Genomic DNA, 71206 nt, shown 5'->3' with positions numbered 1-71206 from the left:
AAGAATGAAAGATGTTAAGTGTTATATAATTTATATTATATAACTTATATAATATAAGTTAATTTTTTGAGGAATTCGATTTTGGAAAACTGTTAAAATGATATATAAAGAAATTAAACCAAGGGGATTCGAGGAAGTCACTTAATAATGTTACCAAGATTTAAATAGGATGTATGTATTTTTGTCTGTGTGTCTGTTTGTTTTGTTTTGAATTTTTGAAAATCAATAAAAAAAATGAAAAAAGAGAGGAAATTGTACAGTATCCATATTGTCAAAATGCATAGACCAGGGCCTGCCTGACTGCAGTGACCCTCAAAAGCAACGCTCCTGATTGGTCCATCCAAGACAATCCCTCACCTGACTCACACATTTGAGCAATGCATGACACAGGACTCTTGTCACAAAGGCCTGTGCTGCTAACACACCGCCTCTAGCAACCCTCTGAGCACCCTCCACCACCCACCACGGCTGCAGCGGCTGCTTGCTCTGGCTGCGGCAGAAGGAGCAGGGCAAGGGGGAGATGAGTGGAACGATGCTGCACTGACTTCCAGCTACCGGTTTCTCCCAGCCTTCCAGCTATGGCTGTGCCAGGGGACAAGGTCTACAGCAGCTGCCTCCCTTTTGGTGAGACGCACCAGAAGCTGCTAGCCACCATCCTGATCGTGCTGGGACTTCTCGCTTTACTGGAATATGCCGTCAGACTGATTTCCTTGGTAAGCTCTGGGCCAAAGATGGAGGGCGTTATGGGTGTCCTTGGGTGTGCTGTTGGAAGCACCAAGGGTTAACTCCAACAAAAGGTTTGCAAAGCGGAACAGCCACTAAATAGTGGCTGCTGAGCAGTACAATGACATTTGCCTTTTTCTTCTCTCCAGGGTTGGATTAGCATCTCTCCATTAATGAGGAAAATACATGACTCTTGCTTCAAAAAAGGTAAGTTTTAGATGAGAAAGAGGTGTGTGACGATGAGGATGATATCCCGTTTCCTTTGGTCCCTCAAGTTCTTAGGATTATGCTCCTGTCCTGTCTTCCAGCTCTTCTGTTTCTCCCAGGCCACGGAAATCACGGTGTTGAAACTGGAAAAGTATCTGCTGGTACCCACACAGCTAGAAATATCAAGGGGGGAAAGTTAATAGTCAAGGAAGCAGTCAAAAGTGGGAAAAGCTTGAGTATCTTTGGGTGCTCAAACCTCCCAACAATACCAAACAACCTGGTGTTTTGGCCAAAGGTGTGTGTGTGTGTGTGTGTGTGTGTGTGAGAGAGAGAGAGAGAGAGAGAGAGAGAGAGAATGAAAACTGGAAAGAGAAAGGAGATACTTGTAAATGTGCAGTTTTATTACTCTGGGATGCTTAGAAAGTTGGAGTCTGTTAGCTAAGACTCGATTGCTAATAATTCGTTAGCTAGCACAACTGAAAGAGGGCAAGAGTAGTGAGGAGAGACTGAATAAAGAAATGTCTTACCACACAGGGATAGCTAGTGTGGTTCTCCCCACCCCCAAAACATTACGGACTACAACTCCCATCATTCCCATTGGGCATCCTGGCTGATGGGCATTGTAGTCCCTATCATCTGTGTTGAGTACCCCTGCGCAGATCTGCACTCAGGCCCTGCATCACCAACACTCTGGCAAGGCCCACTGATGCCGAACTCCTAGCAGAGTGGCTGGGTCAACAAGCAGCCACTTGAAATTCCCTACAGTTATCCCAATGAAAGCTTTTTGGGAAAGCTCAGACGGCTGCTTACAGCTTTCCTTCCAATATCACCAGGTTAGCCCATGGCTTGGACAGCGGGGTGGGGGCAGTCACCTATATACGGGGGGGGGGGGTGCACCAGGGGGCATATTGCCAAGGGTGCCCTTCAATCCGGAGCCTTCCCTTTCCTCCCCTACAAAGTTTTAGGACTGGTTCAGATGCAGGTCAGCACTCAAGAGACGAGCAGAGAAGTTAACTCTTTATTCAAGGAAACACCATACAAGGCAGCAATCCCTACAAACAGGGCTGGCCCCTACGAAACAGCTGCCAGGACTGAAGGTCTCCGCCTGCTGTTTCCCTCTCAGTCTCCTGCCCTGCTGGATGTTTTCCAAGCAGCTTCAAGATTATGTGGGGTGGGGACGGGGAGGGAATCTGTACCACTTATTCTGTGACACACATAGCCCTCCCTGTCCTTGGAGACAAGGGGGGAGAGGAGCTTAGTACAGTAGGACCAGAAAGCTCCTGGGATGCTTCTGCAGCCTCCTTTCCCTCCTCCTCTGCTTCATCTTCTGAGTCTGAACTCCTTTCTGCACCTGGCTCCTCTTACTCACTAAAGCCTGTTGCTTGCTCAGCATCCAACCACTCCTCCCTCCGACCTGTGCTCAGTGTCCCACCACCACTCCCTGGCCTCTGAGCCTTCCTCCTATGAGGCTTCCTTAGGGGGTTCCCCAACTGGTGCCTCCCACCACTCCTTGTCATCCAGCTAGTCCGTGACACAAAGTTATGGTTGTATACTACCATGGCTTCACTCAAAGAGTCCTGGGAATTGGGCTCTTAAATTCTCTTCACTTCTGAGACATCCCCACCCCTCTCCTTGGGACCCTTCCCCCTATTCCATTATCATTTCTTTGCTTGTTCCACCAAACAGCCTGCTCAGGAAAGCGAACCAGGCTTTGTTTGATATGGGATTCCGTAAATTAACTTACAAAGTTTAAATTGGGGGTGAGGTCCACTTTTACAGCCTGAAGTCCGTTTCCATTCTGGTAAACTTTCAGGGGGCTGCGTGTCAGTCATGGCTGGGTCCAGAAGCAAAAGCGGAAATGTGAATATTAACCTTTATGCAGCAGGCTAGTGTTTACACGCGATCTCACACACACTCCATCCAGGCAGAAGAAAGAAAAAAGAAGCATTATCAGAGTTCAAGGACACATACTTAGGAGAGTGCAAAGCAGGGCTGGTGCAGGCTGTGACCTAGGGAGGGGAGGCATGGCTGATGAGAGTCCTAAGGACCAGACAGAGCGGTTTGGAGGGCCACGTTAGGTCCCTGAGCCATGTCCTTCACCCATGCAGTGTTTCTCAACCTTGGGTTTCCAGCTATTGTTGGACCACAACTCCCATCATCCCGGACCCCGGGTCCTGCTAGTTAGGGATGATGGGAGTTGTAGTCCAACAACAGCCGAGGACCCAAATTTGAGAAACACAGGCACTTTAAAGCAACGACCAGGGAAGCAGCCTCCTTTTCCTCCTAGTGATGCTCCCAAGTGTTCTAACCACCCTCACACTTCTCCGCCTCCCTTTTCCTTAGGCAGCCAACTTCTGAAGACCATGAAGGTCCTCTCCAGCAGCAAGAGACTGTGGAAGGAGTCGCTGCTGCTCAGAGGCCGCAAGAAGCTCTCCAGCATGCGCTTCCGCTGCATCGTGGACCCCGTCAAAGTCACGGTGAAGATGAGCAGCCTGCAGGAGCCCAAAGCGTGCTGCTCGCAGGGCGGCCGCAAGAGCAAGGCCTACTACTCCGGCGAGTGGTCCAGCCACCACGACACAGACGACAAGAAGGCCAGTTGGTGCAGGAGCCCGCAACGCCATCGAAGCAGCCAATGCAGCTCCCACCCCTCAGACACCGAAACTCCCCAGCCGGCATGCCCCGCCGGGTCCGTCGCCTCCTGGGTGCGTTTCAACTTCAGCCCCCCGCAGCGTGCCGCCGAGGCCGCAAGCAGCTCGGCCCGCTGCGGGGCTCACACGCGGAGCCACCAAAGAGCCACCGGCGACAAGCAGCACAGCTCGGACATCGCCAGGGAGGGTGCCCAGGGGCAGAGGTTCCTGCAGCACTCAGTGGGCATGAACACTGAGGAGCCTGCTCCCCGCTGCCCGGAACCCCCTCATGAGCATTTCAACCGCCAGTCCAGCGAGACAAATTTCATCCGCAGCCCCATCTTGCCGGGCCCTAGGCGGGTGGTGTACTCTGCCCTGGCTTCGGATGCGGCGTCCAGGACCCACCTCAACGGCGAGGAGTACCCCTACCCGCATTCCCCAAGAGGGCCACGGCACCGCCTCGGGCCAGAGTGGCAGCAGCGTTTGCCTGCGGCGCAGCAGGCCGAAGTGTATGTTTACCTGGTCAGCCCTCCGCTGCCCAGCCCGGAACACAACCCCGACCAGCCCAACCACCCCTTCTCCGCATCCCAAGGCATCTCCGGAAAGGATGTTCTGGCCAACAGGATGTCTCTCAGCCACAGCAGGGGCAGTTCCAGCCAGGGACCGGCAGGGCAGGGCGGCAGCGACCCCCACAAGCAGCGCAAGAGCATCTGGGAGAGGAAGCACCAGCAGAGGTCCCTGCAGCCGAATCCGGACTACGAGAAGCTGGCAGGAGGCAGCGGTGGCACCAGCCTGGGCCACCACGAACCCTTCTCCCACAATCCCCCTCTCTTGGCGGACAGGGGGAGGGGAGGGCTGGATGCAACACCACCCACCATTGCCAGCTGAAGGCGCCTTTAAGTGGGGACGGGCTCCTGAAAGGAGCAAACGGCAACCTCTCCCGTTTCGTTGAATACCCTTTGAGCGTGCTCGGGTCAATAAAAATTGAAGGCAAGGCATGAACATTTCTGTATGGAGATTATTGGAAGTGTCTCAGAGTTTGCGACTGGTTATTAAGTAAAAGAAATTGCTGTGTCCCTAGATCTAAACACAGGGCAGAATACTATGGTAGAGAGAGTCCCAGAAGAGGTGTCAAAGCACAGAACATGCAGCAAAGTGAAGCATGGGAATACAACAACAACAACAATTTTTATTTGTACTCCACCCATCTGACTAGCTAGCCCCAGGCACTCTGGGTGGCTTCCAACATACAGTGGTACCTTGGTACTCGAACAGCTTGGCTTCCGAACAAATCGGCTCCCAAAAGCCCGGAAGTAAGGTTCTGTTTCACAAATGTTTTTCAGAAGCCGAATGTCCGACCCAGCTTCCACTTGAGTGCAGGAAGCTCCTGCAGCCAACCAGAAGCCGCGCCTTGGTTTTCAAATGGTTTCGGGAGTCGAACGGACTCCCAGAATGGATTAAGTTCGAGAACCAAGATACCACTGTATATAAAAACATGATAAAGCATTAAACATTAAAAAGCTTCCCTATACAGTAGTACCTTGGGTTACAGACGCTTCAGGTTACAGACTCTGCTAACCCAGAAATAGTACTTCGGGTTAAGAACTTTGCTTCAGGAGGAGAACAGAAATCGCGTGGTGGCGGCGCAGCAGCAGCGGGAGGCCCCATTAGCTAAAGTGGTAACTCAGGTTAAGAACAGTTTCAGGTTAAGAACGGACCTCCGGAACAAATTAAGTATGTAACCAGAGGTACCACTGTACAGGGTTACCTTCAGATGTCTTCTAAAGGTTACATATAGGCTTAGAGCTGTTAAATATTTTGTTCTGAGTCATAGAATCATAGTACGAAAAGGAGAGATATAGTATAACACAAAGAGTATAATCAGTTATATTTCCATACATACCCAGATATTCATAAAAGGTTATTCAGAAGAAGCGCGGCTGAGCAAAGGCAAGATTATGAACTTTTTCTGCTCTCATAATTCACTAACCACAATGTGTGTGCGTGTTTGTGTTTTAAAAAGAGGCTCATTATTTATAGCAGCAGCGCTGAGATCTAAAAGGCCACAGTGCGTTCAGGGTAATCGGAAAATGCAGAGACAAAGGAAGAGACCTTTGGATACAGCATGATCACTGCTACAAACGAAAAAGGATTTAGGGCATCTCCTCCCAGGATGCTTCACAGCCTCGAAGGGTGGCAAGCATCCAGATTTGGCATTAGCAAAGCCAACAAGCCTAACTATTCCCACAGTACTGTACAAGCTTTCGGAGAGCGGATGGAGGCTACAGTCTACAAGCCACAGTCCAAAAGAGATGCCTTTTCTATCCCCAGCCCGGCAACTCGAGAGCTTAATAGCTGCCCTGGAATTGGGGTTTTATTCCATGGAATGCAGGCACCCCACTATAGGCTCAGGTAACAAGCAAAAAAAAAAAAAGTGTTTTGGTCTGGTCCTACCATTAGGCAGATTGTGGCAGCCACCTTAATTTGGCGGTGGATGCTGAGAGGTGCAGAGCAGTAATGAGGCGTTGCCAAACACAACTCTGTATACCATGTGGTCTTCTCTGCAAGGCTTTAAGGCAGCCTACTGCGAGGTGGAAGATGTTGTAAAATTCAGTTGCCAACCTGGTTGGGTTTCGATACACAGGCAGTGGTGGTGGGGAAGACCATATTGTCTTTGCCTCAGGCAGCAAAACATCTGTCCCAGGTTTAACTCATGTCCAAGCAGAGGGGGGGAAGTCTGACTATCCTATTTTTGGCCTGATCTATACTATCAGGGGACGCAGGTGGCGCTGTGGGTTAAACCACAGAGCCTAGGACTTGCCAATCAGAAGGTCGGCGGTTCAAATCCCCGCGATGGGGTGAGCTCCCGTTGCTCGGTCCCTGCTCCTGCCAACCTAGCAGTTCAAAAGCACGTCAAAGTGCAAGTAGATAAATAGGTACTGCTCCGGCGGGAAGGTAAACGGCGTTTCCGTGTGCTGCTTTGGTTCACCAGAAGCAGCTTAGTCATGCTGGCTACATGACCCGGAAGCTGTACGCCGGCTCCCTTGGCCAATAAAGCGAGATGAGCACCGCAACCCCAGAGTCAGTCACGAGTAGACCTAATGGTCAGGGGTCCCTTTACCTTTACACTATCAGTGGATGAGGGAGGGACACTGAGAGTAGGAGGCCCCAATTCCCCTCAGAGAGCTACAACTCGCAGGATAACCTCACAATCAATCCTTCTTTCCAGGCAATTCTTGGAATTGTAGCTCTGTGAAGGGGAAAGAGTTTCCTAACAGCTTTCAGAACCCTTAACAAACTATAGCTCCCAGGATTGCATAAAGTGGTATGATACTGCTGTAAATATATAGTGCAGACGGGTCCTTATTTTGCTCCATCTAACAGGTTGCCTGTTCTTGATGGGGTTACACTCCCTTTGAAGGAGCAGGTATACCGCTTGTGGGTACTTTTGGATGCTTTGCTTGTCACTTGAGGCTCTGGTGGCCTCAGTAACACGGAGGGCCTTCCACCAGCTTTGGCTGCACCCCTAACTACTGTTGTCCATGCTCTGGTAACCTCTAGGTTAGATTATTGCAATGCGTTGTATGTAGGGTTGCCTCTGAAGACGAGTTGGAAACTTTAACCGGCACAGAATTTGGTGGCCAGATTGTTCATCGGGACAAGACGGATCCTGGCACAACTGATTAATAACTGGGCCCAATTCAAAGTGCTGGTTTTGACTTATAAAGCCTTAAAAAGCTCAGGACCGCAATACCTCAAGGACCGCCTCTCCCCTTATAAGCGGACTGAGACCTTGAGATCATACGAGACCCTTCTTTGTGTGCTTCCTCCACGAGAGGTCTTGAGGGTGGCAACACGAGAACAGGCCTTTTCTGCATTGGCACCCTGTTTGTGGAATGCTCTCCCCAGGGAGGCACCAGGCAAAAACATTCCTTTATAATCAAGCCTTTGGGTGATATTATTACCTTTTAAATGTGCTTGTGGAAGGGGCTTATTGATTTGTTTTTTTGTTTGTTTTGTTACATATTTTCTGTTTTTATTTTGTACTGTATTTTTATGTTGTGAATCACCATGATCTTCAGATCAAGGGTGGTATACAGATTTAATAGGAATAAAAAAGTATCGCCCACAGAGAGGAACTAATTTTTTTGTAGGGGGCCGAAGCCCCCCACAGCTCCTAGGAGCCGGCTCTTATGTGCATGATTTTTTATTTAAGTGTTTGCTCTTTCCTTCCTCTTCCCAAAGGCGCAGCTTCGTAAACATCTGCGGCCACAAAACGCATTAAAACCAAGGAGGGACGGAGGCTCCCCGCCCGATGACCTTCTCCAAATGCCAGCGCTTGCCAGAAGTTGCAATTATTTGCAATCGGGATTCCTGCAAAGTTCAACATTTAAAAAACAGGCGCGCGCGCTGTTAGGCGGCTTTCTCAGGCGGGCTTCTCGGCACAAAGATTTGCTTTGCAAACTTGTATTTCTTAGTCAAATCCAGCGCTCCTTTCTGCCGCCTCTCGCCACCCCTATGCAAATCGACCGTCCGTTTGCAAGGAGCGGCAATATTCTCCAGGGTGGGGAGGGGAGGAGGAGGCTCCCGCAGTGCCTGCTGGGGGATGTAGTTTCAGTGGGAAGCAGAACCGGCAGGCTTGGAGCGGGTAGTGCTCGCTCCCTGCAAAAGCCACTTTTTGGGATGGGTAAATCCACCAGCAAATGCAGGCTGTGTCTCAGAAGCGCACAAATACCCCATGCCCAGTTATCAGGACTGAGTTTCAAGAAGCCTTTGACAAAGGTCCCCCACCAAAGGCTCCTAAATATTAGCTTAACAAATTCAGTTCAGCTGTAACAGTGATGCATGTTGGTGCAAAAGGAAAAAAGCAAACGAAACAAAAAACACTTAGTTTCACATATACGATCAAGGCGTCTGAACGGGAGATGACTGACCAGGAACAAAACCTTGGGATTATTGTAGATAGATCAGTGAAAATAGGGATCCACTGTGTGGAAGCTGTGAAAAGGGGTGAACTCCATGTTACGGATCATTAGGGAAAGGATATTTTAGATCTGGAAAAAGTTCAGAAATAGGCTACCAAAATGAACAAGGAGCTGGAAAAGTAACAACATTTACCGTATTTTTCGCTCTATAACACGCACCCGACCATAACACGCACATAGTTTTTAGAGGAGGAAAATCCGTAGGCATGCCATCCGTAGGCATTCCCTCCATAACACGCACAGACATTTCCCCTTACTTTTTAGGAGGAAAAAAGTGAGTGTTATGGTGCAAAAAATACGGTAAATCTTATATTCTGGGGGGGGGGATAGCTGCAGTGGGGCATTAGTAAAGTTAAGGGACCCCTGACCATTAGGTCCAGTCATGGCTGACTCTGGGTTTGCGCGTTCATCTCGCTTTATTGCCCAAGGGAGCCGGCGTTCAGCTTCCGGGTCATGTGGCCAGCATGACTAAGCCACTTCTGGTGAACCAGAGCAGCACATGGAAACGCCATTTACCTTTCTGCCATAGCCGTACCTATTTATCTACTTGCACTTTGATGTGCTTTTGAACTGCTAGGTTGGCAGGAGTAGGGACCGAGCAATGGGAGCTCACCCTGTCACAGGGATTCGAACCGCCGACCTTCTGATTGGCAAGTCCTAGTGTGGCATCTGAATATAGACTGCATTTTTAATCAAGGCATATATTGGCTTATATCTTGATCAGGTAAATGGGCTTAGACTTTCAAAAGTTTCATGCCAGGCACAAGACCAGCTGTTTTTAGAGAACCTTGACAGTGTTTTCCTCCTAGACAATGAGACGCCATCCAGATATATTAGTTGTCAAACATTTGTTTAGAAACCTTCAAATGAAGGAGATCTTTCAATGTTTATGTGAACCCAAGGTCTCTGACATCTGTTCAAGATAAAATTTTAAAATTATTAACCATCTGTTTTGGAGGGCAAGGAAGGCAAGAGGTGAGCTGGTAATTAAGATTCCTTGTTGAGACACATGTAAGATATATTACTACTTATTTGTCATTTATAGATGTAACAATATATAGCTCTTTGTGTTCCATATAAGGACAGGAGGATATGAGTGTATCTTAAAATTGGTTATAGCAATCAGCCAATAGGAAATTCAAGCAGGCTGATTGAACAGAGGCAGCCACAGGAGCAGCAAAGGGGGGTGGATTAAGGAAATATAAGGGCTGGCCATAATGGCAGGAGGCAGGCCAGAGCTTGGTAACCATATACCACTGTGCCTCTCATTTATTTGTCTGACAAATAAATTATTATTTAATTTCTCTGTTGCTGCGTTGAATATTTCATTCCAGCTAAGCGTTAACCACAAGCAGGGTGCTACATTTTATGGTGCCGTGACTCGGATCAGTGGTCTGCTGGAACGCAGCGCCTTCGCCTCACTGGACGGGGTACAAGAGAGAGGACAACTGTGCCTACCCAGCGCGCACTGGAAAAATTTTTTCCAGGGGAACGCAGCAGTCTCGTCTGTCTGATACCCTGCCCACTGACGGCGACGGACCGGGGGGGACCAGAGAAATAAACAGGGAACCAGCTAAGGGTAAGTGCACTAAGGGGTTTTGGCCCTCCAATTAATTGGGAGGAAGAGAAGTCCTGATCAAACTTCTGCGTCTCAGTAAAGGGGAACTGAGTACGCTAGGTGGTTGGGTATATCAGATGGTGATCTGGTGGGGGAAAAGGGAAGAATGGGAGGTAGTGTGTGGTGAAGTATCTGGCGCATTGCATGTGTGAGAAAGTACAATGTGTAGCTGACCTAAGTGTGGAGTGAGTACTACTTCGTTTACCAGTAAGGTGTGTGTGTGAGTGACTGAGTGGATACTTCACAGGGCCATACAATGGGAGTTGGGGGTTCAAAGGGGGGAAATACACCTTTTGAATGTATGTTAAATAATTTTAAGAAAGCCTTCTCAGGGGCATATGGAGTCAAACTGACGCCAGAGCGCCTGAGAACGTTATGTGAATTAGAGTGGCCGAATCAAAATATTGAATGGCCATCTCAAGGAACCTTTGATATAAATTTAGTAAGCAAACTTTGGTCTAACTTCGCCAAAGAGACTGGAGGGTGCCCAGAACAATTTTCATATATAGATTCTTGGCTGAGCACATTAAATAAAAATCCTCCATGGATAAGGGAATGCAAAGTCCAACGATGCAAATTATTGGCTGTAAAAGCCAAAGCTAGGAAAGGAATCTTGCCAAATAAATCCAAACACTCCACCAGTTGTAACCCCAAGGCAAGAAAGTGGAATGAATAATGGGGGTGGAGTCACAGAACTTGATTCCTTGATAGATTATGATAAATATCTTCAGGAGGCATTGGAGTTCTATAATGAAGCCCAAGCAGAAGTGGTTATTCCACCTGTGAGTCCCAGTAGAACTCCATCTACAGTCTCCTTTAGTGGAACAACTGATTGCCTACCCCAAACCCCTGTACATCCAAGTCCTAGAGAATTATTACAGAAGTTACAGGGAGACCTTGATCGGTCAGCAAGCAATACAGCCACCTCAGGCTATGATAGACTTGGTGACTTCAATAATAAATACTCATAGTCCTACTTGGACAGATTGTCGCCAGCTCCTGAATACTCTCTTCACCACTGAGGAAAGGAGAGACATAATTGAAAAGGCACAGATATATTTGCGTGAGCAGGCCAGAGTGGGAAATATTTATAATATTGACCGTCATCTCCAGGACAACTTTCCCTTGGAAGATCCTAATTGGGATCCAAACAATGCAATTCACCTGGCCAGGCTTACCACCTACCGCCAGACGCTTGTGCAAGGTATCTGCAGGGCATGCCAGAAGCCCACTAATATGTTTAAAGTCTCAGGAGGGTAGACGTGTTACCCATAACACTGTTTTGTGTTCGGTGCACACCCACAAAAGACTTAAGTTGTCACCTTTTGAGCTCCTGTATGGGAGGCCGCCCTCCTTTGTTCAGGATATTCCAACTGACCTCAAACAAATAAGAGACCATGTGACACAGGGACAAGTGCAATCTCTCTCCCGTGTTTTTGTCTCTCTCTCGTGTTTGTTTGTTTTTATCTTAACAGGTGGGCCCTCGAGCGCACGCCGTGCAGCATTGCCGTGCCGATTCATCAGCTTCAGGCTGGCATAGCATATGGGTGAAAGAGTGGAAACGTGATCCACTTGCACCTAAGTGGCGTGGACCTTACACCGTCTTGCTCTCTACTCCAACAGCGGTGAAGGTAGCTGAGGTGACCCCCCTGGATTCATCACTCCCGTTTGAAGAAGTCCGAAGGCAGTTGGACATGCAAAGGTGACCCCTCTAATCCTCTTAAACTGACTCTCTCCAAAAAAACCCTGTATCTAGCCCTACCGGGAACGGGCTAGGTCTCGGGCAACATTAGACGACCGGCCTGCTGCAGCCACAAACCTGGAAGCTGGCTGACCTGCGCACGCCTGAAGCTTGAGGAGCGTCTGAACCAGAGACTGTGAGCGGGAAGATTCTCTTATACAATTGATTGACTGCCCCCTTGTGGAACAATTATCAGGGATATTACACATTGGGGATCCTTGGGATATATGTTTTGGTCTTGGTGGTTCCCCATTTCTGTCACTGGGGGAATTATATTGGGACTAATAGTTTTCTGCTAACACAATAAGGTAATTTTTTGTGGAAGGAATGCATATGCTAGACATCAACATGATTTTATTATTAATCCTGATCCCTTGGGAAGGGGAGGGTCCTTGAATCTGACCAAATTTGCTAAATATGGATTCCGCTATGACCACAATATGTGGGTAGGTTTAGCTGAGATGGTAGCCAATGTGCAAATAGGACCAATTGCCTTGTTTGCTCTCTTGGGCCAGATGATTCAGAGGGAGGTGTGCCCTTATTACCGATACCAATAAATGCCATTGGTATGGTAAGCGAAATGCTACACCAAACAGAAGTACAGAATTTCCCCGGATGGAACTCAACTAAACATTACGAGTTATACCTGTACAAGGGGAATTCTGTGTACATAAATCATCAGATGCAGCTGATTCTACCATGATAGGCTCTTCTCATTGTCACTATACTTGGGATTATATTAAGAATAGTCATACCTGGGCAAACGGTACTACCTATCGAACTCGGAATACCTTGCCCTGTGCAACCCCTTTTATTCATGCATGGAAAGTGGTATGGAACATAACTGTGACAGAGAAAGGCAATCTAACATCCTGCACTGTGAACTCTATACCCCTTGTGATATTTCGCCTTCTGTACTCCACGTACCAAAAACCTCAGACCCGATGGTTGTGGTGGATATGTGGAGAATGGGCATACAAGAAACTCCCTTCCAAATGGAGTGGGACTTGTTTCCTGGGATGGGTATTACCACCAATGTGGATTTTGCCCACTAATTTGGCCAAGCGAACACGAAGAAACGCTGATATTTCTCATATAGCAGGAGGAAGTACCCAAAGTTGGAGCGGTACTGATGATTGGCCACCAGAGCGCATTATAGCCTATTATGATCCTGCCTCCTGGAATCCTGGTGAGCTCATACAAGGGGCACGGGATCCTATTTATAATCTAAACAGAATAATTCGATTGCAAGCAGTAGTGGAACTTGTAACCAATGTAACGGCCCAGAGTTTGAGACGTATTGCACAACAGTTGGATGAAAGTAGAGCCGCATTTTGCAGCTGAAAATGGGAATGGATTATGTACTTGCCAAGCAGAGAGGCCTATGTGGAGTCTTGAACTTGACAGGGAATGCCTGTTGCTTTAACATTTCAGATAATGGTGAGGCAATCCGTGTGTTGGCCACATGTCTTGCTTGTTTTTCTTGACAGTAGTGGTAATGGTTTTATGTATGATGCCATGTATCATTTCATGTTTTAGAAGTACAATTAGCAAGATGATTTCGAATGAAACTCTACCTCATGTCATGGCCCTATACAGAGCTTTAACTCAGAATATGATGCAGATCAAGCTATCAAGGACGCTTGGTCCTTGAGCTTGAAAGGGGGGAATGTGGCATCTGAATATAGACTGCATTTTTAATCAAGGCATATATTGGCTTATATCTTGATCAGGTAAATGGGCTTAGACTTTCAAAAGTTTCATGCCAGGCACAAGACCAGCTGTTTTTAGAGAACCTTGACAGTGTTTTCCTCCTAGACAATGAGACGCCATCCAGATATATTAGTTGTCAAACATTTGTTTAGAAACCTTCAAATGAAGGAGATCTTTCAATGTTTATGTGAACCCAAGGTCTCTGACATCTGTTCAAGATAAAATTTTAAAATTATTAACCATCTGTTTTGGAGGGCAAGGAAGGCAAGAGGTGAGCTGGTAATTAAGATTCCTTGTTGAGACACATGTAAGATATATTACTACTTATTTGTCATTTATAGATGTAACAATATATAGCTCTTTGTGTTCCATATAAGGACAGGAGGATATGAGTGTATCTTAAAATTGGTTATAGCAATCAGCCAATAGGAAATTCAAGCAGGCTGATTGAACAGAGGCAGCCACAGGAGCAGCAAAGGGGGGTGGATTAAGGAAATATAAGGGCTGGCCATAATGGCAGGAGGCAGGCCAGAGCTTGGTAACCATATACCACTGTGCCTCTCATTTATTTGTCTGACAAATAAATTATTATTTAATTTCTCTGTTGCTGCGTTGAATATTTCATTCCAGCTAAGCGTTAACCACAAGCAGGGTGCTACACTAGGCTCTGTGGTTTAACCCACGCCACCTTGTGTCCCATAAGGGGGCATTACAGAGGTGTAAAAGATTGTGTACGGAGTTGAGAAAGTGAATAAAGTGTTTTCCTCCCTCTATATATTCTATATTTACTTACTATATTTAAATCCCATCTTTCTGCCAAGGCACCCAATACCCAGGACCATTCAATGATGCTGAATGTTGGAAAATTCAAGAAAGAACTTCACACAGCACATAGCACGTTGTTAAACTATGGCGTTTGCTCCCACAAATTCCCAGCGGCTAACCAAATGCTTCTGGGAATCTTACAAACAGAGCATGACGGCAACAACCCTCTTCTGCTGTTGGTTTCCCAGAGAGTGGTGTTGCGTGGGTACACTGCTTCTCAACAGGGAGATATCTTTCAGCTATCTCATAACCTAAGTGTTGAATTTAGTGGTTAACTAACAAGTAGATTAAACTTGTATTCTGCAAATCCAACAGAAGCATGGGAGGGGAGAGGTGCGCTGAAGCGCTCGTCATGAGAAACTACACGTTTGGTGCGTTTGGTTTAACGTACACATAGTTGGTTACTTGGCCAGATCAGTTCTCTGTTCTCTGACAGCCAGTGGCTACTAGGAAAACAGCCTTTTCTGTGGTTGCACATCAGCTGAGATGCTCTCCCACAAGTTGACTTACCTGGCCCCTTCTTTGTTGTATCTAAGACCAGGCTTAGCCAAATACTGATGCTTTTCAGACATTGGACTCCAACTCCCATCAACCCCGGCCAGGGCTTGGGGGACTAAAGGTCAGGGATGGTTGTAGCCTAGCAACAACTGGAGGGCCACAGGTACCTCACACTCACTTTAGCCTCTAGGCAAAACATGTTCAGTTTCAATGGGCTTTGAGAATTTAATTCAGGTGTGTTTATTACGTTGGGCTTAATTTTGATAGGCTTATGTTCACCTTCTGGCAGTACAGTCGTACCTGGGATCCTGAACGCCACAAACCCGGAAGCGAGTGTTCTGGTTTGTGAATGTTCTTTGGAACCCGAACGTCCAACGTGACTTCTGCAGCTTCCGATTGGCTGCAGGAGCGTCCTGCAACCTATCAGAAGCCGCGCCTTGGTTTCCGAACGTTTTGGAAGTCGAACGGACTTCCAGAACGGATTCTGTTCAACTTCTGAGTTACCACCGTATAATATTTGAATCACTGATTTTTGTTTGCATCTCCTGTATTCTTTGGCTGCACTGCAAAGGGTTTTGGAATTCAATCTCTAGGATTCTACACTTGATTTTCTGGAATGCTTCTAACTGTGGGAGCATAAGCAGCGACTCGAGTGATAGGCTACAGGTTCTGATTTTGCTCTCAATGCAAGCTAGCCATTTGGAGTGGTGGGATTCTGCCAGCGTGTGGAAAGTTAAAGATGACAGGCATGAAATGTAGGCAGAGCCAGAATTTTATAGTGGTGAGCCACTTTTTGGTTTCCAGCAGCCTTTGTCCAGTTTCCAGACACATGGCTGCATATGGCACACAATTTGGCAGCCACAAGATTTTGCGCAGAAATTTGGATTGGATGCGAGCCAACGATTGGTTAACTGCACCAATCCATAATGCAATGCCATACAGGAGTTTTGGGGCTACTTTGGGGTTAAAGACCTTTAGTACTTTTTTAAAAATGTATGTATTAAAAGAGGGCTTGGGAATTTTGTGAGTGTGGGCGCGAATGGGAAGGTGGAATTTAAGTTTTTAAAATAAAAAAGCAATATTCTCCCATAGGATTTCATTCATCTAAGCAGAAATAGGCTCCGGCAGTCCACGGACGCTTCCGCCGAGAGACAGGTCTTGCTACCACGTGCGATCCCGTCTACTCAGAAGTAAGCCTCGCCAACGAGCTCCGCGCGACTTATTCCCAGACCCCACGGGATTGCACGATCAGGCTTCGAAGCGCCTCGAAACTCCGCGTCGCCGTCCTCGTTTTTGCACCGCCCCAACGGAAGAGGCGTCGGCGGCGAAGAACTACGAAGCCCAGGGGCCTCTGCGGCCGGCCAGGCTCGACGTTTCCCCCGACCCGGCGGCGGGGAGGCGTGGCTGGAGCCCGGCCTTGGAAGGGGCGGAGAGGGAAGGATGGGTACAAAGGCGCGCGAGCGCTGGGGAGCACTTTCACGCTCCGCGGCTCCAGGCGAGAGGTCGTGCTGCTGCTGCTCGACGGGGCGGGGGGGCTGGCAGCGCTTTGGGAAGGCGGAGCGCTCTCATTGCCCCCTGCCGTCGATGCTGCGGTTGCTTTAGCCGCTGGAGCTGCTGCATGGGGCGCGGAGCTGCTGCTGCTGCTCCTGTGGTCGCTGAGTCGTTGTTGCTCGGGGGAGCGGGCTCCCCTGGTCTCCTCCTCCTTCCTCCTCCTGCTCCTCCTCGCCCGTGGACCGCTCGCTGGGTCGCGCGGTGACCTAGGCGGAGTAGGACATCTCCTTCCTTCCACCCTGGACGTCTTTCCTCGCGCCTCGTCTCGCCCTTTCCTCCTCTTGGATGCTTATTCCAGCCTCTCCCACTCTCCGCCGCCCTCCTCGTCCTCGTCGCCCTTCTCCTCCTGCTCTCCAACTAGCAGCTGCGGCCATCGCCGTCGGGGCTGCTCCGGCGCCATGCACACGGTGCAGAAGGACACTACCTTCACGAAGATCTTCGTCGGGGGGCTGCCCTACCACACCACGGACTCCTCGCTGAGGAAGTACTTCGAGGTGTTCGGCGACATCGAGGAAGCCGTCGTCATCACGGACCGGCAGACGGGAAAATCCCGGGGATATGGCTTCGTAAGTGCGGATTTGGGGGCCGGGGGGGTCGCTTTTCGGGAAGGGCTGGGAGGGGCTGTTCTGGTCACCTGGCGTCGGGGCACCTCGCCAAAGGACCTCGCCACCCCGCCTCTTGCAGGTCTTGCCAATGAATTCGGAGTAGTCGACACGTCGGGGCGCTCACCTGCAATAGGAGTCTTCCGTTTTCTGCCTTAACCCTGCGTGGAAAGGTTAAAATTTCAGCGGCCGAAAAGGGAGACGGGCCGTGGGGAAACAGTACAGTATTTTTAGCTCCCTCTTTCTCGAACTTGAGCCATAACCAGTCTGTATTGAATGAGATAGTAATAGAATTGTAGAGCTGAAAGGGACCCTGAGGGTCATCTAGTCCAGCCCCCTGCAATGTAGGAATCTCAACTAAAGCATGACAGATGGCCACCCACCCTCTGCTTAAAATCCTCCATGGAAGGAGAGTCCACAACCTCCATTCCACTGTCAAACAGCTCTTTGTCAGAAAGTTCTTCCTGATGTTTAGTTAGAATCTCCTTTCTTGTAACTTGAATCCATCGGTTTGGGTCCTACCCTCCTCCAGAGCAGGAGGAAACAAGCCTGTTCCCTATGTGACAGCCCTTTCGATGTTTGAAGATGGCTATTGCATCTCCTCTTAATCTCAGGCTAAACATATCCAGCTCCTTCAACCATTCCTCATCAGGCTTCGTTTCCAGACTCTAGAGCATGTTGAGTTTGATGCCCCTCTGTTATATAAACTTGCAAGGAAATATGGGGAGGGGGGGATTAAGGAGGTGGGGTGCAATTTGATGGCTTAGGGTGGGAGCCCACGGACCTGCAACTGCCTCTTCAGGCTTATGAAACTGGAGGAGCCACATCTAGAGGGACTTTGTTGGTTCCAAAGGTGGTTTGGGAGTCTGGTAGCTTAGAGTTGGGGTGCTATGTGGGTGGAGGGAGCAGAAAGTGGGTAGTTGCTCCTAGGGGAAGAGATGGAAGCGATTGGCTGGGTTCAGAGGATGTTGCTTCTAGAATGGTCCTTGGAGTTGGGGTGTCCAGTTCAAGATTACTGTGCAGAGCTGAAAACTAGGTTCCAAAGGGCCCGGAGAGCTCTTTGCATTGAAGTGAAGTGTTCTTCTTAATTGGAGTTTGCATGTTCTTGTGGGATATGTCACCGTTAACAATAATAGTAAAAACAAGTAGACTCCTTGGAGAGGCATGTAGCTGGGAAGTGGAGACTCTTTTTGGGATTAGATTATCTGCTCAGTGTGTTTCTGGGGAAATGGGGTTGTGGGTTGCACGAACTCTTTGCTGTAGTATTTACAGCATCTCTTCCGTGCGTGTGTGTCTTGTGTTGTCTCCCTCATCCTTTCATACTGGGTGTGGGGAGTGGGGTGACTTCCGAAATTGTATCCCATCAAGGAATCCGTTCCAGTGGTTCTATGGTGGTCCTGATCCATAGGGAATTTGCAGCAGAGTGGCAGAAGTGCCGTGCGGGTCCGCAAGTGGAGGGTGTCTCTTGGAAAAGGAATCAGGCTTAACAGTTGCAGGGGCTATTGCATGAGCAGAGGTTCCTCCAGGTTGCGTTACTTCCTGCTGCTTTCTGACTTCGTGACCTCTAATTGGTATAGAACGGCAACACTTAGCCTGGTACTTTTCCCCTCACCCTGCCAGGTGAAGGGTACTCAACTCTGTGCATGGGGGAAATGGTTTTGTATCCCAGTGTACTGCTGCCCCACTGCCTTTGATCCTTGTTGTGTCGTTCCCAGTTCACCAAAACCGGGGTGGGAATATTACCCAGTCACGTTCCCCTCCCCCTCTTCCAAATACTCCCACACTGTTCATGCTGTGGTAGATTTGGAGTATCACATGGGCTCCTTCTTGCATTTCCTGATGTCTTCCAACAGTTTTTCAAAGACAGTTGCTGGGTGAGGAGATGGAGGAAATTGCATCTTCTCTCTGCCTTCTACACTTTTGAAGGGATTGCATGCTAAGTGCAGGAGAGGTGAATAGCGAACTCAGTTCTCCGAATAGGGATATTCACACAGCCAAAACAGCAACACACACACACACACACGGTGTTGGCAAGTTGCGGAGAATCCAGAGGTTTGCAGAAGTGCAGAAAAGAAAATTTAAACGTGCATGCACACACACAATTTTTGCGGTGGGTGGGGGAGGAATAGCCTCTCTAAAACAGCTCAGTAAGGACTGAACATCTATTGGGTGGGTGTGGAAAAAGGCATGGCTGACCAGAACTGATGAGGAGCACCTTGTGCTGCAACATTTTGTTGTGGGCGCCGCTTAAGTAGAAGTTCCTTAACTTGCTGCTGCCTCAAAATGCAGGGATAGCTTTAAAAGGGGATTGGACAAATTCATAGAGGTACGGAGAAGTACCAGTCATGGTGGCTGTACGCTATCTCCATAGCACCGCCCACGTCCCTAAACCATTGAGCCTCTTGGGCTTACTGATTGGAAGATTGGTGGTTCAAATCCGCTCAATGGGGTGAGCTCCTGTTGCTCTGTCCCAGCTTCTGCCCACCTGGCAGTTCTGAAGCACGCCAGTGCAAGTAGAGAAATAGGTACCACTGTGATGGGAAGGTAAACGGCATTTCTGTGCGCTCTGGCTTCCGTCACGGTGTCCCATTGTGCCAGAAGCGGTTTTGTCATGCTGGCCACATGACCTGGAAAGCTGTCTGTGGACAAACGCCAGCTCCCTTGGCCTGAAAGCAAGATGAGCGCTGCACACCATAGTCACCTTTGACTGGATTTAACTGTCCAGGAGTCCTTTACCTTTTACCTCTGCTATCTCCAGGAGCAGAGGTGGGTTGCCTCTGAATGCTGCTTGTGGTGGAGAGTACAGTTGCCCTGCAGTCCTGCTTGTGTGCTTCCCAGGGGCATCTGATGGGCTGCTTTGAGAAATTGTCTTGCATTAGGGACATGGGAAGCTGCCTAGTTGATCCCTCTTGCCCATTCTACACAGGCTGGCATCTGTTCTCGCAAGCTCTTCAGCAGATGCTTTCGTAGTCTTACCCAGAGAAGCTGAGGATTGCACCTAGGATCTCTTACTGTTTCCTTTCCCAGGTTCTTAAATTTCTTCTTAAAGAGGATTCTTGTTGGAAGCTTTCTCTAACCAATAATTGACCTTGCACTTCATTGTTGGGCATCTTGAGGATGCATCTCAGCGGGACATTTTCACCACCGCCTCCCAGCTGCTTTGCATTTTTATCATTAGAATAAAAAGTCAATGAACTTGTGCAGCCCACGAATGATTTTATGCAGTGCATTCTTAGCATTATGTCAAAGCCAAGACAATTGTGGTCAGTCTTAGCTATGGTTTATGGTAACAAGCCAGATTCAGATATGGTTTATGAAGTTGACTTGTTGCAATAAACCACAGTTAAGACTAACCACAGTTTACGGGGTTGTGCCTAATGTTAAATCACCGTTGAAAATGGAAGCAAAGAGCTTCGGATCTCGGTACCTGCACTCGAGAGTTTAGTGTGGGGAGCTGACAAACCCAAGGTTCTTTCATGTAACACTAAGCCATAGTTTAGTGTTGCATCCCAACCATGATAATTATTTCCAGTTACGTAGGAATGTCACATTTAGCTGGAGCCTTTAAAATAGAATTTGCATGATCTACATGTACGAAGCATGTTCATTTTCCCCTGGAGACAACGTTGCGTTTAGCAGTTTTGTCGTGCATTGAAATAAACCCTACAGACTTGTTAACGGTGTACAGACAGGAGTGTCTCCTGCCTTCTCAAGCTTCAGTAATGTAATTCCACACTTTCAAAAAGGGGAAGCTGTTCATTTCTGTGCTGTTCTTGCTGCTGGCTAGGTGGGGCTACGCTGCTTGGGTTTCTGTTTGCTTTGTGGTGAGAAGAAAAGGAAAAGCTACCACCTGATATTCCCTTCCAGTGCCAAAAGGAGGGGGGGCGCAATGTGTTGTTGTTTTTAAAAAAAGAGGAAACAAAAATAGTAGCTACTCTGAACTTATCTGCCTGCAGTTTATAGCATTCTCCCTTGAGTGCTCTTTTGCTTTGGGATGCTTCCACCTACTGCTGGCTTTTCCATTGTAAATCACGTTCTGAAGGGCAAACTTTACAGTGCTTGGAAGGTACTTCAGCCATAAAGCTGCCTCCATGAGTGTACCGGAGTTCAAGGGATCTTGAATCTTAAAACGGCATCTTCGCCTGCCTCCGCCTCTGCTTGGCTGCCTGATATTCAGCCTGCCTGGTCTTTTTTGCTTGTGATGTCAAAACAGGAAACAAAGGGGGATATAGGTGGAGATGATGAGGCTTCCTCTCTCCAGAGCTACATAATGGATTATCCCCTCTTAACAGCTTTTCAAGTGAGATTCAAGGAGAGTTCTTAACTTTGTTGTGTGGAAGTGCTTGCTAGAAAGGAGGGGAGGAAAAACACCCACTTGGTGTTGTTCCAGGTCTCTTACAAACGCAGTCTGCCTGCTTCTTTCCAGGTGACCATGGCTGACAGATCTGCGGCCGAAAGGGCTTGCAAGGATCCCAACCCCATCATTGACGGCCGGAAAGCAAACGTCAACCTTGCCTATCTGGGAGCAAAACCAAGGAGTATTCAAACTGGTGAGACAAACTGCCCCCACTCCCCTCTCTCTTCTCTCTCTCTCTCTTTATAAATTGGCTCAATATCTTTCTGGGTTTGAATAGGACAATAAAAATAAAGCTGTGTGTTTTCTGCACCCAGGAAGCTCATTCCGCCATCCAAATAAACTCTGCATGCTGAGCTTATTTTGTGCGATTTGTTTCTGCTGCCAAGAATGGAGTTTTCAACGCCACTGACAATCTCTTGGCAAGTGCTGCAGGAGCTGGAGCAGAGAGACCATGCAACTATGCATGCTCCAGTTCCCAAGGAACAGGGACCGTGTGTTTTTTGGACAGTCGTGGTCAAGTGACATGTGCAGGCCCGCCCCTTCTTGTGTATGCATTTCCCTTTCCTGGTTTGTTCTAACCCTAGTTTACCATGATGTCCACATCTGGCAAACTGTGGCTGAGGCTAAATATTAATAATAATAATAATAATAATAATAATAATAATAATAATAATAATTAATAATAATAAATTTTATTTTATTTATACCCCGCCCATTTGGCTGGGTTTCCCCAGTCACCCTGGGCAGCTTCCAACAAAATATTAAAATACAGTAGTCCATCAAACATTAAAAGCTTCCCTGAACAGGGCTGCCTTCAGATGTCTTCTGAAAGTCTGGTAGTTGTTGTTCTCTTTGACATCTGGTGGGAGGGCATTCCACAGGGCGGGTGCCACTACCGAGAAGGCCCTCTGCCTGCTTCCCTGTAACTTGGCTTCTACTAGCGAGGGAACCGCCAGAAGGCCCTCAGTGCTGGACCTCAGTGTCCAGGTAGAATGATGGAGGTGGAGACACACTTTCTAAAGAAGAAAGTGGGGGATGAAATTGGTATATAAGGAGCATATGGTATGCTCAAACTTGCAGTGTACAGTGGTACCTTGGTTTACAACCATAATCCGTTCCGGAGGTCCGTTTGTAAACCAAAACAGGTTGTAACCCAAGGCACGCTTTCGCCAATGGGGCCTCCAAAATTTTTTTGTTCATAATCCCCCCCCAAAGGGTTGTAATCCCCCCCCCAAAAAAGATTGCAAACTGGGACACGCACTTCTGGGTTTGACGTGTTTGTAATCCAAAACGTATGCAAACCAAGGTACCCCTGCACTCTGGTTGTCAGACTAGGTGATTGGCCTCTGTGACATCCAAATTGAGCCATTATAAGGCAAATCTTTAGAACATCTGTGTTTAGCTCAAAGCTTTCAGTAAACGGAGGTTGGGGTGTGTGGGGTTTTCTTTGTTGAAAAAATATAGTTCAAGAAAAATCATAGGTGTCTTTCTGTAGCTTGCTGGCTCACTTGAACCATCATAGATGCCTCTGCTCTTCTTACTGCTCTCCTTTGGAAAGTTCTGCATGCTTTTGAGGACAGGCAACTACAGCTGAAGCCCTGGATTCCTTCATTTGTGTTTTTAGTCAACTCCAGAAACTGTAGGCCGTGCAATATAGCCATTTGATGTTGTGACCCGAGAGCCTTGCAGATTCAAAGAAAGAAAAACAGACAAATTATCTTAAACATGACAATGTATATATATATCTTGAGTTTCTGAGCATGCACTGGAGAATAAATGTGCTGGAAGCAAAGAAGGGGAAGATGGGGATTTGTGCAAGGAAAAGAACGCTGGGGAACTTTGCCCAAGCATTAGTATAGTTGGCTTGAGATTGTATATAATCTGCAGCCAACTGTTCACAACTTCAGTAAACTTTGTGTGTGTTGGAGAATGGTTACAGATTGAAGCAGAGGCGAATGTCTGAGACCAAGGGGACAGGTTGACAGCAATATGGCAGGTGCAGCAGTCTAGGGAGAAGGCAGAATTATACGAACTCGGAAAAGGATGCTGTGAAAGGGAGATGGAAGCATTTTACCACTAAGGAAGCAAAAAAGAGAAGATGGCAGATGGACACGACAATGGGTCCAAGTAAGGAGGGGCCCTGTTAATGAAAGTCAAATTAAATTGTAGATGCTTTCATAAATTAAAGTGGATCTTTGAACACAAACATGAGTCAAGTGGAAGACAGCTGTCTAGAAAAGAGACAAGTTTGAGACTTGGAATTAATAGAATGTAGCAGAGTGCGGGTGATAGAAGAGTATATTATATTAACAGTATATTAAAAACTGGGAAAAGTAAATAGTGGGGAACTTGCTTGTGTAGTTATACAAACATCCCATGATGGTGGTGGTGGGGGGGAGTGGGAAGTTGACACGACACATTTTTAGAAGTTTATTAAAACAGCTAATAGAATACATTGCAGTCATCTGGTTCAAAAATAATACCAAACCATAGTTTGACATAACATGAGGCCGTGAACAAACCTTGTTCTCCTTCTCTCCTCTCATCCGCTCCAATTCAGTAAGTTGCTTCCTGTGTAGTACAAACCTAGTCTGCAGTTAGAATCCAAACCAGCAAACCGGTTTGTACTTGCCTTGCAAAACATGCCCAAACCATAGTTTGCAATCATGGTTTGGAGGGACATGCAAACCATAGTTTGCTAGTTTGTATGTAACTGCAAACTATGACTTGTGCTATATGAAGTAGTTGCACATGGGAGTGGATGAAGTGTTGAGAGGTCTGGAAGCACAACTAGTTTTAATGTCAAGGCAATAATAATAATAATTAATAATATATCCTGCCCAATTCCTTCTCTATTCACCTAGTGTTGGTTAAAACAGTGTTTCCCAACCAGGGGTCCCCCCCAGGATATTTCAAGGGAGCCACAGGAAGGAAACAATGTCTGAAGGGGGCCATGGTCAGAAAAAGGTTGGGAAACACTGGGCTAAAATACGCACTCTGAAATGTGGTAATATACAGTACAGGAGAAACTAGCCAGTTCAGGTTAAGTCGCCAACTGTTGGTAACAATTCAGAGCAGAGTTAGAGAGATGCCTGAGGACAGGATAATGTTTCCAGCACTCCACAAAAGCTTATGCTGCATTTGTTAGCCTTAAAGGTGCCACAAAACCGCTCGCTGCAACAGACTTCACAAGACTACTCTCCGGAATTCATCAGATAATGTTGTCATAGAGAAAGTAAACACAAAAATTGTTTGTACTGAAGAGTAAGGATTAAGATAGCTACGATGCATGAAGCAAAACTGTAAATCCCACCGCAGACAGCGGCACTTAGCTCTGAGCAAGCAGGCCTAGGCATAAGCTGCACTTCTGAACACACGATAACGTTGCACAGCCGGGTCTAATACTGCGTTTTGCAAACATTTTTCTAGGTTTCACCTTAGGGGTGCAGCAGCTACATCCAGCTCTCATTCAGAGACCTTATGGGTAAGTGGAATTCTGTTGCTTCTTATAAATTTCATTAGCGACTTAAAGGTAATGCTAGGAAATCGTCTTGAAGAAGGGAAGTAAACTCCTATGTTGCGGCAAAATCTCCTGGAAATCTAAGGCAAACTTTCTTAATCTTTGTGTTTGGATCACCCCTTTTGGTTTATTTTCGTGGGCGTTGCATTCGCCATCAGCAAATTATAATCTTTGGAAACGGCCCTCTTTCCTTGGGTTGCACATGAAGGGACTCAGCAGAGCCTTTCTTCTCCCTTAAATTTCACCTCCCCGCTCCACCTCTCAGGGTGCCCCAGAGTTGTTCAGGAGAAGGGAGGTGTGTGCGCAGCGCCCGTGACCCTCAAGCCGTCTCCCTTTGCTTGATCTTCTGACGTGAGCTTGTGTGCTGGAGGGTGACAGAGGAAGGTACGACTACAGTGTCCTTCTGCGGACCGTGGCCATAATTATGTTACCTGCTCTACTGATGGGTACACAAAACTCTTGAGAATACAGTCGTACCTTGGTTCTTGAACTTAATCCGTTCCAAAAGCCCGTTCGACACCCAAAATTGTTATAAAATCAAGCCGTGGCTTCTGATTGGCTGCAGAAGCTTCCAAAAAACATTCACAAACCGGAACACTTCCGGGTTTGCAGCGTTCAGGAGCCGATTTGTTCAGGAGCCAAGCTGTTTGAGTACCAAGGTACCACTGTATCCCATTTCTTCAGTCCCTATCTGAAGAGTCGGAAGCCGTTCCATAGTACGTTTCTCCAATCTTTAATTCCCCCATGGGATACGTCGCACTGGGAAGTTCTCCTGCACATGCTCTGCTGAAATAAATGGGGGCTGTGCAGGAGCATGGCGTTTCTGGGTTTGTGAATGCCCTCATGCTGGATAAACTTCGTACAACCTAAGCAAGGTCTTTTTTTTTTTTTTTTTGGTGGGTTTTTATTTTTGCATAGCGTTAATTTGAATTTGCTGCATGTAGTTGCCTCATTGCTTTGTGCTCTCTGTAACAGTCCTGGCTCAGAAGACAAGCTGCAAAGTCTTAATAGTCAATGAAAGGAACATTAGGTCAGAAATTGATTCTGGACAGATGTTATACGGGGCTTGAGGAGCCTACAGAAGCAAGCCATTGTCTGCTGTTTTCAATAGCATATCCCATTCCTCCCCAGTCCAGAACATCCTCTTTTTATGCATCTAATAGGATCTGGCAGCTGCTCTGGAAAAGACAAGTGTGCTGCTAGAGAACAATAGCAACTGTCATACTACCTTCATTTAACTGTTTAATGATTGATGCCATTCCTTTTTCTTTTTTTCCAGCACTGTGTTTTTCAGAAAGTGCATGTTGGGTGCTGTGTGTGTGTGTGTGTGTGTGTGTGTGACCTTGGGAAGCCTTCTGGTTTTATGGGACAACACATTGTCTTTTTTTCTTTGCCAAGAATAATTAATATTTAATCTTTTTTCCCCTGTCCTCTGCAAATCTGATGCCTTTTTTCCAAACCTCCCCACCCCCACAAGGAAGCCTTCCTGCTCTGGGTTTTGCCAACTGCATTGATGTTACAGATTTATTGGTGTGAGAGGTTGTGTTGTCACAATAGCGACTTCACCACCTCTGTGTGTGTTGCTGAAACAAATTGCTTTTTTCACATTCAAATGCCCGTTTTGGGTGCACACGTGTAGGGTGCTGCCTTCAAATAAGGAATATTTGCTCTTGTTCTTAATAGCTCAGGGGGAAAAAGAGCACCGGGTTGTGTGTTTGTTTCTACTTTTTCTTTAAGGCTTGGTTCGGGGAGGGGGTTGTTGAGGATGGTGATAGCATGAACCCTGTTGAATTCAGCATGGCGTTTTCTGCAGCTCCGCTGCTGAAGCATTTCCCGACTGCAGTCACCTGCAGATGGCCTAGATGCGCATTCGCAGAACTGATCTGAGAAGTAGACTCTACGCAGCTTCCCCACCGCACTCTCCGAATACTGAATTTTGCCCTCATGTAAATCTGCACTTAAAATAAGGAGGAATTTTCCACTGTTTGCTAGGTGCTCTGTGGAAAAGAGAAATGGCTCTGTGCCAGTTCGGAGAACTCGGACCCAACCATAGCTCCCTAGAAGTTAGTGAGCTGCGTCTCTTTTCTCTGACCAGTGGCCGTGTTAGCTGGGGATGACGTAGGTTGTGGTCCAAAAACATGGGGCAGCAATGGATGGGTATAGCCAGAATGAATTATAGAATGGGTGGCGTAATAAGAGGGACGCGGGTGGCGCTGTGGGTTAAACCACAGAGCCTAGAACTTGCCGATCAGAAGGTCGGCGGTTCAAATCCCCGTGACAGGGGTGAGCTCCCGTTGCTCGGTCCCTGCTCCTGCCAACCTAGCAGTTCGAAAGCACGTCAAAGTGCAAGTAGATAAATAGGTACCACTCCGGCGGGAAGGTAAACGGCATTTCTGTGCGCTGCTCTGGTTCGCCAGAAGCGGCTTAGTCATGCTGGCCACAAAACCCGGAAGCTGCACACCGGTTCCCTCGGCCAATAAAGCGAGATAAGCACCGCAACCCCAGAGTCGGCCACGACTGGACCTAATGGTCAGGGGTCCCTTTACCTTTACCTAGTGTAATAAGAGGAGGAAACTTCTTAATCTTCTAATTGACTTATCAAACAAGGAGGCTAGAAACTGACCCTTGCCATTATTGCACATGTCTGTGTACTCAGTGCATATAAGTGAAGAGGTCTACAGTCTACATTCATCCTGACCGTTCAATCAGACCTCCACATACAGGAGCAGTATACCTTGGAATGCCGTATGCTAGGCACAGACATGGGATGGTTGTCTTTATGCCTACCTTGTGAGCTTCTGGGTACCTTCACTTGGAAACAGAAGGCTAGACTAGATGGACCAGATTTCCTCGTATCTGTGCAAAATGTGGGGATATCTCTGCACATTTAGCTTCAGCTATGTATGTGGGAAAGCTGGTGTGTAGGTGAAAGCTTTTTCCAACTCTTGTGTTCTTTGTCTTCATGCACTATGGAATATGGGACTCTTCATGCATGTGTGCCTTGCAATCTAAGCAGTCAGCGTTCCAGTTCTTGGGCATTGGGTTTTGTCAGCCGAGAAACCACTGGGGTTGCATGCAATGAATATATATGGCAATGAATGTCAGAAATTATTTGTTGGTTGCCAAGAGACGGGAACTGGGAGGCCAAGAGAGGCAGGGAAGCAGGGAGAGAGATATGCATGCCTATATCTTGTTTGTAAGCATCACTAAACAAGAATTTTGCTGCATTCTGCTCCAGCAGTGATTCAATTGTGGGAGATGGAGGCTGGCAAGATGGAGAGACATTTGCGCAAGTGATCTTGGTTAGCACTGTAGCCTTGCTCCTAAACAGAGCGTTGGGAGTTCTCCTGGGCAACACATGTTTGGCAGCTGCCTCTATTATTGTCCTGCTGGAACAATAGGCAAAGAAAGTTTCAGTGCTGGATCCAGCATTCCTTGAGCACCCAAGGCTTCAGACGCCTTTGGAAGGAAGAACTAAAGTGGCAGTGTTTGTGGCCCCTAATATTTTCTAGGAGTGGTTCAAACTTGATCTGTTACAAGCTGTGCCCTGGAGTGTTACATCCTCCGACTTCATTGTGTGTGGAGGCGATGGGGGACGGACGGACAGGATCCAGTGCAACTGAAATAGTAGGGCTTAAATTTCTTTTGTGGCTCAGTATCCAACATGTCAGGGACGCAGGTGGCGCTGTGGGTTAAACCACAGAGCCTAGGACTTGCCGATCAGAAGGTTGGCGGTTCGAATCCCGCCACGGGGTGAGCTCCCGTTGCTCAGTCTCTGCTCCTGCCAACCTAGCAGTTTGAAAGCACATCAAAGTGCAAGTAGATAAATAGGTACCGCTCTGGCGGGAAGGTAAACGGCGTTTCCGTGCGCTGCTCTGGTTCACCAGAAGCGGCTTTGTCATGCTGGCCACATGACCCGGAAGCTGTACGCTGGCTCCCTCGGCCAATAAAGCGAAATGAGCACCACAACCCCAGAGTCGGTCACGACTGGACCTAATGGTCAGGGGTCCCTTTACCTTTACCTTATCCAACATGTCAAGTTCTTGGGCCGTGTACACACCATGGGCAGAAGTGCAGAAGCCCTGCGTAAGGACTTCCCCTTGCGGAATGGGGCTTTCCCCCTTCTCCCCTTTTGATCCCCATCATAGCTCAAGGAGGAATTTGGGGGGGGGGAGGACCCAGAATAGCATACAGCAGGGGGAGGAAAGCTGGGGATTGTTCTTTCTGTTGAACTGCATCGATTGTGCGGACGGAATATTTGTAATAGTGTGACACTAAATTCCACCTCGTACATTAAATAATAGTAATCCTGAGAGCTGTACTTGGTTGAAAGTTCTTGGAATCATAGATCTGAGGGGGAGATTGCAGTTCCAAGGATTCTGAGCGGGTGGGTGTGCTTTAAATGCATGGTGTGTACGAAGACTGGTTTTAGGGCTTCACGGGAAAGGTTTTGACCAGAGCAACTCGCTGGATTTCTCTCCTTCCCTGGCAGAAAAGCTCGTGGCAATTCATTTATTACTTCGGGAGACGTTCCTGGGGGGTGGTTGAGGGAAATGTTGTTGCGGTAACCACAGACAACAGACCCTGCAGTTAGCAGTGTTGAAATTTTTATTGCAGGTCTCATGAGAACTAGAAGTTCTCTCTTTGAAGTGCAGCAGATGTGAAATTTTTCTCTCTCTCTGCCTGTAGTCAGGAAAAGAGATTGGAAAAAAAAAGTTGGGGAAAGGGCCTAGCTCTGTGGCAAGCCACCTGCTTCGCAAGCAGGAAGGTCCTAGGTTCAAATTCTGCCACCTCCGGTTAAAAGGAATCCAACGTAGCCTGACCCCCTCTCTCTGAAAGCCTAGAGTGCCGCTTCCAGTTGGAATAGCAGTGGAATACGAATAGTAGACAAATCGTTGGACTTGGTATTAAGGCAGCTGCTCGTATTCCAGTCTACTGGATTGTAGAGAAGAGCTTGAGGATGGGAGGGTTGTCTGGAAAGTAAAAGCAAATGGAACAACAGAGTGACTTTTCTCCTAGAGTGTCTTACAATGAGACACGTAGAGCTGCCAAATCTTTTAAAAGATTGTTCATGTTGTAATTTCAAGCTGTTGAGAGGTCTGGTTGTTGGTGTGGTTTAATGCTAACAGGGAGAGTTCCTAAATGGGTGCTGTTACCTACAGAGTGCTTCCTGGACATGTGATAGATGCTGGTCTGTTTCGAATTCTTGCCTGATATTATTTGAGTGGGTGGGTCTTATGTAGACAGTGTTATGAACTTAGGCACAGGGGTACCTCGAGTTACATACGCTTCAGGTTACAGACGCTTCAGGTTACAGACTCCGCTAACCCAGAAATAGTACCTTGGGCTAAGAACTTTGCTTCAGGATGAGAACAGAAATCATGCTCCAACGGCGCAGCAGCAGCAGGAGGCCCCCATTAGCTAAAGGTTCAGGTTAAGAACAGTTTCAGGTTAAGAACGAACATCCAGAACGAATTAAGTACGTAACCTGAGGTACCACTGTATATAAGATAGGCGCCAAATGGCACCTTAAACCTAGGTTACGGTTGCCACAACGGAATGTCTATTCACCAGGGGGTTGGACTGGATGACCCCCGAGGTCCCTTACAGTGCTACGATTCTATGATTCTACGATCTCGGCTACATAGCTTGGCCGTAGTTTGCCCTTAAAACAATTCACTTGTCCCAATATGCAAAGAGAAACACACACAGTGGAAATGGAAATAGTATTAACTATGGACTGAGGCAGAAGTTTCTAAACTGTTAGTCTCCAACCCAGAAATCTCCACGTAGTTGCAACTGGACCCATGCCAGTGCCTGGCTAATTTCTAAGACTGTAGGTAGGCGCCCATGTATGTGGGGAACTGAACCATGCGACTCTTCCTGCCTCACCCCTTTGAGGGGGAAGAATCATATGATACACATATAATACAGTTGTCCACATGTACATGCTGCAAGTCAGGTGTGATTTAGGATGCTTGGGTATTTCCCTCCATTACCACACCAGAATCTGTAGTAAACATCTGGACCAGTCAGTCAGTTAGTAATAATAATAATAATAATAATAATAATAATAATAATAATAATAATAATATATTATTATTATTTATACCCCACACATCTGCTTGGGTTCCCCAGACACTCTGGGCAGCTTCCATCAGAATATTAAAATTCAATAGTCTATTAAACATTAAAAGCTTCCCTAAACAGTTGAGTTACTACCCCTCTGTAGAGAATCACTTGGCTACCCATCACACCATAAGGCCTGTAACAGTGTCCTGACTCCTCTTCCCTCGTACTCTGAGCAAAGCTTCTCCTGGAAGGAGGAACTTCATGGAGCGGGAACAGATTCCTTTCTATAGCTTTTTTTGTGGTGGAAAGTACAGATTTCGGCACATATTGGTTCTTCGCAGCCAGCGTGCTATGGGTTCAGCATGTACTTTCTGAGTCTCTATATATTAGTACCAAATGTAACACACATACATCTCCCCTCAAAATTCCTGCATATGGAGACGTTTGGCTGGGACTTGGAGTGCTCTTGTAGGTAGGCCTTTTGAACTCAGATTGAGAAACCAGAGTTTAAATTCCCAACTGGAGACAACGTGTTCTATAGAGAGAGTCTGGCTACAAAAAAATCCCCCTCCGATCTGGTGCCCTCCCAGTGTTTCAGGGAGCCATTGTGGGCTCATAATCCAAAACATCTGGACGGCGCCAGCTTGCAGAAGGCTACCAGGCAACCTCACCAAGAGCGTTGCACTCTCTTGTAGCCTTAGCCATAGGGCTGTTGAGAGGATTACAAGGATGCTGCAGGCTCGTTTAGGCCACCGATACAGGCGTAAAGAAATACAGTGAACAATGGCAAACGTAGCCAAAGTTAAAACCATGGAGTTACTACCAAATCATTACCAAACTTAAAACCATGGAGAGACCTGGTCTGAACAAAGACATTGGATTCTTATCCCATTATACATGACTAAGCCATTTCTCACCTTCTCACCCCTGGCCTTTTCCTGTAAGACCTATTACAATCGTTAAGAGTCGTCAACAGGCTCATCTCAGCTATCTGCCAATCTCCCATTCCCACCACCCTTCTGAGTAATACCCCTCCCTATATAGAAGGGTCTGGCAACTTCTGTTTCAGTGTATCTGAAGAAGTGTGCATGCACACGAAAGCTCATACCAAGAACTAACTTAGTTGGTCTTTAAGGTGCTACTGGAGTGATTTTTTTTATGTAGCCAAAGTTGTCATGAACAATAAGTGAACCATAAATCATATTAAGAACTTAAATAAAGATGCAAAAATTAATATCAATAACAGCAACAACCCCCCTCCAAAACCCCCACAAAACAATACCGCAGCCCAAGTGTCTTTTCAGCAGCCTCAGCTTTTGTAGCTGGAGTCAACCAGGGCCCTGTTTTCCCAGAATAGCTAGAAGGGTAGGACTCGAACCAGTGGCTTCAAGTTACAAGAAAGGAGATTCCAACTAAACATGAGGGGAAGCTTTCTGATGGTAAGAACTGTTTGACAGTGGAACAGACTCCCTCCGAAGGTGAACTCTCCTTCCCCGGAGGTTTTTAAGCAGACGTTGGATGGCCATCTGTTATGGATGCTTTAGCTGAGATTCCTGCATTGCAGCGGGTCAGACTAGATGACCCTTGGGTCCCTTCCAACTCTCTGATTCTATGAAAAATGCCTATAAGACAGGGAACAGGTCTTCCCGGACTCACAGCCAAGATGGTATACCTCATCCTTGACATTTCTGTGCCTTAACCAGACTCCCAGTGTCGTGGGAGGAAATCTAAGCACAGTTCATCTTCCTTCGATTCCTAGCTTAAATCAAACAAACAGAACTTGGTTTCTAATTTTTGTGGCTCCCTGACGTGTTAACGCTTGGGTTTTTTAGCATTTTGCTTGATCAGCACCAGCCTTGGCCATTGGAGCTGGTACAATTCAGGCTTGGTGAGGAATCCTCCTTGTATGACAATGCTTACATGGTGGAGAGGGCAGGGAGCTGGTTGAAGAAAACAAACCTGAATTAAGTCTTGCTGCTGCATTCTGGGGTTTTTTCTTTCTTTCAGTCATGCAGGCATTTAGTTTCTGGGCCAAATTCAGAGTTCAGCTGCAATATTCAGGACATTGCAGGAAAGAGCTGCAAGTAAGGTGAAAGGGACTAACTTACTGGTAATTTAAGCTGCTTCTCCGTAAAGCAAAGAAAATACAGTGGTACCTCGCAAGATGAATGCCTCGCAAGACGAAAGAGTTTTCTGTTTTTTGAGTCGTTCCGCAAGACGAATTTCCCTATGGGCTTGCTTCGCAAGACAAAACGTCTTGCGAGTTTGTTTCCTTTTTCTTAAAGCCGCTAAGCCAGTAATAGCCGTTAAGCCGCTAATAGCCGTGCTTCGCAAGACGAAAAAACCGCAAGACGAAGAGACTCGCGGAACGGATTAATTTCGTCTTGCGAGGCACCACTGTAAAAAGGTCATTAGGTGACTATCTGTTGGCTTAGCTCAGCATAAGATGGAAGGAACCTGATGCATACATGGAGGTCAGAGGAAGGAGGCCAGGATAACTTAAAAGGGATATCGTTTGTTCTATCACAGCAGTTTTTCTTCACTGCGAAATATCCTTCTGAAGGATGCTTGCAGTGGTGAAGAGGAACCATGGGCCATTAATAGCTACAGAATCCTATGAAAATGAGTTTCAGGCGATTTAAGGCCGGTCGCTTCATTATCCTGAGCACTATGTAAAGTAAGGACTCCAGTTGGAACCTATATTGTATTGTAAATGTTCCTGTACAGCGTTCTTGTTTCCATGGATACATTTGCAGTGATTTGCAAGCTGCAATGTAGCTCCTGTTCCTTTGATAGAAAAGAAGGGGAAAGCAGCAGCCAGGTTCCTAGCTAGGAAGAAACTCTGTCATTGACAATCTGAACAGCGTGAGCTTCAAGCTGTTTCACATAACTTTTAAGAGGAGGTCAGGACTTGATAGGACAGGATGTATGTCTATCCTCAATTTTATATGTATTTAGCAGATATTGGATTTAAGGACTGGAGCAATCTGTGTCCTGGGGAATTGCAAGGTTCTGATGGATTACCTTGCCCAGTACTTTTGGTCATCCCCTGTCAGGTGTGTTGTGCGTAGGGTGGACACTTGTTTCATATGGGGTGACTATCCTCTGCCCTGCTTTGCAGACGTGCAGGGGTTCCTGGTTTGTACTTAAGTGTTACAGTAGTTTGGAAAGAAACACATGAAGCTGTGTCCTATTGAATTGGAACTGGTGGCCCATTTAAACCCAGAAGCCGCTGACTGGGCAGGAAAGAGCCACTACGCAAACTCTGCGGCAGGTGGATTGCTGTTGCTTATTAGGAGGAAGAAGAACAGGGGAGGTTGACGCAGTGCTAATGCACTGGCAGGAGTCCTGCATTGGCTCTGCTGATGAGTTTGCACTGGGCTGACCTCTCAGCTGCCTCTTCCTCCTGGAAAGCAAAAGGGACTCACCTCCTGGGAAATTAGTGTGGCAGCTCCATACCACCTGGTGAGCTGCTTCTGTTTAGACCTGTTCTCTCTAGGAAGAAGTTCTTTAGGGTCTTGGGCAGAGGCCTTCCCCAGTCCTGTTTCCAAAGGCCCATTTAGCTGGTGATCTAACATGGGAAGTTAACACAAGTAAAGCATTGCCATACGGATGAGCAGTAGTCCCTCTCTAGCAATGTGGAGTTGTCTCCTCCATGCTTAGAGGATTCAACTGGGTTTCAAGCTGATGTTACTGTTTCCCCCTTGCCTTAAAATGGCAAAAGGAGTAGCTTTATAAACTTGCAGAGATGCTATATGTTGTAAGGATTTCTCCTTGGGCAATGGAACCTTTCTCCTATGTACCCCCCAAATCTGTTCTGGGGGTTCCCTCAACCCTCTGGGGCAGATTTGGGAATGGTAAGAGAGAGGGGAAGTTGCACTGTGCTGGTGGTAACCCTTGTGATCAGAGTTATTTAGTTCAGCCCTACTGATATGAAAAGTGAAAGAAAACCTAAATCTTCATTTCTCTTTCCTCCCTCCCTGCAGTACTGTTGTTTTTGTGGAAAACAATAGTTAACAGATTTAGCTGCTGCAATGGCAAAGAATTGAAACAGCCCCATCTCCCTGCCCCCTGGCATCACGACTCCAATCTGCCCCAGACCCCCATCCCCACCCCGCTTGCCTTTTGTGAAACACAACCCACCAAAGTATGTGAAAATGGCTGCATTCAGACAGCGCCTTATTCCATTTTCTCCACCTGATATTTTCAGGGGTTTTCCTGTGTGATATTCCACATAGCATTAAGAGTAGCTTCTGGAAAACCAGGGGACTCTAGTGGAAGTTCAGCACTAATTTCTGTGTTGACGGGACGGGACAACCATTTGCAACTTTGTTAACTCAGAAAATCACAGGAGTTTTGCAGTGTAATTAAATGTGATGAATTTTTTTTTTTTTGGGGGGGGTTGTATCCTGGCATATGGTTCTTTCCTGCTGTTTAGAATTTAGCATGACATGGATGCATGTTGATCAAAAAGCCAGAGTTCCATAATGCAACAGGTAATGCAGCGTAAAAGGAACATTATGATCTTGGACAGAAACACCAGTCCGATAATCCCCACACCTGTCCCATCTACCTTGGACCTTCCAGGTGTCTCCTAGAGCTCACTTTAAACTCTTGCAATTCTGGATTGCAATGGAAGAGCAGTTGTGGGCAAGCTATCTTTCAGGGCAGGTTTCATTTTTGAGTTCTTTTGCCGCAATTGGATTTTTTTCACTAGAGGAACCCTGATAATCTCGTAGAAAACTCCAGGGCTATGTTTGAAACCCCTTTCTTTGTTTAAAGACCACTTACTCAATTTACTCAAAGGTAAAGGACCCCTGACAGTTAAGTCCAGTTTCAGGATTCGAACCGCCGATCTTTCCATCGGCAAGCCCAGTGGTTTAGACCACAGCGCCATCCGCGTCCCTCTGCTATATTGGGGTTGCCATATTTCAAGAAGTAAAAATCCGGACACAAAAAGTTTTCCGTCATTGGAATCCCGGACATGGGACATTGGAACTTGACGGATTGGCTTTGTTGTTGTTGTTTAGTCGTTTAGTCGTGTCTGACTCTTCGTGACCCCATGGACCAGAGCACGAATTGGCTTAGTCAACAGATTCATAGCTAAGCATGCCTAGTTCTTCCAGTCTGTAGAAGCAAAAGCAGGTTTTCCTTCTAATCTAATGCCTTTTACTTGTTTTGTGTAAAAGAGACTATGAGTAATTTTCTTTCTTTCTACAGCTTGGCAGATGCAGAGGCTGAAAAGATTTCTCTGTTGTCCTCATGTAAATTCCCACCCACCACACAGGGAGATTGTATCTTGAGCTCTTTTGCCTGACAACCTGTTTTTGTGTGCCTGCCCATAAATATTTTTGTTTCTTCCAGCTTTGTGGGGTTGCTGGTTGTGGCAGTGGCCAGATCAGATCTAGCAACAAGGCTCTGGATCTGCTTAGCCTGAGTTGCAAAAGGTCTCTCTTTGTTCTTCTTCTTCCAGCTAAGATAGGGGGTTGATTGTCTTCCTACTTTGCATTACCCACCTATTTTACACTTCCCTGCTGTTGTTAAAATAAAAAAATTCCTTCCAGTAGCACCTTAAAGACCAACTAAGTTAGTTCTTGGTATGAGCTTTCGTGTGCATGCACACTTCTTCAGATACACTGAAACAGAAGTTGCCAGATCCTTCTATATAGTGAGAAGGTGGGGAGGGGTGTTACTCAGAAGGGTGGTGGGAATGGGAGATTGGCAGATAGCTGAGAGAGCCTCTTGACGACTCTTAACGACTGTAATAGGTCTTACAGGAAAAGGCAAGGGGTGGGAAGGTGAGAAATGGTTTAGTTATGTATCTCACTATACATAACTAAACCATTTCTCACCTTCCCACCCCTTGCCTTTTCCTGTAAGACCTATTACAGTCGTTAAGAGTCGTCAAGAGGCTCTCTCAGCTATCTGCCAATCTCCCATTCCCACCACCCTTCTGAGTAACACCCCTCCCCACCTTCTCACTATATAGAAGGATCTGGCAACTTCTGTTTCAGTGTATCTGAAGAAGTGTGCATGCACACGAAAGCTCATACCAAGAACTAACTTAGTTGGTCTTTAAGGTGCTACTGGAAGGAATTTTTTTATTTTGACTATGGCAGACCAACACGGCTACCTATCTACTGCTGTTGTTAGGAAGCTATTGTTAAAAAATGAAGAATAAAAGTTGTGTGTATTACGTGTACCCTAATAATCTATATTGCTATTGGAGCTGGTGGGGGAGTTCTAGTGCTTAGGGCAGCCTCCCCCCCCCCCCAAGCAAACCAGGTAAACTGTTGTGGGCAGCACAGACAAATCCCACAACCAAGCACACACCACAGCCTATTCTACTACCTTTGCTGTAAACTGCTTGCAGGTGTTTAATTTGAGAAAGTGGTACATACATTTCTAGAGAGGGTGCAAAGTAGGGCTGGTGAGGATGATGATGATGATGATGATGATGATGATGATGATGATTATACCCCATCCACCTGGCTGGGTTTCCCCAGCCACTCAGGGCGGCTTCCAGCACAATATTAAAATACAACGATTCATCAAATATTAAAAGCTTCCCTGAACAGGGCTGCCTTCAGATGTCTTCTAAAAGTCAGATAGTTGTTTATTTCTTTGACATCTGATGGGAGGGCGTTCCACAGGGAGGGTGCCACTACCAAGAAGGCCCTCTGCCTGGTTCCCTGTAACTTCACTTCTCACAGTGAGGGAACCACCAGAAGGCCCTTGGAGCTGGACCTCAGTGTCCGGGCTGAACGATGGGGGTGGAGACGCTCCTTCAGATATACTGGACCAAGGCCATTTAGGGCGTTAAAGGTCAGCACCAACACTTTGAATTGTGCCCGGAAACATACTGGGAGCCAATGTAGGTCTTTCAGGACCAGTGTTATGCGGTCTTGGTGGCCGCTCCCAGTCACCAGGCTAGCTGCCGCATTCTGGATTAGTTGTAGTTTCCGGGTCACCTTCAAAGGTAGCCCCAGGTAGAGCGCATTGCAGTAGTTCAAGCAGGAGATAACCAGAGCGTGCACCACTCTGGCAAGACAGTCCACGGGCAGGTAGGGTCTCAGCCTGCGTACCAGATGGAGCTGGTGAATAGCTGCCCTGGACACAGAATTGACCTGTGCCTCCATGGACAGCTGCGAGTCCAAAATGGCTCCCAGGCTGCATACCTGGTCCTTCAGGGGCACAATTACCCCATTCAGAACCAGGGAGACCTCCACACCTGCCTGCCTCCCGCCCTCTCTCCCCCAGAAACAGTACTTCTGTCTTGTCAGGATTCAACCTCAATCTGTTAGCCGCCATCCATCCTCCAACCGCCGAATGAGACCTTGGAGCCTAGGGAAAACCAGTGGTCTGATGGAGAAGTCTACAGGGGTTGCATTTCTTTCCAGTAGCACCTTAAAGACCAACTAAGTTAGTTCTTGGTATGAGCTTTCGTGTGCATGCACACTTCTTCAGATGCACACGAAAGCTCATACCAAGAACTAACTTAGTTGGTCTTTAAGGTGCTACTGGAAGGAATTTTTTTATTTTGACTATGGCAGACCAACACGGCTACCTATCTGTAACAGGGGTTGCATTTGACACACAAGCTTTGAGTTTCCTTGCACAGTGGGAAGTGTCCATTCGGACTTGCTGGTTTGATGGTCCTTACTAGCCAGCTTGGGTCACTGAAGCACACAGGATTGGGTGAACAGAATAAAGAGTGTTTGTACCACTCATTGCTTGAGGTGGGATTGACTATAAGTGCATGCAGATGTCATAACTGATGAAAGAATTAGACACCCGGGGTGTGTGCGTATATAACAATCACACACACACACACACACACACACTGGTATCTCGGTTTTTGAGCGTCTCAGAAGCCAACGTTTCGAAACCCAAACGCTGAAAACCTGGGAGTAAATGCTTCCGTTTTCGAACGCGTCTCAGAAGTCGAATGGTTTCCGCTGCCTTTTTTCCAATTGTCCTCATTGATTTTGCAGACTGCCCTTTGCACCTCGGTTGTCGAACGTTTTGGAAGTCGTATGTATGGTCTTCCAGAACAGATTACGTTCAACAACCGAGGTACCACTGTATATATAATTTTTTAAATGTTCCAATATTAATTGTATTAGGCTTGAATTTGTGTGTCTGCATTTGATGACTCCAGCATTGCATTCCTTCCCTTTCTGACCCGGAAAGTGGTACAAATTGTCACCTGGGATGTTTTGCGTTGTCTGTTTTGAGTTAGCACCAGGGCGAAATCCAGCGTCTCCTTGATAGGTTCCAAGGAACAGATAGGGGCAGCAATGTCAACAACCCTGTCGATGGGCTGATCACTAAGAAAACAGTGACAAAGTAGGACATTTGAGACCCAAATGGCCTGAGCAGTTAGGGCCACCCCAAGGTAGTTGTGGGGTTGAAGTCGCCGGTATGGAGCCAATGAATGTTTTACTTCTCATAACCTGTAGCCTTTCTTAATGTACGTAGAAGGATGTTTATGCTTTAAGAATGTTCAGATGTTTTATGGCTGTTTGTGTGCTGTGCCTATAAAACCTTCGTGGCAGCAGACCTTAAGCGGCCGTTCGGCTAGAACAACTTCGTTAAGTTGAGCTCTGTCCTATTGCAATAGTCTCCAATAAACTCCAGGTCCCTAACTCGATCTGCTGAAGTTTGCTGCTCCGTCACCTGGGCAACAAGCAGGTGCTGTAGAAGTACCGTATTTTTCGCTCTATAGGACGCTCCTTGTTTTAGAGGGGGAGAATAAGAAAAAAAATTATCCCCCTCTCTGCTCAGCGCCCCTTCAGCCAAGCGGCAGGAGAAACGGAGCCCCTTCCATTTCTCCTCCTGCTTCGCTGAAGGTGTGCTGCGCATCTCTCCCTCTCTGCTGAAACCAGGAGAGTCTTGCTCTCCAGGCTTCAGCGAAAGCAACGTGAAGCCAAGGAGTGCAGAGGGAGCGCTCCCTCTGCGCTTCGGAGGCTTCACATTGCTATTGCTGAAGCCAAGGAGCCTGCATTCGCTCCATAGGACGCACACACATTTCCCCTTAATTTTTGGAGGGGGGAAAGTGCATCCTATAGAAGGAAAAATACGGTAAATTCTTACCACGTTAACTGTCATGTGGTGTTCACCTAAATAGTCTGTCCAAGATTTCAGGCAGGGAGTCCCCCTCTCAGGCCTACTTGAAGATGTTAGGAATTTAAACAGGCACCTTCCGCTCCATTCAGGAGGCGCGCTGAGCCAGCCTGTATCTATTCATGCTTATTTATTTATTTATTTTGAAAAGTTTATGTCCTTCCTTTCCCGCTCAAAAAAGGAATCCTTGGCAGCTGACAAATCAGGGGAAAGTAAAAAAAAAAAAGGTAATAAAAATACTATATTAGCCTAATAGTCACAACAGTAAACAATACCTAGGGTTAGCAGTAATTAAACAAAATGCTTTGAAAATCTAGGAAATTGCCAGCCAAAGGACTTTTTAAATAGCCATCTTTAGTTGGAAGAGCCTAGGGTCTTAAAAAGAGAGTACGCAGTTGCATTTTGGCCTCATTCAGCGGGGTCATTTTTAGGCATGGGTTGAAGTGGCTGTAACATTAACCGCTCTCGAGTTGACACTAGATGCAGTCTGCTTGCTTTTATATTATCTGTCCTTTTGCCTCCCGTAGATCTGCATATAACCTTTTCTGTGTTTTGCCTTGTGTCTCGTTAATGTTGGTTGTGGCGTCGTGCCACGTAGCTAGGATAGCACCTCGATCCTGACCGCGATCCTTTCTCCGCCTGTCTTGGGCCCAAGGTACCTAGCGACACCCGACACAACTCTCTGCAAGAAACGTCAGTGGTTCTAATTTTAGGTTTGACCACGTTCTCTTTGCCGTGTTTCCCGAGTGTTTGTGGTTTCAGCCAGTGATTAATCAGTAATGCCATGAAGCAGCTCATGAGTTGCCATTCACAGGGTGAATTTGATGTGTGATGACAGCTTGAGGATCACTTGATTGATATTTTTATAATCACGTTTCCGATGAAGTTTCCTTCTGGCATTAAGATAAAATTATTCGGGCCTTGTTTTGGATGCCCTTACAGTTTAAACGGAACAGCAAACATTTTTGACTTGAGTTGTTAAATCTTTATCCCTCTTTCTCTTCTCCCTTCTAAATAAATACAACAGTTTTTAAAATCTGCTTTCAGTTTTAGAAAAACAAAAACTTTTAAATGCAGAAACGCAGCCAGGAGATAACTTCATCCCATTGTATTTTGTGTGTGCTTCCTTTAGTTGATAATCAAAACTTAACCTACCTGATGTTTTATTACTATTAATGTGTTTAATAATATATCCGCTGCTGTTACTTCTGTTTTTCATAAATCTTTATTGTATCTTTTGTCCTTTCAAGGTTTTCAGTAAACGAATCTTAGGACCACATCATTATTTTTTTATTTACATTGTGAATTTCTAAGAAGTTTTGCCAGAAGAAGGAAGGGATACTTTATGGCATGGTTTTATTATAATAATTTGGAATATTATTATTATTATTATTATTATTATTATTATTATTATTATTATTAAAGAGACTGGATAAATTGTCTTAGAGAAGATTGGAAAACATTTATTGAATATATGGGAAATAATTGTGTACAGCTGAAAAAGCTGGCAGCATTCAACAGTGTAAATAAGTTTTGATGGATGCAGTAATGAAATATTGAATGGTATATTTTATGTAAAATATGCAGGAATTTATGATAAGTAAAATGAACCATGGAAAGAGAAGAAGGGAAGTCATTGATATCTTAAGGATGTAAAAATGAGTATTTTAAATTGTAAAACAGAAAATTTAATAAGAATTATATGCAAAAAAAGAGAGAGGGGATAGATATTCTCTCATCCCCCCATCCCCTCCATCTGCAGCTACAGCACCTAAAAATAATTTTTGCATTTTAAGATTGGGGCGTTCTTAAGAGAGTTGTAAGGCCCTGTCTTTATGATGTTTCTGGGTCATTCCAGGTTCAGTTCAATGCATATATTGAATGCATGTAAACAAGGTGCTTGCTTGTATGTAAATGCCGCCTTGAGTTCTGTCAGGGAAAAAGATGGGGTATTAATTAATTAATTAATTACAGCAGTAAGGCATTCCTCACTCACTGCCAGGCTTCCAAGCCAGCCCCCACTTTTCTTTTCAAGTCCCTTCAACTTGAGTGGGGAGGTTGGTTGCTTAAGGAGTTGTCTTCGCCATCCCAGCGTAAGGTGCTGTTGCTTGCACAAGCTATGTTTGTGCATGCAAAGCATTATGGTCTGCAAAGGGTGTGTGTATGGGTGGGTGGGCATAAACTCTATAAAGTTGAGAAAGTTGACCCTTTCGTTGCAATTGCCTCAGTTTTTGGGTAAATTCTGGCTGTAGGAAAACCGAAGCCCCAAATCTAGTCCCCCACCCCCCAAGACTAAAAAGCTCATGTCATCAACATGGGATTTATTCAATTGAATTTGCAACGGTCCTAGTTTTTTTCCTGTGAAAAATGTAATTATGCGAAACAATATATACTGGGATACCTAGCAAGAAAAAGAATAATAATAATAATTTATTTATACCCCACCCATCTGGCTGGGTTTCCCCAGCCACTCTGGGTGGCTTCCAACAGAATATTAAAATACAATAGTCTAAATAACGTAATGGTAAGTATCAGGAAAGATACGGCTTGTGGAGCACAGTGCAGTGGAGCCCCATTCCGGAGCCCCGTTCGCATCCTGAACAGAACGTAAGACGTGACTGCGCATCTGCGGGTCATGTTTCGCCGCTTCTACGTATGCACGTGACATCATTTTGACCGTCTGCGCATGCGCGAGCAGCAAAACCCGGAAGTAACACACTCCGTTACTTCCAGGTCGCCGCGGAGCGCAACCCAAAAATACTTATCTTGAAGCGTATTTATCCCAAGGTATGAGTGTATATCTTGGTGGAAGAACAGTTACCCAGTTTAAGAAAGTGTTCACTGGTTAACCCATATGTGTTTTTAATATGTGTACAGTAGCAACACTATTTTTCAAAGAAATAAGCCTGCTTTCTTTGGTTTTTTTATGTTTTTAGATACTGCATCTGTTGCAACAGGTCCCATCTAGGAAGAGGCGTTTCCCTGTCTGAGAGAAAAGGGGAAATGCTTCTTCCATGGTGGGGCCAGCTACCCATGGCTTTTCTAAGAACCATTAAAAAAAATATCACTCATATTTATTTCCGAATCTGAGGTCATCATTGGTAGTCCTCGTCCGAGTGTCACTGCCAAGTCAGATCCTGTGGGTGGCTATGGGATGTGCTGCTAGTGTGTGAAAACAGTCCAGATCCAAGGATCCCCAGGCATGCACCTCCCAATGGTGGGGAGACATCGGGTGCTATCCTGGTGCCTGCGCATCTTCACTTGGTCGCAAGTGGCCAATAGCCAGTTGCAAAAAGCGCCTGGTTCCTGGCTAATTTAGAACGCTGCTTTCCAGAGAAGCTCACGTGCTGCTAATTTAGATAGGGTTGGGCAAAGACTTTTAACATAAGCTGAAGCTTTCATTTTCTGAAGGTTTTAATTTTATTGATTAATGTATGTTGTGCATTTTGTAGTGTACATAATACCTCCTTATGGTTCGGATTGTGTATTGATGATGTTTAGCATGCCGTCCAGGGAACTTTGGTAGCAGAGCAGCATAGAAATTACATTAATACATAACTTCTGCTGCCCAGTTTAATCAGAGGCACCTTTTTTTAATGGGCTGGAAACTCTTTTAGTAGATTAGACTAACCAATGAATTGAACCAAATGTTCAACCCTGACTAAGTCATTGTGGAAGGCTTAGGCCATCAAAAATAAGACCATAAGCCATGGGCGTAGCCATGGGTTTATGTTGGATTTAAGTATTTTTTATTGATTTACTTGATTTGAGAAGGGGGAGCTGCTCCCCAGGACTACTTGCATCAAACAGAGCACGTTTCCAACTCCAGCAAAATGTTTTTAGTGGCAATCTTCTTCTTCTTTCTCTAAAGAATTTTTTTGGGGGAAAATTTCCTTCCTTGAAGGAGGACTACAAATGGGAGCGCAAAGCAGTTAACTCGTGTCAGCAGATATTTTCTTTCTTTCATCCAGGGTCCCAGATAAGTTTATTTTCTGCCGAAACCAGCACAAGTCTCAGCCTGTTAAGGAAATGGGGGAGTTTGTTTGCATGGCAACTTCAAGGAAATCTGAATAGGGTGTGGGAGAGGAAGGGGGAAAGAGTAAAGAGTGCAAGCGCCTTGTGTTGTTTTACAACAAACGCCTCATAATCGCTGCCAGAAAAAGAGAGGAGCCTTCACTATTGTGGCAATACAGGTTTAAACATGGAGTCAGTGACAACAGGCTGGAATGTTTAACAAAACCTGAAAAGGCCTTTACTCTAATTATAGCTAGAAGCAACCGGCCAGTACCTTGGAGATGCAGTGATGAGGAGAGCCTTAATGAAATTGCCTCACAGGCATGGCTGAGGTGGACAGAGGACTCTGTTTTGACAAGAGCACTTGTTTTGTTGAAATCTTGACCAAAAGCGTTGAGTTCTTTAAACATATTTTGTTAAATAAAGATATTGTATATCATTAAGCTCAACTTCAGCAGGTCACTGGCTTCTTGTGAAAAGCCTTGACTAAGCAAAAGCTAGACATGCTCTGCAGTCTGAGTGGGAGTGCTGAAAGGAGTATTGATTGATTGATTGATTATTGACTACGTCTGAAGGTGATGTGCAGTGTTGTTGTTTAGTCGTTTAGTCATGTCCGACTCTTCGTGACCCCATGGACCAGAGCACGCCAGGCACTCCTGTCTTCCACTGCCTCCTGAATTTGGTCAAACTCATGCTGGTAGCTTCGAGAACACTGTCCAACCATCTCGTCCTCTGTCGTCCCCGTCTCCTTGTGCCCTCCATCTTTCCCAACATCAGGGTCTTTTCCAGGGAGTCTTCTCTTCTCATGAGGTGGCCAAAGTACAGTGGTGCCTCGCAAGACGAAATTAATTCGTTCTGCAAGTCTCTTCGTCTTGCGAGTTTTTCGTCTTGCGATGCACGGTTTCCCATAGGAATGCATTGAAAATCAATTAATGCGTTCCTATGGAAACCGCCTTCAGACCAGGTCCGGGGACAGTCTGTCCCCGACCTCTTCTGAAGGCTGGGGGGGGCAAGGGCTTTTCTTCCCACCCCCAGCATTTTTAAAAACCCCGGGACAGCGGAGGACTTCTCCGCTGTCCGGGGCGATCTTAAAATGCTGGCGGGCGGCATTTTAAAATCGCCCCGGGACAGCGGAGGACTTCTCCGCTGTCCGGGGCGATTTAAAAGCCCCTGGGAAGGCAGGCAGGGGGGAAAAAGACTTTTGCCCCCCGCCAGCCTTCAGAAGAGGTCCAGGACCTCTTCTGAAGGCGGGCGGGGGGCAAAAGTCTTTGCTCCCCCCCCGCCTTCAAAAGCTGTCCTGGACAGGCTTCGCGGACCTATCCCGCTGCTTGTGGAGAGTTGCCAGCATGCCGAAGCCTGCGCGCGCTGAGATCAGTGCGCCCAGGCTTCGCGGCCCCACCGCCCGGCTTCGGAGCATCGTTCCGAAGCCGGGCGGCGGCGGGAGGTGTTCCCGCCCCGCCGCCCGGCTTCGGAGGAGCCTTCCGAAGCCCGGCGGCGGGTGGAGGTGTTCCCGCCCCACTGCCCGGCTTCGGAGGAGCCTTCCGAAGCCCGGTGGCGGCGGGAGGAGGTGTCCCCGCCCCGCCGCCAGGCTTCGGAGGAGGTCCGAGGACAGTGGGGAAGACGCGCTGCGCTTCCCCGCTGTCCCGGAGATTTCCCTATGGGCTGTCGTCTTGCGAAGCAAGCCCATAGGGAAATTCGTTTTGCGAAGCGCCTCCAAAACGGAAAACCCTTTCGTCTAGCGGGTTTTCCGTCTTGCGAGGCGTTCGTCTTGCGGGGCACCACTGTATTGGAGCCTCAGCTTCACAATCTGTCCTTCCAGTGAGCACTCAGGGCTAATTTCCTTAAGAATGGATGCATTTGATCTTCTTGCAGTACAAACCCAAGAGTGCAGTACAATCAATTAAAAGCTGTTACACACACACACACACACACACACACACACACACACATGGAACATAAATGAAATCAGTGCGTTTTTTCTAGAAAAAGAGGTGCCAGAACTTGCCATGAACACCTCCCTCATTCTCTTACAATGGCAGTGGCGCCAACCTGAAAGGTGCCGGAATTGAATGCCCTGAATGACACCATATACAGCAGGCACTTATGGCAAAGGCCCATTTATCCAACTGGGAAAGCCTGCCAGAACAAAAATACCTTGTTGCTAAGCTTTTTATGATATACAGTATAATGAAATGTATCACAAAACGTATGTGGCAAAAAAGTGGACTGTAAATAAAAGAAGCTTCTTGTTCCTATGCTTGGTCTTTTAACCACAACTCCAGACATTTTTATGACACCCATCCGCACTGTGCTTGGTTTTAAAAGAGCTGATATGCAGTAGAATTATTAAGGAAGAAAAATGGCACTTGGCATAGACCAGTTGGTTCCCAACATTTTTTGGCCCCACCTAAGCATCTCTAAAATCCTGATGCCCGCCCCCCATTACATATAATTCTTATTATTCAAAAAGTGAACTCCTATTCACATGGAGGAAGCCTAAAAGGCCATTCACTGTTAATAACTCATTCTTGAATTGCCCCCCCTTAAAAAACAAATTGTCCCCCTGTGGGGCGTGTGCCCCACGTTGGGAACCATGAGCATAGACAGTGAGTACCTTCCCACAGACGTGGGTGACTGTGGCTCACACTTGGAATCCCACTGGTAAATCTTACGTTGATACTTCAAGTGTCAGAACCTAGGTGCCAAAAGGCTCTCAAAACCAAGGTTGCAGTTGCCAAAACATAATGTCTAGTTGCCATTTTGGGGCAAGAAGGCTCTAAAGTCTTATTTTTCAAATGATGGACTGACTGTGGTTTATTCTCAGTTAAATATCTGGCTAGTTCAGATGACTCCTTTGCGCTAGGTCAGGCATGCCCAAACTTGACCCTCCAGGTGTTTTGGGACTACAGTTCCCATCATCCCTGACCAGTGGTCCTGTTAGCTAGGGACGGTGAGAGTTTTAGTCCCAAAACATCTGGAGGGCCGAGTTTGGGGATGCCTGAGCTAGGTTAAGAACTTTGAGATCTTAATGGTGACTGCTCCTGCTCAGGCTGCACAGAAAAAGCATTTTAGTTCTAGATACTCGTTCTGATGGTGCAGATAAAATATAACGGATAGAATTCTACAGGATGTGTTGCTAGTGTGTGAAAACAGTCAAGATCCAAAGATCCCTCAGGTATATGCACCTGGTGGAGACATTAGGCACCATTCCGGCACCCAGGCATTCCGGCATCGGTCACAAGTGGCCGATATGCAGGTGCAAAATGCACTTGGACCCTTGCGAATTTTGAATGCTGGGTATTCCCAGAATTCATATCCCTTCTCTGCCATGAATCTCACTGGGTGTCCTTGGGCCAAGTTTTAGCTTAACCTACCTCATGGGGTTGTTGAGAGGTTACTGTAGAGAGGGGAAGACCCGTCCCTGCCCCCCTGAGCTTCTTGGAAGAAAGTTGGGATACAAGAAATAAGTAATTAGATGGTAGCGGTTTATAAATAATAAACAGTACAAATAAGCACTTGGCAACTGTTTTGCATGCTGCTCTTGGACTTCTAGATAACCAGGAGACAATAGACAAGCATAGTGGCAGCTTCTAGAATATCTAGGTATTTCCCAGTATCGTTAGAATCGTGCAAGCAGGAGTGTTTGGCTGGCTTCTCGCCTGCTGGCTGGCTCCATCTCCATGTCCAACTCATCCCTTCACATGGCAGAAGGAAGGCAGGGCCAGGACATCCCTGCTCGCCCTCAGGTGATTCTAATAACATGGGGAGGGGGATTGAATGCCCAAAGATGGTCTATGAGAAGTAGGTGGCAGAGGAGCGACTTGTGTTAACCCTCCTGGTGCTGCAGGTTGACCAAAAGGCAGTCGATTGCAGCTCGGCGGCTGGTTTTGCTCAGCTTACCAGCCATTTCAGAAGACGATTTTCCTGACTTAGGTGTTGTGACGTGTGCAGATGGCAAGCACAGACCACAGAAGCTGATAAGATCATAGCTTGCCTATTTAAAAACTATACACTGAGGACACCTGAAAAAAGAAAAGGGATGGTGCATATTAGGAGTGAGAAACACAGGACTTTGGAGCAACTAAATGTGGTATGGAAATTAGGAATGCAGTAGGAACCTTAAGGAAGGGTGTATGTGAAAATGTGTTGGCTTCTCAATTCAGCCAAGGGAGATGGTGTTAAATGTTCCATAGTCCATATAAGTGCTTTCCTTCCTTCCACAGATGATGTTGGGTTACAGCTCCCCTCAACCCTGACTTTTGGCTAAGCTGGCTGTGGATGATGGGAGTTGGAGGCCAACAGTATCTGGGTACTCGAGGTTGAATTGGAAGCCCAGCTTTAGAGGGAGGCGAGTGTTCACGTCTGTCCTCTCAAACTGCAGAATGCAGTCAGTATGGCCGATATATTAGTAGTGAGTAGGTTATTCCTGTCTGCTTCTGTGGAAGAGGAAGTACTTAGCTGCGGGAATAAACTTCAGCCATGTCGTTTGTCATCTCAGTAGGTGAAAATGCACCAAGTGAGCAGGAGTACTTTTTTCCTGGCTGTAAACTGTTCTGAGAGAGTTAAGTGTGAAGGTAGCCTAAGCCCATTCCCCACAACAGAGTGAATAAACCTCTGCAGCTGAGGTGACCTCTGTCAAAAGTGCTAGGTGCCATTGGAGGTGGCTGTTGCTATTCATCACCATTTTGTGAACATCCAGGAGCCATCTAGCTGGCTGGTGGTTACAATGCAGTGCTGGACTAGATGAATTATTGCATGCTATTGTGTGTCATTAACTAATCATTAACTTTCTGAGTGTGGATCCTGATGTGGTCAAAACAGATCAAGATAGGAGGTGATCAGCGGGCAACACAAACACACAAAATGCACTTTTAGAAAAACAAAACTCTACTCCAGAAACAACCTGATGAGGATTGAGTATGCTCAGTGGGCACTGAATGTTGACTGGCTGTTTTGGAGACGAGACGGAATGGTATGGCGTTGTCTTGGAAGAAGCTGGTTGGAAGCCTAAACCAACCCATGGGCCTCTGTTGTCTGTCTGCTGGTTTAAACCTTCCCATTTATTTTTTTGCTTTGCTTTTTATTTCACTGGTCCTTCTCTCTATCTGCTTTCTGGTTCTCGTAGCCCAGTGATGGCTTGGCTCTCCTGCTCCCAACTATTCGCTGCTCTCCTATGTGAAGAATCTTGACTGTGTCTTCTGTCTGTCTTTAACCTCACAGGCTCGCCCACCACTTCATTTACCCTCAAGCCATCGTCCAGCCCAGCGTGGTCATCCCGACCCCCGTACAGTCGATGACATCTCCCTACATAGACTACGCAACGGCGACCCAGGCCTACTCGCAATTCACCACCACCGCTGCCTACGACCAGTATCCGTACGCTGCCTCTCCCGCTGCTGGCTACATGGGATATGGCTACACGGGGGCTGTCCAGCCACCTCTCACCGCCTCCAATCCTGCAGTAGCCGCTTCCACCGCCTTCATGCAGTATCCAGCCACACAGCTGCAACCCGACCGTATGCAGTAGATGATGACGGCAGCATCACCTCCATCCTTTTGGAGAAGGACTATTTCTTTCTTCCCATGATGGAGTGGAAATAAATTTTTTTTTTCTTTAGTGGGTGGGGATTGGGGCCGGAATCCGTGAGACGAAAGAGGAAAGCAGTTCAAAAATAAATAAATCGGGAGTTTCTTAAAAGACTTTTTAGGAAGAATGCATATCAATACCTAAGCTATTTATAGTGTTACAGGCAAGCTTTGCAAAGGAAAAGGAAAAAAGAAAAGACATTCATAACAAACAAACTTTCGTAAGCTCTCTCTCTTTTAATGAAGACAAATAATTGTTGCAGAGGTGGACTGTAAGCGACTTAAAGAGGAAAACCGCAGGTCTGCGCACACTTAAATCAGTCTGCTTCCACCGGCCATCATTTTCTCACTCCCTGCTCCTGCTTTTATGCACTACTTAACTCTATTGAACTCTGCAGGCTGGCCATTTGCTCTTGCCACAGAAGGTACCCGGAGAATACAGTAATGAGAAAAAAAAAGCAACCTTTTTCTTTTTGGCTTTGTAATATTCAAGATGCCTTACGGAGGAAAGAAAGAAAGAACCTATTTTAATATTTATTGTGATCTTTTTTATTATTATTATTCACGGGAGCTGTGAAGTGCAGGTGGAAGAATAGTAATATCTGCCTTGTTTAATTCTCAACTAAATTATTGTATGTAGGTGAAGAAAAACGTTCCTAAGTAACGCTAAATCACTTTCAACATGCAAAAAAAGGGAATATTGGCTCGAAGGACGTTGGAATATTCCTTTAGTCAACGCACTGTAATTTTCTCTCTTCTTCTTCTTGTAATTGTTACTCTTTTAAGATTATCTCAAAAGTTTTAGGTATATTTTTTAAAGCAAAAAAAGGAAGGAAAAAAAAGAATACTGAACATATTGTCTACTTTGATAGATCTTTTGTTTATAATGCTGCAAAGCCTAGAGAAATTTTACAGTATTTATATAAAAAGCTAAGCAAGGGCCCGTGGGTCCGTCAGTGCTTAGGAGAATGTCAGGAATGGATCAGAGTTTTTAAAAGGTGTTTCACACTTGAACAAAGAAAGGGTTTAAAACGTGACATTTTTTATACCCAGTGGTACAAACTGCTGATTTAAGCAAAGGACACAGTGTAAGTTAAGTGCATTTTTACAAAAGAAGAGCAATAAACTATTTTGATTTTTAAAACGACGTCGCATTGTCTCTTGAAGCCCTGTAGCAGATGGGGATGTGGGCTGTGGCAAAGTTGGCCCAGGTTGGTAGACAATGGGCTGCTGTGGCCTATTATTTGCAAGGGCCCTGGGAGAAGGAAAGCCTCCAAGGGTATGCCAATCAGTGAAGTCCAAGTCATCTGCTTTGAGGAAAGGTACACATGGTTAGCAGGTTACTGACAGAATACCGTGCACTCAGATTCAGTACAAACTTTGAATTAGTGACACCTAACTTGCAAGCTATTAGGGAAGCGGGTGGCGCTGTGGGTTAAACCACAGAGCCTAGCGCTTGCCGATTAGAAGGTTGGCGGTTCAAATCCCTGTGATGGGGTGAGCTTCCGTTGCTTGGTCCCTGCTCCTGCCAACCTAGCAGTTCGAAAGCATGTCAAAGTGCAAGTAGATAAATAGGTACCACTCTGGCGGGAAGGTAAACGGCGTTTCCGTGCGCTGCTCTGGTTCGCCAGAAGCAGCTTAGTCATGCTGGCCACATGACGCCGGCTCCCTCAGCCAATAAAGCGAGATGAGCGCCGCAACCCCAGAGTCGGCCACGACTGGACCTAATGGTCAGGGGTCCCTTTACCTTTAACTTGCAAGATAAGAGGATTTTAAATAAATTATATAACTTAGTTGGCGAGTGGGTTACATCTAGAAATCAACAGAAGTGGGAATGCAGTTTAATTAAGTAGTTGTCATTTGATACATGGTGTTGGGTTTGGAAGCATGGAACCATATCAGGTTCTTGGTATGAACTTCAGGAAAGGTGGGGTTTTTTTTTGCAAAAACTTGTTCCGATAGTATCTAGCCCCACTTCTGCTTAATAAAATGTATTCAGGGCTTGTTGGAGCTGTAATCTTTCCTAGGGCAGATGTGTTGCACAACTTTTGGTCATGGCCTAAAATAAAAACAACAGAGAGTCTTGTGGCACTTTTTAAAAAAACGAACAAATGTATTATGGCATAAGCTTTCATGAACTAGAGCCCACTTCGTCAGATGTGAGAATGTAAAATAATGCATTAGATTTCTGTCGTAAACGAAACTGAAAATATAAGACGTCATACACTACTATTGGACGCTGAAGTAATGTTGCTGTATTATAGTAACCGCTTTGCCATGCTATAATCTAGTATCAGAATACTGGGACAAGGATTCATGTATCAACAGCTGCATGTTTAGCCTTACGTTTTAAATGGAAAAAGCTCAACACTCCTCCTTTGGATTAACTGGTTCCTGAAAATATGGGATACGGGCTGTAAACTTACCTTTTTGTCAACAGCTTTGAGGTTGTTGGTTGTTTTTTTTAAAAAAATACAATCTAGTGAACTTTTTAATGAAATAAATAAATAATAATATTGTCAGAGTGAGAGGAGGAAGGTTACGAGCTAATCGATTCATTGCGAGATGGAGATTATATATCCTGTGCTGGAATAATAAAAGTACAAAATGCAGCACGTAGGATACCCTCTCCTGGGAATATTATAAAAAAGCTAAGGTAGTTTAAGTTCATAACCATTTGCTAAAACAAGTATATGTATTCGCAGCATAATGCTTTTTGATAGTCATTATCTGTTTTTTAAAAGAGAGGTCTACCATTGGCTATTAAGAACGTGAGAGCTGATGGAATTTCTAAGTGTCCAGTTGGCTAGAGGCCAAGGGATGTGGGTGAGCTTCTGTCTTTCATGGCCTGTTTAGTGGGCTTCCTGAGGCCATTCAGAAACAGGATGCTGGTTTACATGGACCTTTGCTCCAGCAGGGCTCTTACATCCATGAGTTACAGCTGGGCCAGATGGCTGTGCTCTTTCCAGGTTGGTGGAGTCCTCTTCTGTCTCTCAACCCTCTCAGTTGTTTAATTTTTGAGGATTATACTTGGATATAAAAATTGTGGACAGAGGATAGTGTTTTTCTGAGGTCTATACTGCAAGTGACAGACATGTGATTGCAATTTCCCTGCATCTCCCTCGTAATGTGTAGCTGGGAGCAAACGTGCGATGTGAAGGCATTATGTTAGCATTTTCCTATACCTTGTTCTGCTTTATTGGGTGTTTCTTGTAGACATGGGGAAACACCAACCCAACGTCACCATGTTACACTGCCATCTTTTTCTTCAAGTGCACATGACAGGGGCATCAAAGGTTGAAGGGGCCCTCACCTTCCATAAAGCATGTAGTTCTGCTGGAGGATGGCATTTTAACCACCTCCATTTTGCAGTCTTTATCATTTCGCCTCTTTTCATTTTATCCACGACAGGCAAGCAACCGAACCAGAGCTATTTATTTCAAGCAACGGCTCATCACACAGGATTTCCACTAATCCATCATTCTCAATAGGCTTTTAATGACATGACTGGTTTCTTTTTGTCTGGTTAAATCCTTGCCTTCCCAAGCCAAGTCACACTGTTTCATCTGACCTAAAACTGGGCATGGGCTTTGCCCTGAGTACACACACACCACAGTGCCCAAATGCTGAAATAATGGCGAAATTACTCTGCCTTGAAGGACGCATGATTGTGTCTCTTGTGGGGCATTTGAAGTCCTGGGTCTGTTTCCTAATTTGCAAGATGCGCCAGTGGGTTCACTTCAGTAGTTCCAGATTCTGGACTTGGTATGGTGGGTGGGTGTTAAATCTCTTTACATCCAGCTTGGGGAACCTTTGGCCCTGCAGATGTTGCTGAACTACAGCTCCCATCATCCTTGGTCATCAGACATGGGAGCTGGGATGGATGGAAGTTGTAGTTCAGCAACATCTGGAAGGAGTCCACATCCTACAGCATGGTCATTTCAAGAGGGGCTTGTCCCCCACAGCAGTGCAGCCCAAGGCATCTCTCTCAGTCAGCCTGCACCCAGCCTGCCCAAGATGGATCCCAGTCTTTTTTCTCTTCCTTTCTTCTACCCAGAAACCCTTGCTCAAAACTCTCCATGTCACCTCACACCCAGTTACCCTGGCAACCTTCCACACACACCCCGGGTCTCTGTTCACATCCCAAGACAAGGGGGGAGGACAGTTCTCTTGTACAGTGGTACCTCGGGTTATAGATACTTCAGGTTACAGACTCCGCTAACCCAGAAATAGTACCTCGGATTCAGAACTTTGCTTCAGGATGAGAACAGAAATTGCGTGGCAGCGGGTGGCCCCATAAGCTAAAGTACCGCAGGTTAAGAACAGTTTCAGGTTAAGAACGGATCTCCAGAACGAATTAAGTTCTTAACCCAAGGTACCACTGTATTTCCAATGGCTCTCAATGGCCTTGTATCGTTTCTTAATGGCCCTAGCTTGGCCAGGTTGGAATTTCTCCACAGCTTGTATTTCTCCCTTCACATCCCACATACAGTGGTACCTCAGGTTACATACGCTTCAGGTTACAGACTCCGCTAACCCAGAATTAGTACCTCTGGTTAAGAACTTTGCTTCAGGATGAGAACAGAAATCGTGCGGTGGCAGTAGTGGGAGGCCCCATTAGCTAAAGTGTTACCTCAGGTTAAGAACGGACCTCTGGAACGAATTAAGTTCTTAAGCAGAGGTACCACTGTAATCAAAATCCTACCATTTATTACTTTCTAGGGCTTAGGGGGTTCCTCCCCCCATCTATAACAGTATTAATAGAAAAGTGTCTGTATACTTAACCCTATCTCTTAAATACCAAATCCACTTTTTTTTTAAAAAAAAAGTATTTTGATTGCTTTGTTGGGCTTCGGTGAGTACTTGAGGAAAGGGAGTTTCACTACCCTAGAGCAGTCAAGGGGAACGTTTCTCAATGTGCTTTGCCCGGGACCTCTTGATGGATGGAATTGTCAAGAGCTCATTCACGACAAACGGGCAAGCTGGCGTTAGAATGAAAGGAATGAGGCAGCGCGAATGCTTATCGGGCAATAAAAGGGCATCCTGAGTAGAAGCAGGCCCAGCAATCTGAAGCCTGCCTCGCCTTGGCAAGAGAGAGCAGCTTGTGTCACTCAGAAGCAGTTTGTCAGCGTTGCTCCAAGTCACTTCTTTCCAACAGCTGCATGGAGACTGCATCTCCAACACTGCCTTAAGATGGCAAACTCTTGGTAGGCTTCCCACGATGGAACCTTTTAAAGTAGGTGCCTGGATCAGTCAATCTCGCTCCCTTCATCAAGATGTTCCATTCTGGAGCACACACAAAAAATGAGTGAAGCTAGCAAAAGGTTGGCCTGTGGACTGCTGGTCCTGCCATCTTTCCGGATAACCCATTCCTTCCAGATGCTGTTGGATTCCAGCTTATATCGTTGCCATTGCAATTTTATTTATAAGCCACGTTGTCCACAAACAAATCTGCGCTTAAATATCTAAACCCAACTACAAAAATAGCACCACAATGCCATATAATATCACAGCAACATAATACTGAAAAAGTAATAATCAGCGATCTCTTTAACATATACTGTATAAACATTCGCCCATAAAACACACCAAAACAGTTTTTGTTGGTATCTGTCTGTCTCGGGAGACGTGTCTTTTTCCAGCCCATTATCAAAGTCCCATATTCCTAATTGTCTACAGAAGCATTTCCTTTTGTCTGTCCTTAACCTACCGTCAATCAGCTATGTGAATCCCACTGCCACCCTGTACCCATGTTGAGTGCTTTTCTGTCCCACCCACTAATTCTTGGAAACTCAGTTATGCAGCCCACTTTTTAAAAAACCAAAAAGACTAAAGGAAAGCTCAGTTCTTTAACTGTTAGGGAAGGTGTTCAATCAAGGATCAAACATGGAATATCAATATATCCTCTCTTTTCCACCAACAGCATTTGGATCCAAAGAATCGGTCTGGGGAAGATTGCCTCTCCTGTTCAACACTTGTTTTCTAATGTATTCTGTGTCTGAGGTCAGAGAGGTTATCCAGTGACACAGTTTGCTGCCACCGAGCGAGTCATTAAAACATTTGCTATGGCTGATAAGCAGCAAGGCGAAGGAAGAGATGGCGAGGGGAAGGGACACGGTGCCCTCAACGGAGTTTATCTAGCTCAAACACTTGAAGTGGCTTCAGTATTTCCTGCTGGACAGAGAGTTTGTGTATGCTTCTTTTTTTTTATGTCAACCAAGCATTTCTGAAGAAAGTTAGAGCATAAAAGTGGGAGGCAGTGCTAATGTTTCAGCCCTCAGCAGGCAGCTCCTTTGCAGCCATAGGATGGAATGTCCATATTCCCATCTGGGATTTGAGTATATTTTTCCTTCACTCCCCCTTTTATATTTGCAACAGGCGTATGAAGTTGGCTAGGTTAAGTTAATATATGTACATAAACAGCAGTTCTTGTCAAATAGATTGCAGGCCCAATCCACACACAGTGTAACAGACCCAGGAAATCCTGTTGGCTTCCCTGGCTCTCTACACCTTTAATAGCCACATGAGGCAAGAAAAACAATTCATTGATTGTATGATGCATTTTGCTGTTTTATGTAATTATCGTATTTATGTATCTAAGCCTATATCAGATTTAATAAAGTTTGTTTAAAAGGGGGCGGGGAGATGTGGGGGTAGGGTTATAGTCCGAAACTCTTTTGCAACTTATTTCTAATATAATTGTTTCTCATATCTGAGAACTACCGTAACCCTGAAGTGCAGCCAACAATCCATCCATTCAGAGACTTCATGGCAATGGAAGATGACAAGGCCTTTTCTATTTGCATCCTCTGCTTTGGCTCTTGTAATCTAATTTCCCCACCCAATTACCAACAACCCCATGTACTTCCAATAGGCTTGATTGAAATAGACATTGATTATTTTCTGCTGCAGAGGTAAGTTGCCTTGATAGTTTCCTGTGGTGTTGATTCCATGCTCATCCTTATAACTTCCCAGAACTGAAAGAGGAAAAGGGAAAATAGATAATAGTAGTAGCCAGAGGCGGAGATAGCTGCTCTGTCACCTGGAGCGGTGCACGTATTGTGCACCCATGGGGCTGGCCGCACCCACCACACCCCCCTTCCTCCGCCAGTGGTAGTAGTTTGTCAATACTAATACTGATGGGGCCACCTGTATTGCAGCAGGGAGATCACTTCACAGCCCTGCGGCCAGTGGAAAAGTCCACCTCCAAGTTACCACAAGCCAATAATCACCAGTCATGTGCTGATGCACGGTTTGTTGTGAGCTAGTTTGGGGACTCAGCTACATTAGTCAAAAAACAGTGTTTTGAATGCGTTATAAATATGCAACACCAGATGGTGCTGGAGAGCATTAAAAATTATTTGCGAATTTTCTTTTGTTATAACGATTTAATTTCTGATTTATTTATAGTGGTTTCCCCCCTGTGTGTAGATCCACCCTGGAACAGGGTAATCCAATGTATTCTGCAGATATTATTTGACTACAGCTCCTATGGGTGGCATCCGTCTCTCTTGGGAGACAATGGAAGAGTGCACCTTCAAGGTTGAAGTCAAACTGTTGGAGAGTTACAGCGCCTGCTGTGGCTGTAGAGACCGATATGGGAGAGACCTGTTTCATTGCCACTGGAGCAGATGAAGGTGTCCAGTTTTGCTGCTAGAGGTGCACCATGGCGTTTCTTCTATCTGCGCTCCTCCAAGCAGTCATTCCTCCTCTGGTCTCTGCTGTGGATACACAACCTGACTGTCTCCAGGCTCTGCGGTCATCTGCAAGGGATTCCCTCACGGCAGGCTTGATGTTGCCAGCCTTCGTGTCTCATTTGCAGACATCTTTGTGACACAGTGTTGGTCTGCCAATTGGCCGGGGGCCTGAAACCAGATCCCCATAGAGCACGTCCTTGGGGGTCCTGCCATCTTCCATTTTGTCAACATGACCAAGCCAGCATAGAAGTTGCTGAGTCAGGAGTGTGAACATGTGGCAAATGTGGGCTTGGGAAAGCGCATCTTTGCTTGAGACTCTGTCCTGCCATGTGGCGCCCAAAACCTTCCTGACACAGCTCCCGTAATCCCTGACTATGATTGCTGAGGCTGATGAGAGTTGTAGCAACATCTTAGGCCGCTATTTTAGCATAGCTGTCAACCGTCTCTTATTTGGTGGGAAACTCCCTTATCCCAGCGCCGTGTCCCGCTGCTGTCCCTTATTGATGATGTCCCTTAAATTTCCCAGGTTTCAAAGGAAGCAGCTCCTCTCCCTCCCTGCCTGTCGGCCAGGGAGGAGGGAAGCTCCAACTGTGTTGCTTGGCTGCATTGCTCAGCCAATAAGGAGTCTAAGAATGACTGGGGGGGTGGAGCTTGCAAGCCTTGTTCCGATCAAATTGGCCGCATTGCCTGGGGACTCGTCTTTGCTCAGCGCTTCCCAGCAGAGAGGTGGCGGTGGTTTTCCTTGCTGCATCCCCTTTGCCAGGTTGCTGCGCTGTGGGAACCACCACTTGAGGCTTTGTTTGGCTGCTGGCTGGGCTTTCTGCCTTTGGCTCAGAGGGGCTCAGAAGTCGAGCATACCTGTGCTCCAAAAATCCCTTATTTTGGCTGCTGATCCCTTATTTTCGAGGCTGCTGGTCCCTTATTTTCAAATCTGTAAGTTGACAGCTATGCATTTTAGCTGTCACTGGGTTAGAGTGCGTAAACAAGGGAGATCAGGGTTCAAATCCCTGCTTAGCCACAAAGCTGACCTTGAGCCAGCCACTCTCTTACAGACGAATCTACCTCTTAGGGTTGTTGTGAGGATAAATTGGTGGCAGGGAGTGGGGGTGGGGGGAGGGAATGAGACAACATATTTCTCTCTGGGCAATTTTTGAGGCAGGGTGAGATACTAATCCAATAGGCAGATTCTCGTACATGCTTTCTCTTTGGTTTGAAAAGCTTATACTAACATTCATTGCATTAGTAAACAGAAAATGCTAACAAAGTCATCGCTCTGTCTCTCTCTCTTTGTGTCCTGCACAATTCTGCCAGCCAAGTGATTTGCTTGCTGCAAAGCTCCCACTACTGCATTAAAAAAACCAAAAAACTCAACCCTAGCTACTGAAATGGTTTGAATAACAAAATCAACTGATGCCTAAATGACTGTCTCGTTGTGAAGGAAGGGGGAGGAATCGCGTGTGCACAACCAGATCATTTTCCTGGAAAAGTTTCTGTTCCCTGCGATAGAATGCTTTCTGCTCTTATCTCACCCCTCAGTGCTCAGCTGGATGTATTGAGCTGCGCCTGATCAAATGCTGCAACAAGAGTGTGGCTCCCTTTGTTTAATAAATTAAGGGAATAAAACCCACAAATGTGAGCATTGGTTGCAATGAAATAATTTTTAAAGGGTCCTTTTTATAAAGTATGTATGTATAAAATTATCGTTCAAGTTCAGGGGTCTTTTTTAAAAACAGTAATGATTATTAGAAAGCAACATTTCTGTACCACGTTTCCGCTAGAATAAATGCCATTTTCAAGGTAGTCTCCTATTGATAACTTTACAAAATTCAGTATAACATTTACAAGCAATGAACCAATCCTATATGCACTTAGAAGATTCATATTTCAGTTTCCTATAGTCCACAACCCATGATATTATTCATGTTCTATGGCATCTTTAGCATTTCTGATAGCATTTTTTTCCTGCTATTGGAAATTGGCGTGCATATATATTTATTTCTGACTCTGTCTATGCAGAAATCAGGTCTGTCATATTATAAGAAAGAGACCTCAAGCAAAACGCAGGGATGCCAAAAATGCACCAATGTCACAGTGGGCTCTTCTGAGTGTTCAGATTCACCACTTGTTGCTATTGGGGCTTTAATACGATGATAAAGATTTGCACTTTCTCCATTAATCCAGATGTGGCACCTCTGTTGCGGCAGAGCTGCTTGCACTGACTTCCTGGTAAGGTGGTTCATTTTTGCTTGTTGAGAGGGGAAAGGTAGCAGGGAAGTCAGCACAGCAGAGACACGCTGGTGGCACCGACCGGGTACTGCTCCTGGTGCGTTTGCACCATGCCCACCTCCTTGGCACCCAGCCCCCCTCCTTTCTGGTTAGCTAGGGAGCGAACTTCTGCATTAATCTGCAGCAGCCATGACATCAGCCTATAGAAGAGGGAGAGTAGTGGGCCTCTCCACCCACTCAGCAGAAGGAGCCGCAACATTTGCCTCCTTGAAATATTTGAAATATTTGCATTCCAGCTGGTCATTACGAGACCTCTGAAAGTTTTCAAGTTTGCTTTTCCCCCTCCTTCCTCCGGATCCCTTTTCCTTTTGTGCTCTGTCTTTTCGATTGTAAACCTGAGAACAAGAAGTGTCTTGGCACTGACATTCCCCACCCTCAGCCTTTTGGTTGACTGAATAGTGGGCTAAGAATTCTTTCAATAGACAAAATAAGAAATAAAATCATCTAAACTGGCTTAGTGCAACCAGCGATAGAAAGGGGCCATTTCTGCAGAGAGCAAAATAGGGTGCAATGAAAAAAATCGACCCCGGCCTTAAAAAGATCACAGCTGCTTTTCTTCCATGCTCCTCTGTCGCTTTTACTGAACGGAGGATGCCAGCCTGCAGCTCTCAAGTTGCCAGAATGATAAGAAGCAGCCTTCTAATCTCAGAAGACAGGAGCTGACAGGGTGGCAGTGATAATAAGCATGGGCTCTGGTGCTACGTAGGGCTAGAACACAGGGTAATATTTCCCAAACTTTTGATATGCTGCTTTTTCCGAATTAAAACTGAAGGTGCACTGCAATTTTTGTCTTTGTCTTTTTTCTTTTTTTCCTAAAGAGCCAGTGTGGTGTAGTGGTTAAGAGCGGTAGTCTCGTAATCTGGGGAATCGGGTTCGCTTCCCCGCTCCTCCACATGCAGCTGCTGGGTGACCTCGGGCCAGTCATGCTTCTCTGAAGTCTCTCAGCCTCACTCACCTCACAGAGTGTTTATTGTGGGGGAGGAAGGGAAAGGAGAATGTTAGTCGCTTTGAGACTCCTTCGGGTAGTGATAAAGCAGGATATCAAATCCAAACTCCTCCTCTTCTTCTAAAGTGATTTGTGTTTTGTCCCCGCCCCCGCCCAAACCCAGCAACTTCTTTGCAACTAAAGAATTGCCCTGCGCTTAGTTTCCCTGCCCTTTGCTCAGTCAAGCCAGGGTTCTATGGGGCTGGGGATGTTTTGGGGGTCCATGTCAGCTGTAGCATCAGGGAATCCGAGGCCCAAGCTGCAGGTGCTACAGGTGATGTGTGTTAGGATCTCTTTACATCGTCTTCTTTAACTCATTAAAAGCAACTGTGCATTTGTGTGCACTTCTGCCCAGTCCTTTGCCCTGTACTTATTTTTACCTGCTAGGATCACCCTCCGGCTGCTTTTTCGCCCAAGATGAAAATGTGCCATTGTGTATTGTGTCAAATACAATACAAAAGGCTTACGCCATCCTCCAGGCTTGTAGCATAACCAGGAAATTCCTGGAACACCTACTTATACTCTGCATAGAAAGAGCTTTGATTTCTCTGGTTCTAGCTGAAATGAATGGTTCCTCTCCTTTTGCCACCTCTCAGGAATCTGCATGTCCCAGTTCTATTATCTGAACGCAGCTGAGCAAGCGCTGCTCTTGCATGACCCTCAACAGGTAGGTGCAGGAATAGCAGCTGGTGGTTTCTTCCGTCTGTCTCCACCAGTGGAGGAAAAGGCAGACAGCGCGTTGAACGCTCAGTAATATGACGTCTGCTTTGCATGCAGAAGGTCACAGGTTCTATCTCCAGGTAAGGATGAGACAGAACCCTGTCTGGACAACTGTGGCCACACCTATGCACCCCCTCCCCTCCCCCCACTCCCAAAAAAGGATATGCATACTTTAAAGAGGGCGAAAGTGGACATGTCTGCATAGAATTTACGCAAGCTACTTTAAATGTAAAGGTGCAAATTTAGAAACAATTGCTGTGATCTAAATAGAAATACATCTCACCTAGTGGGGAAGACTGTGAGTAGACAAGTTGTGTGCTTGCTCAGTCCAGACATAGGAACCAACTGCTAGGGGAGCCAATGTCCCTTTGTCCGCCACTAATGAAAGGTTTTAGGGGTGCATTTGAATCTATTATTATTATTATTATTATTATTATTATTATTATTATTATTATTATTATTATTATTATTTATATACCGCCCCACACCCAGAGGTCTCAGGGCAATTCGCAGAATGAAATCAAAATATAAAACCACAAAATACATAATCAAAATAACAACAACAACAACCCAATAACCCCCGCCCCCCCAAAGAAAACACCGGGATCAAATTAGGGATGTCCCTGCAAAATAGAGACACTTGGAGGGTCTCTGCTCCTGTTCTGTGGAACATGATGCCCATGGAGATACAACACGTGATGACTATTGTATCAGCACTCGAAGACACGTTTGTTCCAAAAACCTTTTCCAGGTGGATAAATAGGTATCTGACATGGGAGTCTGCTTGATATTGTCTTTAAATTTATCCACCGCTGTTTTCTGAGCTGCTTTTAACTGTTTCTTAGCTGTTTTTATTTTATTTCACACAACACCTTGAAGCATGTGTGTGGAAGGTGGAAAATAAATAATAAATATTTTGCCTTGTTTCCTGATGTGAAGCTTTTGGGTTTTTCAAAAGCTCTCTGGTTTAAGATTCCCTGGCCACCTCATCACCAAGTCCTTGGCTCAGGAAAAAAAACCCTGCAAGAGCTTTTGCCTCTCTCTCTGCCCACTGGCTGAACGTGGCTGCCCACGTCCTGTGTGAATCTTGTAATCAATTTTTTTTTGGGGGGGCTTACCTGACTCCCCCCCTTATATTTAATTTAAGTTGGCACCCCTGTGTGCAGGTGCTAACCGCTGTGCACCTTTAAAGCACCTTTTTTCTCTTAGGATTCTTGAACTGGACTTCGTCTGAAATTCACATCTTTCCTTCAAAGAGAGGACTACTTTCTGAAAGCCCTTCAAATAGAGAACTGTCCTCTCCAAAGTAGTACACAAGGCTGCGCTAATCTAACCCCCCGGAAAGCTTCTGTCAATGTAGACAGCTCTGAGCTAGGTGCATCCATGGACCAATTTAGTATAAGACAGCTTCACATGCTCGCTTCCAAAAAAGGCCTGGCAACTTATAGTGGTTGTGCATATGTGAATAGCAACTTGCTATCTGCCAGAGATAAAAAGGCAATAGCCATGGTGCAATCTTAATGGCACTTTCCTCCATTACTTCTCAAGGGGGGTTGATAAAATGGATGTGTAGCAGGGCTTGTTTGCAACCCTAGTGAGATAAGTCTAAGAATAGCACCTTGGTCCTTAAAATTTTTCCAGGCTACTAAAGATGGCAACAATTCCCTGGCAAGGCAGAGACTACGGAGCAGACCTTAGCTGTCAAGCAAGGGTGTCTTGACTCTGAGAAGAATGTTGCCTTCGTTTATGCTGACCTTTCCTGGCAGCTCAAATTACCGATGGATAAAAGTTTGGCACGTTTTAATGGGACACATTTCAGTCCATCTCCAGCCACTGTTGAATCAAATAGGGCAACAAATGTAGGCCATCATGGTGCTTGTGGAATCTTCCTTCTTCCTTTAGTGCTCAAAGCAAATACCTACACGTTTGAAACTCCTTCCAGTTCTGGGACCTATTCTAGGAAAATTCCCAGTGTACAAATTTGTGCAGCACCTCAGAAACTCTTCTCTGTGCCAAGTGGCTGACAACACTTACCTGGGAGTAAGACGAAGTCAACTCTGTGGGCCTTGTTTCTGAGCAGACATATTCTCAGTTGCATGCGGTACCTATTGTGTTGGTAAGGTAAAAAAGGTAAAGGTACCCCTGACCATTAGGTCCAGTCACGGATGACTCTGGGGTTGCGGCGCTCATCTCGCTCTATAGGTTGAGGGAGCCGGCGTTTGTCCACAGACAGCTTCTGGGTCATGTGACTAGCATGACTAAGCTGCTTCTGGTGAACCAGAGCAGTGCATGGAAATGGCGTTTACCTTCCTGCAGGAGCGGTACCTATTTATCTACTTGCACCCTAGGCTCAGTGGTTTTGACCACAGCGTCACCCGAGTCCTGTTGGTAAGGTAGGGTTGCCATATTTCAAAAAGTGAAAATCCAGACACAAAAGTTGTTGAGCTTTAACTGTAAAATCAAAGAGAGAGAGAGAGAGAGAGAGAGAGAGAGAGTGTGTGTTTTTGAGCTATTTTTAATGAAATCTGCCAAAATCTACACTTTCGACATGGGCTGAAATACGTCCCAGACATTTCAGTGATTTCCGCCCAGACGCTGTTTACGAGGGCTGAAGAAGAAGAAGAGTTTGGATTTGATATCCCGCTTTATCACTACACGAAGGAGTCTCAAAGCGGCTAACATTCTCCTTTCCCTTCCTCCCCCACAACAAACACTCTGTGAGGTGAGTGGGGCTGAGAGACTTTAGAGAAGTGTGACTGGCCCAAGGTTACCCGGCAGCTGCATGTGGAGGAGCGGAGACGCGAACCCGGTTCACCAGATTACGAGTCTACCGCTCTTAACCACTACACCACACTGGCTGAATACTGGCTATGTCTGATAGGGAATCTTTTAAAAGTGGAGAGCCACGACCCTTTGAGGGAAAGTACAGCAGGGCGTACAGCTTAACACCTTCCTAGCTCACACCATCTTTTCACCAGGCTGCCGCTAACTGCCATTTAATGTTTGCTGAGAGGTAGCATGATTCTAGGGCATTGTGGGAAATAAAAATGGCAGCAGCTACATCCAGCCACCCAGTGCTGCTTGGAGCACTGTTGCTTCTACTACTGCTGCCCACTGCCACCTGCCATTGTCTCCAGGTAAGCCCACCCACGAGCCCCTGAAAGAGGAAGGGTCTCGCAAGGGCGCCCCTCAAATTTGGAGAGGACCTGGTAAGGTGTTGGTTCTAGGAAAGGGGCAGTGGCGGTGGGGAGAATGCCATTTGGTCTCCACTCCTGGCAGCAACGTATCTTTGTATCTCTTATTCTCCCAAATATTGGAGTTTATGCAGCGTAGCAAGCTTCTAAATATCCAGGTGAGATCACTGGTCCATCTAGCATAGCACTGTCTATACCAGTGGTTCCCAAACTGCTTCACAAAGAGATTGGAAAGAAAAATAAATACAGTGGTACCTCGGGTTAAGTACTTAATTCGTTCCGGAGGTCTGTACTTAACCTGAAACTGTTCTTAACCTGAAGCACGACTTTAGCTAATGCGGCCTCCTGCTGCTGCTGCGCCGCTGGAGCATGATTTCTGTTCTCAACCTGAAGCAAAGTTCTTAACCTGAGGTACTATTTCTGGGTTAGTGGAGCCTGTAACCTGAAGAGTATGTAACCTGAAGCGTATGTAACCTGAGGTACCACTGTACATGCCTTTGGCATAAGGGCAATGATAGTTCTTCACGACCTGTGACTCAAAAAATTTAGGAACCGCTGGTCTACACTGACTAATAGTGGCTTTCCAAGGTTTCAGGTAAAGGACATTCCCATGCCATACCTGGGGATGGTGGGGATTTGAACCCAGGACCTTCTGCATGCAAAGCAGATTCTCTACTCCTGAGCTACAGCTCCTGGTGGACTTGCCCCCAAGGAAGTGGGTTTAGGATTTTGCATCCTGAACTCGCCAGGCCTCCAGACTAATGTCTGCAGGGGAATGTTTTGGTCCCAGCACTCCAAGGTCTACCAGAACTGGCACCTGCAAAAAGGAAACTAGGACTCTGGGCTACTGCCTAATGCCATTTGGCTACTTTCACAGGAGCAGAACAAAAGCATTTGGCAAAGAGAGCAAGCCGGTCCCAGAGGGTGCAGCGAGGGAAGCGAAAACAAAGACTGAAAGAAGCGGTGTTCAAAGAAAATAAAAGAAAAATGTTTTTACAAAAGGCAAAAACTGCTCCTGCTTTCCTCTGTTTTATGTATGCCCATATTGACACTCTCTTAGCAACCGTGTTTTCCGTTTGCTAGGGTGAATTGTGCAAGATTTGTCCCGTCACATCAGTTAAGCAGCAGATGCTGGATGCCAACTGAGAAGAATGCAGAAGGAAAGAATCCAGCCTCTCTTCTCTGAAAGGCCACAGCTAGCTTGCTTGTAGGCAGGCAACACAATTTTTAACCTTTCTGTTGCCAGTGAAGTTGAAGCAGTCAATTTGTCTCACAGGCAATTTTGCTTTCAGACAGCTGTAGTTCATAACTAGGGCCTTGTTTTTCTGTGCCCACTTAACTGTGGGATACACTTGCGATGTTTTAGGTGTGCACCTAAAAATGTAAAGCATGAATAATAATAATAATGGATATTAATTATAAATGTGTAGCACTTTCAAGCGTTCAAAGTGCTTCACGCATATTAACTAGTTGTAATCCCATAAGGCGGGTGTGGGGAGGAATCACTGATCACTGGCCAGGCCACCTGGATCTGATGGAGTCCAACAACATCTGGAGGTAAGTCAGTATATACTTACCTGCTATACTGCAGATGGAACTGAGTGACAGTGCCTTGCTTAGGACTACCTCTTAGTGCAGGCACGGTCAAACTCAGCCCTCCAGATGTTTTGGGACTACAACTCCCATCATACCTAGCTAACAGGACCAGCGGTCAGGTATGATGGAAATTGTAGTCCCAAAACATCTGGAGGGCCGAGTTTGGGGATGACTGACCTAGTGTATTCATGGCAAAGAGAGAGAGATGAACTGGGGACTTTCTGATTTCTCCTAGATGCCATGCTGCACCAACTCTCTTAATTTTCAGCCCTCTGAAGTCCAGCTCTGAGGGTCTTCTGGTGGTTCCCTAACTGTGAGAAGTGAAGTTTCAGGGAACCAGGCAGAGGGCCTTCTCAGCAGTGGCACCCTCCCTGTGGAATACCCTCCCATCAGATATCAAGGAGATAAAGAACTACACAGGTTTTAGAAGACAACTGAAGGGAGCCCTGTATTGGGAAGTTTTAAATGTTTGACATCTTGTTATGCTTTTATATATGGAATGGGGTATAAATAAAAACATTATTATTGTTATTACTATTATTAATGTGACTAGTGTATCTGCAGGCACATACATGAACTTCCCAGGAGTGCCTTTAGCTCTTTGTTGAGAGCGCAACTTAAGTAGCAAAGCCAGGTTCTCCTCTATTTCAGGAGTAGGGAGCCTGTGGCATGCCATAGATTGCTGGACTCCAGCTTGCATCAGCCCCAGTTAGCATGGCCAACAGTGAGGGAATATGGGAGTTGTAGTCCAACAACATCTGGAAGGCCACAGGTTCTCCGCACATGATCAAGGGCCAAAGGTTCTTCACTCCCACACAATGTATGAAATGGCCCTATCTTCCCAAATCTCAAAGACCTGGGATGGATTTGCTGAGCTTTGCCAACGCTATACGCTGTTATTTGAGAGAATACTTAACCAGGGAGCTTTGCCTGGATATCTAGATGTCCTCCTCCGCAATATTGGGGCCTGTTAGTCTTTGACCTAAGTCAGAGAATTGACCAAAATCTCTCATTCCTTTTTTGAAAACACCCAGCCACCCACCCACCCCTCAAGTTCTGCCTTCACATCCATTCTGTAAAACAGTACCCCAACTCACAGGAACATCATAACAATGTGCCACTGGCAACTTTGAGAATGGGAGCCATTCCTTCTGCTCAAAGAGGGTTGTGTAGTCTTTGCTTTCCTGTGAGTTATGTCCTGTGAGTTTCATTTGCCCTGAGCTTTTGCAGTCAATCACTTACTCTCCATTAACTGTGTTGTTGTTGTTGCAAGGACAACCAAGAGAAAAGTTGTAAGATACATGGTATTTTAAAATGGTCCCCGGGGTGAAGAGGAGCAACTTAAGTCCTATCACTTCCTACAATGTCCCCCCCCCCACCTTTATTTAGAGATAGCATTTTATCACAGGCAGCCCTTTCCTGAGCCCTGCTATTTTTATTCCTTTCGCTTCTTGCGAAACAGCGTTTCTTGTCTCAGGTGACTAAGCTGCAAGGCCAATGTAATAAAAAGGACACCATGCTCCACTGCAATAACTGTACATCAGCTTTGGAAGTATTGATCACTTGACATCCATGATAGACAATGGTGGCCCAAGGTGGCATGACTCCAAGCAAAGTGGGGTGGGTGGGGGTGTTTAAAAGAATATTCAATGCAAGGGGATATGGAATTTTCCAAAGCCCCTATCTTTCTGTACTGAAAGCTGCACTTGAATGTTTCCATTTGCACTCAGCTGTAAATAGCACAGAGATCACTACCCAAAGCTATACAGGCTGCAATTATGTATAATACACTTACTGTGTTTGTTTTTTTAAAAAATAAATTAATTTTTATTTTAAAAAATCCTTGTGTTACAAAGCAAATAAACAAGGAAAAGTACGTATAGCACCTCCATTTTCAATTCATAGAGACTATTTCACAGTTCGTTTATCTTCAGTAGGAGACACTATTGTCATAGACATCATGTAGTTGAGGGGAAAGAGAGGGAGGAAGGTGTGTGAGGGGGTTAATGTGATTTCATTCTATGGCATAGTGTTTACAGGATACTTCCTGTTGTGAGCACCCCAATCCTAAGGTTACCAGATTTTTTTCAATGAATCCGGGGACAATTTTCAACTTCCGGGAAATGGGGACGTCTGGTAACCTTACCCAGTCCCTGAGCAGTGAGAGACTACAGGGGTTCCAGTGGTTACCCAGGGTTTGTTTCTTTGGATTGAAGGTCAATGGAGACTGTGGTGTATTTAGGATATGTGGTTTTATACAATCTGAGCATAGGATGGAGGGACTCAGAGCATCAACACTACAGTAGATCCCTCTGTGGAAACACCAAAGCCACAGTTTGAGGTCCAGCACAGAGCAAGGAAAGTCTCTGTGTCTCCAGCTTCCAGCTTCAGCCAAAGCACACACACACACCCCGCCTCTCTCACATACAGCCCTCATTGGCCATCCTAGGATGACAGTGGCATCCAGCCAGATGATGTTGGAGAAGGCCCACCCATTCGTCTCTATGGCAACAGAGCAACCTCTTTGGACATGTAAGCGACGGTACTTTACTGACTAGCTAAGGCCATGACCTTAACAAAAGATTTGGCTCGGCTGGTTCAGCAGGTTTTCCTTTCTAGAGTCTAACCTCACAGGTATAGGATCACAGGTTTGGAATTGGCCCCATGGCTATCATCCAGGCCCCCAAACCTTTAAGAATACTTCCCTAGAATTAAGTCGTATTGAACACAAATGGATTTACTTGTGTGTAGACATGCTTAAGGCATGTCTGTTAGGTTTCCCTTAAGCTGTGCATAGCCAGCCGGTTTTAGAGGCTAGGGGTGCTTCCAGACTGTCGCTGCTTTGGGGTGGGGTTCAGTCACATACATGTGAATTCAGGTTCCACAGTTAAAGCTTCCACAAAAGATGGGGCACTTTGTGATAAGGAAAGTGACTGAGAAATGCCTTTCTTGAAGCATTTGCTAGGCTCTCTGCAATACAATCAGGGTCAGATTTAGGTTTGATGAGGCCCTAAGATGCTGAAGGTAATGGGACCCTTTATATGACCAGCTGTCCTTTGTCAACAACAAATTGCTGCTGTTTTTTGTGTTGAACATATGCTGTATGGTAATTTATGGATCTAATAGGTATCTAAAGCCATTTGCACATAACAAAATATGTATTTTATCAAAGTAATTGTTGAACTGAAATACAATTAAGAAGAAGTATATTAATAGGGAAATACAATTAAGAAGAAGTATATTAATAGTGAAATAATTATTAAGCTGTAACTTAAAATGATTTTTTATTCATAACAAACTTAAGAATGCAAACACATTGGCATTTGGCAATAAGAAAAGTTCCCTTAGAAACACAATTTACAAAGACTCATAATTTTGGGGGCCCTAAGTTATAGCTTGTTTAGCTTATACATAAATCCGGCACTGAATAGAATGAATGCTCAATAAACAGATTGTCCAGAAATGACCTACGAAATGGCATTCCCCATGTTACAGAAGCACAACCTGCCTCCACTGGGAGTCAGGCATTTACTGTTTCCACTCCTGTTCTGTGGAGCACTCTTCCAGCTGAGATTCAGCAGGCATGCATGCTTCTGAATTTCAATCTTTTCTTGAAGACTCTTTTAATCCCGAGAGGCCTCGGCAGTTGTCTAAAACGTCCCTTGAGCAGCCAGTCATTTGCATGATTGCTCTGTATTCCTCTTAAATGTCTTTTGAGTTGCTGTACGCCACTCTGATTTGGTACATAAATGCTTTTATAAATAAATGACTTGCAAAACTGCTGGTGAGGCTCTAGGGACAAAGTGCCCCTCACACATTGTACCACTGGACTGTACCACTTCAGACTGGAGTGCAGATAGTCACATGACTCTCTTCCCTGCTATGCAGTCAGTAAAGCATGAGGCTCCTAATCCCAGGGTCTTGGGTTCAAGCCCCACGTTGGGCAAAAGATTCCTGCACTGCAAGGGGGCTGGACTAGATGACCTGCATGGTCCCTCCCAACTCGACAATTTTATTTGTTTTATTTCTTTATTTTGACATCCTCGTATCCTGCTTTTGTTCAAAGGGAACCACAGTGACTAAGAATAATAATTTTGCATGGGGTGGTAGTGGTGGTGGATGCAAAGGAATTTACTTGTGCTTTTTAGTCCCGCTGGAATTAACTAACTTCCTCTGCATCCAGTCCATAATAATCAAAACAACAAAATCGCAACTGTCAGAACATCACTGTAAAAGAAATAAACAAAGATTTTCTTTTTTATTAAAAAAAGCAGCAGCAAAAAATATAGAAGCAATCAGCAGAAAGGCAAGAACTCCCAATATAATCCAATGGCAGAGATCAAAGCCAGTGAAGTTCTTCTTGCAAAGTGCCCATATCTAAAAAAAGTGACGGGCTAGGAGAGCTTCCCAGGGGACATAGATAAATACCGTATTTTTCGCTCTATAAGACGCACCAGGCCACAAGACACACCTAGTTTTGGGAGGAGGAAAACAAACAAAAAAATATTCTGAATCTCAGAAGGCAGAACAGCAAGAGGGATTGCTGCGCAGTGAAAGCAGGAATCCCTCTTGCTGTTCTGGCTTCTGGGATAGCTGCGCAGCCTACATTCGCTCCATAAGACGCACACACATTTCCCCTTACTTTTTAGGAGGGAAAAAGTGAGTCTTATAGAGCAAAAAATACGGTAGTTACAGCCCAGTCCTTGCCTGTCACACTCAATTTCTGATGGGAGCCATCGCCCGTGCAATGCCCCACCTGCATTCTGACCTGACTCTGTGATGAGCTGTTGCTGTCCAGAGAGGCTCTCCATGTTGGCTGTACATACCTTATGGTGGTGTGTCAACCCATGATCAATGGTCTAACCTGTTCTGCAGGTATGCATGGTGCTTTGAGCTGTATTTTGGGGAAGCAGATAAAATCGCTAGGATAAAAAAAAACCCAGCACTAGAGGTGTGCGCATTT

General features: G+C 45.9%; 2 protein-coding genes and 1 long non-coding RNA gene across 3 annotated transcripts; all 3 read left to right on the top strand.

The window, feature by feature from the left end:
• Nucleotides 1-414: 414 nt before the first annotated feature.
• Nucleotides 415-4559, top strand: LOC308588136 (uncharacterized protein). Its single transcript, XM_081196453.1, has 3 exons — nucleotides 415-713; nucleotides 873-930; nucleotides 3274-4559. Exons 1-3 carry the CDS (start codon nucleotides 579-581, stop codon nucleotides 4443-4445), a joined length of 1365 nt encoding a protein of 454 aa, XP_081052579.1. The 5' UTR covers nucleotides 415-578; the 3' UTR covers nucleotides 4446-4559.
• Nucleotides 4560-16392: 11833 nt separating this feature from the next.
• On the top strand, nucleotides 16393-50909 carry RBM38 (RNA binding motif protein 38). The gene is made up of 4 exons (XM_081196666.1): nucleotides 16393-17054; nucleotides 21517-21640; nucleotides 24877-24931; nucleotides 49400-50909. Exons 1-4 carry the CDS (start codon nucleotides 16887-16889, stop codon nucleotides 49704-49706), a joined length of 654 nt encoding a protein of 217 aa, XP_081052792.1. The 5' UTR covers nucleotides 16393-16886; the 3' UTR covers nucleotides 49707-50909.
• LOC308588426 lies at nucleotides 45572-49050 on the top strand. The gene is made up of 2 exons (XR_014008748.1): nucleotides 45572-45623; nucleotides 45747-49050. It is a non-coding gene; the product is annotated as an uncharacterized lncRNA (long non-coding RNA).
• Nucleotides 50910-71206: the final 20297 nt, after the last annotated feature.

Source organism: Podarcis bocagei (genome assembly GCF_964188305.1).
Source record: "Podarcis bocagei genome assembly, chromosome: 5".
NCBI classification, from domain to species: Eukaryota; Metazoa; Chordata; class Lepidosauria; order Squamata; family Lacertidae; genus Podarcis; species Podarcis bocagei.
Note: the sequence above shows the minus strand (reverse complement) of the source record. Positions and strands in the feature narration are given on the sequence as shown.

Bases quoted from the DNA above. Each gene is read 5' to 3' on its own strand.
- LOC308588136 (XM_081196453.1), top strand. From the start codon at position 579: ATGGCTGTGCCAGGGGACAAGGTCTACAGCAGCTGCCTCCCTTTTGGT. The intron at 714-872 runs GTAAGCTCTGGG...TCTTCTCTCCAG, and splicing joins CCGTCAGACTGATTTCCTTG to GGTTGGATTAGCATCTCTCC. The intron at 931-3,273 runs GTAAGTTTTAGA...CCTTTTCCTTAG, and splicing joins TGACTCTTGCTTCAAAAAAG to GCAGCCAACTTCTGAAGACC.
- RBM38 (XM_081196666.1), top strand. From the start codon at position 16,887: ATGCACACGGTGCAGAAGGACACTACCTTCACGAAGATCTTCGTCGGG. The intron at 17,055-21,516 runs GTAAGTGCGGAT...GCTTCTTTCCAG, and splicing joins AATCCCGGGGATATGGCTTC to GTGACCATGGCTGACAGATC. The intron at 24,932-49,399 runs GTAAGTGGAATT...TTAACCTCACAG, and splicing joins CTCATTCAGAGACCTTATGG to GCTCGCCCACCACTTCATTT.